This window comes from Alexandromys fortis, unplaced genomic scaffold (genome assembly GCF_014885135.2).
Source record: "Alexandromys fortis isolate MF-2015 unplaced genomic scaffold, M_Fortis_MF-2015_v1.1 scaffold_103, whole genome shotgun sequence".
Classification (NCBI taxonomy): Eukaryota; Metazoa; Chordata; class Mammalia; order Rodentia; family Cricetidae; genus Alexandromys; species Alexandromys fortis.
The window spans coordinates 998,525-1,069,154 of record NW_026067978.1 but is presented as its reverse complement, the minus strand read 5'-3'; the positions used below and the strand labels follow the sequence as shown (position 1 = coordinate 1,069,154).

General features: G+C 47.9%; 2 protein-coding genes and 1 non-coding gene across 4 annotated transcripts; all 3 read right to left on the bottom strand.

Annotated features, from left to right (window-relative positions):
* Positions 1-16,187: 16,187 nt before the first annotated feature.
* CUNH5orf15 (chromosome unknown C5orf15 homolog) lies at positions 16,188-27,546 on the bottom strand. Its single transcript, XM_050157800.1, has 3 exons — positions 27,370-27,546; positions 20,406-20,920; positions 16,188-17,936 (listed from the first exon to the last, which is right to left on the bottom strand). Exons 1-3 carry the CDS (start codon positions 27,503-27,505, stop codon positions 17,805-17,807), a joined length of 783 nt encoding a protein of 260 aa, XP_050013757.1. The 5' UTR covers positions 27,506-27,546; the 3' UTR covers positions 16,188-17,804.
* A 7,081-nt stretch (positions 27,547-34,627) lies between these two features.
* Positions 34,628-63,788, bottom strand: Vdac1 (voltage dependent anion channel 1). 2 transcript variants are annotated; one of them, XM_050157799.1, is made up of 9 exons: positions 63,553-63,788; positions 48,747-48,813; positions 48,095-48,144; positions 45,565-45,717; positions 45,403-45,455; positions 39,752-39,979; positions 38,072-38,222; positions 36,514-36,571; positions 34,628-35,583 (listed from the first exon to the last, which is right to left on the bottom strand). In XM_050157799.1, the coding sequence occupies exons 2-9, from the start codon at positions 48,811-48,813 to the stop codon at positions 35,492-35,494; spliced, it is 852 nt and encodes a 283-aa protein (XP_050013756.1). In that variant the 5' UTR covers positions 63,553-63,788; the 3' UTR covers positions 34,628-35,491. The 2 variants fall into 2 exon arrangements, with proteins under 2 accessions (XP_050013756.1, XP_050013755.1); XM_050157798.1 differs by having other exon boundaries at positions 48,747-48,816; positions 63,553-63,787.
* LOC126510993 (small nucleolar RNA SNORA20) lies at positions 49,847-49,974 on the bottom strand. Its single transcript, XR_007594568.1, has one exon. It is a non-coding gene; the product is annotated as a small nucleolar RNA SNORA20 (small nucleolar RNA).
* Positions 63,789-70,630: the final 6,842 nt, after the last annotated feature.

Below are 70,630 nucleotides of genomic sequence, written 5' to 3'. Positions count from 1 at the left end.
TGAGGGGGGGAGGGGGAGGGAAATGGAAGGCAGTGGCGGGGAGGAGACAGAAATCTTTAATAAATAAATAAAAAAAAAGAAAAACCTATAAAAAATAAAAGAATACAATTTGTCTGTGGTTATCTCGGGGCATAAGCTAGCCAGGCGACCAGGAGCTGGGGTGGCAGGAACACAGCCCGCAGCTCCCACAACACTTCATGATCATAAGAGTCTATTTAAATGTTCATCTCCTCCAAAAATATCCTCACAGAATCATTCCAAACAACATCTCACTAAATACAGGGGCATCCCTGGGGCCTAGTCAGGCTAGCATATAGAACCAACTATCACAGAAACAGGGATATGAAAAGCAGATATGTCGGGAGGCCTGGCCTTCACTGTCTCCAGCCCTCACTATGAGGAGACATCTCTGGGCCTCGGTTTCTCCCTGTCATCAGACGAGATGATGTCTCTGAACCCCTCTGTAAGGAAGGCTGCTACTGCTGCTGCTGTTGCTGCTGCTGCTTTGGTACAGGGTCTCAGTATGTAACCTTGGCTGACCTGGAGCTCACTATGTTGAAGGCTGGCCTCAAACTCACAGAGATTCACCTGCCTCTGCCTCCCTAGTGTTGAGAGTAAAGGTACACTCAATCTGATTATTATTATTACTATTATTTTATTATTATTACCGATCTTAGTAAATACCTAAAGGCCGTGGGGGCAGAATGAGATGCAGATGGGGTGGACTTGGTAGAAGAAGACCAAACATCTTCCTAGGATGTGGATTTCTGAGGGGATTTATGAGCCCTCGCAGTCATTATTTCAGGGTGACTTATTAAGAAAAAAAAACAAAGCACCCACGGCCTGCTCGTGCACACTTCGTTCGCAGGAAAGTGTTTGCAAAACACAACAGACATCAATAACGCTGCCGGTGAAGGGGTAAATCTTCAAAGCCCGCCTTCCCATGCTGGGGAACTAAGACGCTTGATTCGCTTCTCCGGGAGCTCAGAAGTTTCCAAATAGATAACAGAATCCCCAAGTCCATTAAGCAAGGTAATTTACTGCCGTGGCAGGCCAAATGCGGGGAAATACATTAGCGCTTTTCCCCATTTGGCTTGTAGACTAGACATTATTCTGAGCACACTCGCGCGATGAATGCTGTGAGGTGACGAGGAGGAAATCGGTTAGTGGCCCTAAAGAGCTGATGCCCCCCCCCCGCACCCCTGCAGGGCATTAATTCTAAGTGAGAGTTGCATGAGGAGATAAGATTCTCAAGGCCCTGACACAGACACTGGGGACCTCATTGCCAGCCCATTAAACCGGCATCACCGGACACCGCAACAAGAAGGGGGAGAGAAGAGGACTCGCTTTGACTCATTCTTCAAGCTATCCCTGGAGTTGAGAAACAAAGAGGCAATTTCAAATACAAGGTTGCAGAAACAGTCAGAGGCCCTAGGGAGTATTTGGGGAGAAGAATTAAACCATAGCACGATATTAAACACAAAGCAAAAAATGCTAAATGTTTTTTCACTTTTCATGTTTTGAAAGACAGCCTAGAGTTTTGACTCTTTTCTCAGCCTTTCTCTCCATGGTACACCTTCCATTCCCACCCCCTCACACACACACACACACACACACACACACACACACCCCAAGTATTAGAGGCCGTGTCCAGAGGTGGCAGAGAGCCAGGCTGGTGAGTAAGGGACCACAGACAGCACAGATTTCTGGTTCGTTTGTTTTGTTTTCCAAGATATGGTTTCTCTGTGTAGCTGTCCTGGAACTCACTCTGTAGACCAGGCTGACCTCAAACTCAGAGATCCACCTGGCTCTGCCTCCTGGATGCTGGGATTTAAGGTGTGTGTCACATGGATGCTTTTTATATTATATCTTAGTCCAGCTTAGAGCAACCTTAGAGATGAGAGACAGGAGCTGGAGAGATGGCTCTGCAGTTAAGAGCACTGCCTGCTTTTGCAGAGGTCCCGAGTTCAGTCCCCAGCACCCATAACTCCAGCCCCAAGGGATCTAATCCCTCTTCTTGTCTCTGTAGGCACCCACACACAGAGATACACACATACACATAAATTAAAACAATCTTTTTATAAAAGCTGGTATTCTCTGGATTTAACCTTTTTGTGAGCACTTCTGTGACATCCTCAGAGAACCAGCATGGGACGCTGAGTTGCATTTCCCACTGGCTCATTGCCTGGCTTCTTCCTCAGCTTCTGGGACACTGGAGAGCCCATCTGTCTCTGCGGTCACCTTCCCCACTAAGGATGCCTTCTCCTATCCTGCATGGCCCCTGTTCCAAGTGCCCATATCTGTTCTACAAGAACACTTGGGTATCCAGGCCAGGCTCACCACCTCTTGGCCCCTCCCCCTTTTCTGCTCCCCACTTCTCATCCCACCCAGCCCTTCGAGCCTCACTTTTTCAGCCCTCCCCCATCCCCATACACCAAATCAAGAAACCCAAATGTCTTCCTGAGGTCCTTGCTAGCCTAGCAGTTTGGGCATGCTCAGATGAAACAGGTAAAAAAATTTCTTTTTTGGATCATCAAGATGGCTCACTGGATAAACTGTCGTTGAGCCTGGAAACCCAAGTTCGAGCCTTTGGAACTCACATAGTACAGGGAGAAAAACCACCGCCCACAAGTTGTTCTCTGAGCCCCACACACAAGCTGGGAGACGTGTGTGCCCACATCTATACACACATAATAAAAAATGTAGAGGATTTTAATCTGTTTAATATGCATAGTCAGTTACATCCACATGCGTATGTGATGCCGGCATCGGGCAGAGGACCAGGCGAGAGCAGAATGGTAGCGATTGCATTGCCACCGTTTGCTGTTTTTACTGCCTGAGTTCATCTGCTGTGCATATGTTAGCAACACCAAAAGTAAAATGTAGTACACTTGAAATCTGATTATATATTTTTGAGACAGGCTATACACTGTATAGTCCAGGCTGGTCTATAACTTACTGTGTAGCCAAGACTATCTTCAAACTCACAGCAATCCTCCTGCCTCAGGTTCCTGAGAGCCAGGATTGTAGGTGTGTGCCACTACCACGCCTGACTCAAACTGGATTTCTACCCGATCTTGCTGGACTGTTCCAATGGAGTCTTTTCAGAGCCCAAACTCAGGGCTGCATTGTCTTGGAGATAATGGAGCAGAGAAAGGGAGCCAGGAACCCCACTAGTGATGAGTGTTGAGAAGCTGAGCAAATTCCTGCCCTTTCTGCCTCAGTTTCCCCCATCTCACAATTCCAAGGAGTGAATCCTAACAGACCAAAGTCTGCAGAATGACTTTCTTGAATTTAAGGGACGAAGCCACTCCTCCCACTTCCAAACACTAGCTGGAGTTGGGGACAGGACAGTGCAGTGTGGGTGTTGTACTCGATGACAAAGCTCCGTGTCCCTCCAGATCAGGTGGGTGGCAGCAGCTGTCAGGGGAAACTTGTCTTCAGCTTGTCTGCCAGTCTCTTCAGAGCCTGTCCCCTAAAGTGCTAGCTCCAGAACTCAGTCCCTGAGCGATCTCCCATTGAGCCAACCTCTCTATGGCTTCGGGTCACCTTACATAATAGCTACCACAGATAGAAAGATCACTGTACACACTACAGTATCTGACATACGTATTATATCACATGTGGTACCTACATCACAGGATTCTCTTTTTAGCCTTTTTTGCATTTATTTATCTATTTATTTACTCATTTACTTTTTTATAATTTGCTGTGTATACCACAGCATTCTTGCGGGGGTCCGAGAACAACTTGCGGGAATGCGGGAATTGGTTCACTCCTTCCACCATGTAAATCCCAGCGATCAAACTCAAGTTGCCATAGGGTCCTTATGAGAATTAAATTGGTTAATCCATTGAAGAACCCTGTCCATACTGGAGCGTTCAAGAAACACATTGTTGGTATTAATATCCAGAGTAATATTAGTATCAGTATAAGCCAGAGACACAACTGTTCCTATTGATTGTCCTGGTCAGAAATTGTGGGATCCTTTCTCCCATGTCTCAAGCATTGAAAGGCAAATCTCCCCAAGACAGTCAGTGGGGGAGGGTGCACCACCTCCTGTGCAGCTCACAGATAACCCCATGACTGTGTGTGTGTGTGTGTGTGTGTGTGTGAGAGAGAGAGAGAGAGAGAGAGAGAGAGAGAGAGAGAGAGAGAGAGAGAGAAAGAGCAGCTTCCCTGGGCTCTGAACTCAGCACAACGGCAGCTGGACTAGAGGAGAAGCTCAGGTATGAGCAGCCAGAGACCTAAAACATGGGTGTTCCAGTTGCTGTGAAATGGTCCTCACAGGCTCATATGTTTGAACACTTGGTCCCTAGTTGGTGGCATTGTTTTTTGTTTTTTTTGTTTTGTTTTGTTTGGAATGCAGTCAAACCTTTGAGACTGTAGCCTGACTAGATAAGTGGGTTGCTAAGATTGAGCCTTGAAGGCTTTATCTATTTCAGCAGCCAATCTGTGCTGTCTGCTTCCTACTCTACCAAGATATGGGGAGACTTGGCCTCATGCTCCTGGAAACATGCCATGAACTCCGCCATGAACTCCACCATGAACTCCACCACCAACTCCACCATGAACTCCACCACCAACTCCACCATGAACTCCACCATGAACTCTGCCATGAACTCCACCATGAACTCCGTCATGCCCTGCTCACTCCGCCATGAACTCTGCCATGAACTCCGCCATGAACTCCGCCATGAACTCCACCATGAACTCCACCATGAACTCCGCCATGAACTCCACCATGCCCTGCTCACTCCGCCATGAACTCTGCCATGTACTCCACCACGAACTTCGCAATGCCTTCCTCCCCACAGTAAACTGACTTCTCATACTATGAACCAAGATGAGCCCCTCCTCCCTCCAGTTGCTCCTGCCAATATCTTGCCATTGCCAGTTCTCTGCCTGCAGCTTCCAGGAGGTCCACTCTCACTGCCCAGCACTAGACACCCGGTTATCTCGGAGTCACGAGTCCAGGATGGATGAGCATCTGCTTCCAGTAAGTGCCCAGAGGACAGTGGAGGGTTTGGAGAGGCTACAAAGAGGACTCGGGGTAATTTGAGCGTGTGAATTGTTGTGGCCTGAATTATGACATGCACCTCATGGCTGCCCAGCCATGGTGCTGTTGTGGAAGGCTGTGGAACCTTCAGAATTTGTCTTGCTGGAACAACTGGGCCACTGGGGACAGACCTTGAGATTACATAGTCTAGTCCCACTTCCTGTCTGTCCTGACTGCAGAAGCCATGTTACCCCAGCCACCCCACACTCCTCCCCCATGCCTTCCCTGCCACAAAGGACCCAAGTTATCATTCAATGAACTCTTCTTTGCTTGAGCTTTCACTAGTTATCTTGTGAGAGTGACTATAAGAGCGAGCCACATGGCGGCTGGAGAGATGGCTCAGTGGTTAAGGGCTCCATATGATGTTCCAGAGGACCTGGGTTCAATTCCCAGTACCCACATGTGACTCCAGATTCAGGGGATCCCACACCTTCATCACACAGACATACATGCAGGCAAAACACAAATGCACATAAAATAAATAAATTATATTTCAAAAAAAAAAGAATCAGACTTAGCTGATCAACACAAAACGAATTCAATAGTGTGTTTGTTTGTTTGTTTTTTTTAAAAACCCAGATGGTGGTGCACTTGCCTTTAATCTGTAAATTCAAGGCCATTCTGGTCGACATAGTGAGTTCCAGGACAGCCAGGGCTGTTACACAGAAAAACCTTTTCTTGAAAGAAACAAAAGCAACCACAAAAAGGAATGACCCACATCTGTACCGCAGTAGGCACCTCTGAGACTAGGGGCTGCACACCTGCTGGGCTTGAGATCATCAAGTCAGAGCCTCGGAGATGAGCTAGGGAGGCCTGGGTTCCGAACCTCCGAATGCCTCACAGAAGCTGGTCATCAGACATCCAGCCGTGTGTGTGTGTGTGTGTGTGTGTGTGTGAGAGAGAGAGAGAGAGAGAGAGAGAGAGAGAGAGAGAGAGAGAGAGAGAGAGAGCGCAATGATTTAATGAGCTGTTTATAAGAGCATGAGTGAGGGTCATTTCTGCGAGCTTGGACAACCTACGACGGCTACACCACTGAAGAAAACGCCTCACCCTGCTGGTGCAGCCGGTATCTTTGCCCAGACTATCTCTGCTATAACAAAACTTTTTCCTATTAAAAAAAAAAAAAAAAAAAAAAAAAAAAAAAAACAGCCTTTGGAATCCAGAACAGGCACCAACGTTGTCGTACACATGCCACAAACCCGCACCTAGAACCGGGCCAGAGCAGGGCAGTCGACTTGAGTCCTGCCTCTCGCCACAGGTGATGGTGGCCAGAGTCTGGCTCCACCACATTCCACCAAAACTCATTCCCTTCATCTTCAAAATGGGACCTGGGCCCTGAGGGTCCCCAGGCTCCAAGAGAAAAGGACGGGACCATCCCATGGACTTCAGGTCACATCAGCGCTAGCTATCCCGGACTTGCCTGCTGGCCCAGCCACCTCAGATGCCTGTCCCTCAACCACGGTGCCCGTCCCCAAGGTCACACGGGTACCAGTACATCCTCAGTCTCTGATTCCTACCAGCTGGCTCTTTGTACCTCTCTAAAGAAGGAGCTGTCAAGTTCCTTTCATGAAGGGCTGGAGAGATGGCTCAGAGGTTAAGAGCCCTGGCTGCTCATCCAGAGGTCCTGAGTTCAATTCCCAGCAACCACATGGTGGCTCACAGTCATCTATAATGAGATCTGGTGCCCTCTTCTGGTGTGCGGGCCTACATGGAGGCAGAATGTTATATACATAATAAATAAATCATTAAAAAAATGATAAAAACACACCTTCCAGTTGATGATTATGCTTAGGCAACAAGATATCATAGAAAGTTAGCATTTAAAAAAAAAGTTCCTTTCCTGAAATCGCTTAGCACCATCATCTGAGGCCAAGCCACACCTCAGGTCCATGGCTGTCCTTCACCCTTTTTGTTATTGTTGTTTTTATTTTTCGAGACAGGGTTTCCCTGTGTGTAGCCCTGACAGTTCTGGGACTCACTCTGTAGACCAGGCTGGCCTCAAACTCACAGAGATCCACCTGCCTCTGCTTCCCTAATGCTAGGATTAAAGGTATGCGTCATCACCACGATGGACGCCAGTGCCTGAACTCAGTATAATTTCAGGGGGAATGATGGATTGCTGGATCCTGGGCTTCTCCCAGGTTTGGGGACATAAGGGTGGCAGTAGGAGTTTCTTCTGTATACCTGTCTGTTGTAGGTTTGAATTCACCGTCAAAGCCAGCAACATCATTCCAGGATCTGGGGGTGGAAAAAAAAAAAAAAAAAAAAAACGCTAATGCTCCCTTCTTCCTAAAAGTGTAGAGAAATTTCACTCTACGGTGTAGTCACACTGCCCTCTGCTGGACAAATTTAGCATGACAACGAGGGCTTGTATTTGTGGGCCTTAGTCTCTAAGCAAGCTCAGGGTAAGTACTCAGTAAGGGTTTGTTTTGTTTAGTTATTTGCCGTGAGCACCTCCTAGGCATCAGATAAGGGAGAAGGGAGTTTGGTCTGATAAAGACAAGAATACAGAGGTCCTGGGCCAGGCTTAGGAAGTAAATAGAATCAGGCAAGGCTGAAGGAAGAGGAGCCAGAAGGACGTATGACACTTCCTGCTAGAAGCTAATGTCCATGGGCTCTGCTTAGAGGTGGATGGCGAAGCTGCTACGTACACCCTGTGGGCCCTCCCACTGCCACAGCAAGGCTCTGGCCAGCCCTGTCACCTGGAGCGTGCACCTATTTGCTAAGTCCGCTGTCCCCACTCCCAGAACAGACCCTCAGCACCCCGGCGGTCCCCAGAGCTCCCGCACTGTGAGCCCCTCTGACTCAGCTTGACTGAAGCTCTACTGGACAGAATCTCAAATGAGCCAACGTGACCTTGCTGTTTCCAGTTCCATCGAGATAAGAAAACCCCACAAGAAGTCCTTCAGAGAGTTAATAATTTAACAATGCAATAGACCTTGTAATTAAAAATAAGCTGAAGAAGGCCACAGAGTGATTACAGCCATCTTTCAAGGGCCAATTACCTCTGACTCGCTGAGTCAGAAGAGAGAAAGGGAATGGGGCCCACCAGGCCTCGGTGAGGTCACCAAACACGAGTGTCATTTCTAGTCCATGCAAACACCTCGGGTGCACGCGAATACCGGCAGACATCTGTTTTCCCCCAAGAACTTGGACCTGTCCCCTCTCCGCTGTCCTTTCTCCCTTTTCTGGGGCATTTCTGAAAAGTCTCAAGCTTCGCCCCACTCCACCCTTTAGCCTCCCCTCCCTGGTGAGCTCTAGCAAGTATTATCCAATGGCCTCCTTGTTTTCTGCCCCACGCCAATGAATAAAGCAGTGTTCTCTCCCCAAGCCCAGCATCCATGCCTGCCCCCCTGAGAACAGGGGGAGCCTTGTAGCCATGGCCCAGGTCACAGCCACTGGCCCCCCGAGGCTCTATGCAGTTTTCTCTGTCTTCACAGAGTTCAGTGACCCACTCTACCCTCAAATCACAGCATCCCACTAGGTCCAAATATTTGTACTTGAAGGCTTTCGGGAATGTAATTTTCAGACCTAATTGTTCTCTTTAATTTTTAATGCATAAGCATCTGTCGTCTTCATTAATCCTGGTCATTGTATCACAGATACTTCCTCCCTAGAAATAAATATGTCTTCTGATAAGCCTCGGCTTATCCACAGAAGGCACCGTGCGTATAAACATCACCCTGCCAGGAGTGATGGAGGAGAGGGTTACAGCGGGAGGTGCAGAGAGTAAAGGTGGGCGCAGGACAAGGAATGGCCAAGGCACATACCACGCTGAACCCCAACCTGGCGGCTTTATTCACCAATGTGTCCAAAACAACTCCTCAAACGACAGCCCTACCTTCTCTCCTTTTCTATACTGGAGTCAGAGGACCCAAAGACCATGACCAAGGAAGGAAGTCAGGAGTATAACTCCACGATGCAAAGAGGAAGCCAGGCCTGTGCTTCTGCAGCCCTAGCAGCTCCTGAAGCCTGAGGCACAGGGCCTTTCAGACCCTCCTTCATGAAAAACTGAAGTTTCAGAGAAAATTCAGGCACAGGAACCACAAGACCCATGCCAATTCTTGCCCCAGTGTACGGGGGCACAGGAAAGAGAACTACCACTTTCTACTTCTTAGAAACTTACCCACGGGTGGGGGTGGAGGGCTAGGAGGCTACTGCTCCCACAGAAGACTGTTTGGGTCCCAGGGCCCATACCAGGTGGCTAATGTACCACACCAGCTCCAGGGGATCCAATGCACTCTTCTGGGTTCTGTGAGCACCTGCACTCACATGCACGCACACACATATACACACACACATATAAATAAAAATAAATCTTACTGCTGGGCAGTGCTGGCACACTCCTTTAATCCCAGCACTCAGGACGCAGAGGCAGGTGGATCTCTACGAGTTTGAGATCAGCCTGGTCTACAGAGTGAGTTCCAGGACATCCACGGCTGTTACACAGAGAAACCCTACCTCAAAAAAAATCAATAAACTAACAAACCTTACCGAAAGAAACCCAGAGAGAGATTGAGGAGACTGAGGGATTTTGAAGATGCTAAGGTGAGGACCAGCCACCCTTACCTGGTGGAGGTGAAACACCAAGTGGTCCATATACTGTGTTCTTCTAAGAAAGGGAGTTCACTGTAAGACTTTTTCTCAATTGTCTTTGGTGCTAAGACTTGACCAGAGAGCAATTTAAGTGCTGAGGTTTGAAGAATCTTGCCCTTGCCCATGCCTCGTATCTGTAACTCAGCCCAAGGCCTGGCTCGGTATGCGCGATCATTAAATGCCTCTGGCGTGAATGGGCTGCCTATGGGTTCCTGGGGCTGAAGGAGAAGCCAAGCTCTCATTACTCTGTAGGTACAGTATGTCTTGGTGCCAGGCTCTATGCTGGTGTTTGACTTGGCTGAGCCACCTTCCTAATGAACTCAAAGACATCCCTTGTGGGCCCCTTCTTCTGGAACACTGCTTGTTGATATGTGGTTTTCTGCCTGCAGGCCCAAAGCCAAGAGCCTGGCTTATGTGTCAAAGGCATTCAGCAGGAAAGTACCCCAGTACACCTTAGAGAAGACTGTTTCCATCCGCCCCTCCCCGCACCCCTCTCCCCAGCACACGCGCGGAGCACCAGGACAGCCTCAGCCTTGGCCTCCTCGTAAACAGGCAGAATCGGATACTTAATGAGAGACCAACAGACTTTCTTGTTGACAACAACAAGGCCAATGACTCTCAGGATCCCAAATACTCTTACCAGGTCATGTGGGGGAACTGCCTCTGCTTGCAGTATGACTGCAAAAGCTCTCACACACACACACACACATTCTCCAGCCCACCCGAGGGCACCCGACTGAGGCAAGGGACCAGGGAGGGAGGCTGGCTCCTCCTCATGCCAGTCTCAGCGCCTCTACCAACACATGGTTCGCTTCATCAATAACCAGCAGAAGAGGGGGTTAGGGGGAAGTTGGGGATGTAGCTCAGTTGGTAGAGTGCTCACCTTCCATGCACAAAGCTTTGAGTTCGACCCCCAGCACAGCGTGAACCAGGCCAGGTGGCATGTGTCCGGAATGCCAGCACTTGGGAGATAGAGGTAGAAACAGGAGCATCAGAAGCTCAAAGTCATCCTTAACTACATAGAGGTGAGCCTGGGTAGCTGCCTCAACAGAAGGAAGGGAAAGGAGATGAAGGAAAGGGAGGGAGGAAAGAAGGGGAGGAGAAACAGGGGAGGGGAGAAAGAGCTCTCTGATGGAGTATGGCCCTTCTACCACAAACAGCTATAAAACAGGGACCAGGGAAAGAGTTCACAGGCAAAGGTACATTCCATGCAAGCCTGGAGACTTTGATCTCTGAAACACACAGAAATGGAAAAGGAGAGCCGGGCGGTGGTGGCGCACACCTTTAATCCCAGTACTCGGGAGGCAGAGGCAGGAGGATCTCTGCGAGTTTGAGGCCAGCCTGGTCTACAAGAGTTAGTTCCAGGACAGGCTCCAAAGCTACACAGAGAAACCCTGTCTCGAAAAACAAAAAAAAGAAAAAAAAAGTGGAAAAGGAAAGCCAACTTCACAAGTCGCTTCTGACCTCGAACACACAGGTCCACATGCATACCATGTACACACACACAGTAATAAACAAACTAGAAATAAAAATGAACAGAGCCTACAGGACCCATGTGGGACTCCAATATAGGCATTGTGGAAGCCCCAGAAGTAGAGAGGCAAGAAGGAATAAAAGAATATTTGAAGAAATAATGACCAAAGAGCTTCCCACATTGGACTAAGAACTCAGCACTCAGGAGGCAGAGACAGGGAGATCTCTCTGAGTCTGAGTTCAGCCTGTCTACAAGCAAGTTCCAGAGTTGCCAGGGCTGCACAGAAAGATCCTGTTTCAAACTATGAACCACACATCAAAGCAGTAGCTCACCAAACTCCAAGTAGGATGAACTCAGGAGGTCCTCGCCACCATGACACACTAGACCAAGCTGTGAAAAGAAAAAGACGAGGACCTTGAAGAAGCAAGGTGAAGCAACTCACCACAAGCAGGAGACACCAGTGAGACTACAGGCAGGGTCTCATCGGAGACTCAGGAAACTGAAGACAATGCCACAACCAAGGTGCTGAAAGAGCTGCTGGCGGCGACACACACCTATAAATCCCAGCCCTTGGGAGGCTGAGGCGGAAGGATAGCCTGAGGTACACGGTGAGGATGAAGGCAGCCAGGACTGCACGGCAAGACCCTGTGCTCGGCATCTAAGAGCACTTCCTGCTTCTCCAGGGATTCCAAGTTCAGTTCCCAGCGCCAACACCAGGTGGTTCACAAACGCCTATAACTCCTGCCCAAGGAATCCAACTCCCCCTGCTGGCTTCTGTGAGAAACACGCGCACACGTAAAATAAAGCCAATGAGATGGCCCAGCTGGTAAAGGCATCTGCCACACCAAGCCTGATGATCTAAGTTCAGTCCCTGGAACCTGTATGATCAAAGAGAAAAAGTGACTCGTACAATTTGTCTCCTGATGTCCACGTGTGTGCACACATAAATATAAACAAACAGTAGACCTTGCCTCAATAAACTGAGGCCAGAAAGAGAAGCGGGGAGGTAGGGAGGGAGATGGGGAGGCAGGGAGGCAGGGAAGGAGGGAGGTCAATTAAGACTTTCACGAATTAATAAAAGATGACAGATGTTTGTGGACGGGGTAGCAGTGGTGGTGGTGGGATGGTGATGTTGGTGACACCGGAAGTCATGATGGTGGTGGGTGTGATCATGGTGATGGTGTGGTAGCTGTGGTGATGATGGTGCAATGGGAGAATATTTCAGAGGGTTTCTAGTCTAGGGATGGAATCACTGCTCACGGGTATGTCTGCCCCATTGGATGCTGTCCACAAGCTCTCTAGGTGACCTAAGCCATCCTCCCCATGTCTAGCATTATGAGACTTGTTTTGTTATATATGAGACATTTCACTATGTGACTCAGGCTAGCCTTGAGCTCTCAATCCTGCCTCAGTGTCCCACATACTAGGATTACAAGCTTATGTTACAAACCTTGTAAAAATCTTTATAAAGATGGTTTTTAAACTTATGTGTCCAAGTGTTTGCCGGCATATATGACTACTGTACCACATGCATGCTGGTACCCACAAAGGCCAGAAGAGGGTGCTGGATCTCCTGGCACTGTAGTTAGAGAAGTTTGTCTGCTGCCATGTGGGTGCTGAGACTCAAACCTGGTCCTCTGGAAAAGTAGCTCTTAACCACTGAGCATTTCCCCAGGCTCCTTTATTTTAACCATGTTTATTATTTGGCCATTAATCCCAACACTCAGAAGGCAGACCTCTGAGTTCAAGACCAGCCTGGTCTACAGAGAAGGTTCCAGGACAGCCTGAGCAATGTTACAGAGAAACCCTGTCTCAAAAAAAAAAAAAGTATATTTTTTTAACTAAGTGTGTCTGTGTGTGGGCAGACGCCTGCAGCATTCAGATGGGGGCATCAGAGTCCCTGGAGCTGACAGTTGTGAGCAGCCAACCTGGGTGCTGGGAACTGAACTTGGGTCCTCTGCTCTCGACACTGAGCTGTCTCTCCTGCCCCCTGGGAAACATGTTGTGCTCCACTGCAGCTTTACTTTTTTATTTACTGTGTATAAGATGTGTGTGTGTGCAGAATGCATGGGCCATGGCATGTATGTGATGGTCAGAGGTCAGAGGATAACTTTAGGGAGTCAGTTCTTCCACCTCTCACTCAGGGCCCAAACTTCACTTGTCAGACTCAGTAGCACCCACTTTGACCTGCTGAGCCCCTTTCTAGCTCGAATACTCATTTCCCCCACGGCTGGCAGGCTGGCTGTCCGCCGATGTCACCAGCATATCGCATCCTTTCTCCCTTTGCAAAGCTGTCGTTGTTTTGTGCGTGCTGTCTTGCCTGTTCATGTGTGTGTACCATATGTGTGTGCACCATGTGTGTGTGCACCATGTGTGTGTGCGCCAGATGTGTGCAGTGCCGGTGTTTTTCCTGTTCATGTGTGTGCACCATATGTGTGCAATGTTGGTGGAGTCCAGAGGAGGGCATGTGATCCCCTGGATCTGGAGTTCCAGACTCTTGATAGCAGCCACGTGGACATGGGGATTGAACCCGGGGCCTCTGGAAGAACAGTCAGTGCTCTTAACTACTGAGCCGTCCCTCCAGCCTGCCTCGCATCCTTTCTTAAAGCCATTTTCTTCACTTATCTGAAGTTACTCTACCCTAACAAAGTGTTTCAAACATTAAGAATAAAGACATCACAACTATAAACATATGTAAGTTAAACAACAGAGGTCCAGAATGTATGAAGCAACCTGTAGACAGACAGGAACTAGACAGCGCTGTAATAATAACTGGAAACTTCCACAGACCGCTTCATTAGTGGATAGAGGAGCTAATGAAAGAGCAGTCAACAGGGCTGGATGATGGCACAGCAGTTAAGAAAATGTACTTCTTAAACCCGCATAATTCCTAACTACATTCTAAGTATTTCTCCTTATACTTATAGATAAGGCAGGTCTCACCCCTCATTAAGAACATCACGCAACAGATGGAGACCGTTACAGAAAAACCACAACCATCAAAAGGCAGAGAACTCGTGACCCAGTGAGGGCCTCAGATTCCCTGAGCTGAGCACAACTGAGATCTACAACTCCTATCCCTAAGCCCGATGACTGTGGGAAAACAGCTCCCATCGGTCATGGGGGTGGTACTGTTTGAAAGGATCAGGGTGGGTGGTCTGGGAGGAAGTGTTGTCACTGGGCATGGGCTTTGTTTGACTCTCTGCCTGCTGCCTGCAGATCCAGATGTAGAACTTTTGGCTCCTTCTCCAGCACTGTGTCTGCCTGTGTTCTGCCATGATAATAATGGACTAAACCTCTGAACCTGTAAGCCATTCTCAATTCAATGTTTTTCTTTATAAGAGCTGGTGCGGTCACGGTGTCCTAAGACACAGCAGAAAGGTTGTAATGGCCTGAAGACCCTAAGTTTGCTATGTGGTTGTATCTCCTAAAAATGTCAGAGAAGCTCTATCTGTCAGGCCTCATCAACATGGCCTAAACAATACCAGGACAAGGACACACCAGTAGACATGTTAACATGGAATGGGAAAATCTTACGGCCTCGACCCTGAATAAAGAGCTGCAGGTAACTAAAGGGTGCTGAGCTGGAAAAGAAATCTTGCCAAGCAAAGGCATAAAGTGTGCACTTGAGAGCAGCCCTGCGGCCTGCGTCTTGCTCAGTCCTCACTCCCCAAGCAGAGGACCTAAAGTCAGTTTCTCTCTCCTCCCACCTCTCCATCCCTCCTTCTCCCTCCCCCATCCCATTGGCCCATTGTTTCAAGACAAGGAGGGAGAAGAGTGCGACTGGAAAGCTCTCTCTCCATCACCTAGCAGGGTCACACACAGCAACATAGACGGCAGGCCACCACCACGGAAGGCTAGAGACCTGTCAGCACGGCCCCCACTCTGACCCCAATATCTCCCCTCCTAAGAAAGTTAGACCCCAAATGAACAGAGCCCGAGTTAAGGATTGTGACATTGTGAATCTGGCTGGAGTTCTGCCCCATCAGGCTACACAAATCTCAACTGCTTCATGGGGATCCCAGAATGGGTACAAGCTGCTGCAGCATCAAACCAGGCAGAAAAACTTAAGTGCAGCCTCAACACACCTGTCACATCCAAACACCACGGAGGCCTCACCATCAGCGGGCTCTATCTTCCCAGAGGGCTGTGCAGGTGTCACTCCGTAGGCTAGTTCCTACCCACCCTGCAGGCAGGTGTGTCCTCACCGCTAGCAGCTGCGGCAGACCAGGTGTCAACTATACAATCCTGGGAGGAGCCAGGGGCTGCTTTGCTCCTAATTCCTCAGATACTGTAATTTAAATAAGGCTTAAAGGAATGTGGGAACTGCCAGGCTGGGGGTGGGGAAAGCAACAGCCACTTCCTGGTCAAGCACAGTCTGTGAAACAATCCACAGGAGCAGCCCTCACCCCAAAGATACCCTAGCCAAGCCAGGTATGGCGACACATGCAAGATCTTGTCTCAAAAAATGAAAGACAGACAGACAGACATATCAAGACAGGCCTGCCCACAGACAAACACCGTTTCCTCCTGTCTGACAAGTTTTACCACGTGCCTCTTCAGCTAACAAAGAGAGAAGTCATGCAGTGCCAACCCTGGGCAGAGGTTCCAGGTGGCCAGTCTGGATCAACCAGTGCTGAGGTTCAAATGTGGATCATGGGTCCCTCACCCAGTTCAGGTGCCTGTCTGACCCCAGCATGACCTGGTACTCCCAAAGTCAGAAGCTACTGCAGGCAGCACCTTTAGCACCTACCAGCACCAGGAGGTTCCTGGGAAGCCCAGATCTGCCACCAGGGACACAGACAAGGAGCCCACGCCGGGAAACCCTGCACTGACCTGCACCTGCAAGCCTTTTTCGCCATCCCAGTTTGCTGGTGTTAGCAGATGTCAGCACCCAGTGACAACCTGGGCCTAAGGAAGCATTCAGAATGTAAGTGGCATCCTAGAGGCAGAGGCAGAGTTCCTTGGCTGAACAGGGCCTCGCAACAACTGGCTGGGCTCACTTCCTCCCAGCACAGGCCTGCTGTAACCACTGTAATAAACACACTGACAAAAGCACAGATTTATATCTTTGCCATTTATTTCTTAAAATCTTATTCAAAATATTAAATAATACAATTTCAAATATGAAAAAAACTACTGCAATAAAACAGTCCAGGTACATTTCACTACGCTGCCCATCCTTCCGACAGTCACCTGTCCTGAGGGGAGGACAGCGCTGCTGCTTCTGTGCTCACACAGGGGCGTGGCTGCTGGTTCACCTGGGCTCTGCAGAGCATACAGTGAAGGCTATGCTTTCTGGAGAGTTGCAGTGAAGCTCGGTAGTCAACCATGGTTCAAATCACACATTTACATTCCGACCAACTCTAAAAGACAGGCTAACATGAAATACATAAAGAATTCCAGTTTGGGGGGGGCAACATAATAAAACACGGCAGGGAGTCTGAATGTCACTACTATATTCAGATTATCACATTAACTGCAGGATCGAGACACGGCATCATTTAAGTGATAAGGGTCTCTAAAGTCTCTTCAAATTTACTGTGCAGCAAGAAATAAACTGAAAAAAAAAACTCTGACTGGAGTTTTAAACTCTGCTCATCGCCTGAACCCTTGGAACCTGGGCTGAAACCAAATGCTCACTGACGTAACTGCTGTTCAACAGCGTCCACCGAAGCGCCACCCAGCAGCCCTAGCCAATGGCTGATATCACCTATCATCTGGCTGCCTTCACTGGGAACTGCAGGCCATTTTGCAGGAATTCCTAACCAGCTTAACGTGTGGTGAGTGAATCAGCGGCCATGTCATCTTACACTGTCTCAAGTGCCAAAAAACATCCAAAGCGGGTTTCTTCTTAATAATTACATTTATTTACTATGTGTGTAGAAGCATGTGTGTAGGTGCACGAATGCCATGCACACATGTGGAGGTCAGAGAACAACCTGCAAGAATTCACTCTGTCCTTCTACCATGCAGGTCCTGAGACTGAACCCGGGCTGTCAGGCTTGGCGGCAGGCGCCCTCACTGACTGAGCCCGCCTTGCCATCCATCTTTCAAAGCAGTTTGGAAAGAGTGGCAAACATGTTGCTGTAAAACAAAGCAATATATCATGATATCCTTGTATAATAAAGTTTGTACCACACACAAACAAAAATATGTTTGAAAATAGGCTATTTGGAAGTGGGTGGGGCAGCCACACCTGCAGTACCAGCATCTGAGAATCCAACGACCAACTGTTCGAGGCCAGCCTAGGCTGTTCAGTAAGACCCCATCTCAAAATTAGAAACAGAATAGAAAGAGGAAAACCAGCATTTGGACAGCAGCAAGTGATGAGAAACAGCAGTGCTCGGCCCCATGAGACTTTAGTTCTGGTTTGGGGTCTTTCAAAGGGAACAGTGCTGCCAGAGGCACAATAAATGGAAAATAATAACTACTACAAAAAATATACAATAAGGTTTAACTCACACTTCAGAAACCTGATTGAATCTAGCTCTAAAGAACAGATTAAAAAAATTATATATTCCTTGTTTGTGACATTTAGTTCCCAAAGCACCAAGGCAAAAGAGAGGGCCCCCTCTTGGTTAAGCGCCACTTGCCTGTGGCAGAATTTGCACGACATCATATAAAAGTCAAGCAAATAAAATGACAGAAGAAGCAGACTCCAATCACAGTGCTTTAGAAAATATAATCATTGGTGATCTTCAGAGAAGGCATGGCCTCATTCACATTCTGGTCTAAACGACGGTACTCCACCGTTTTAGAACACAAGCCATCACGCCACTTCCTGCTTTGAACCAGAAGGAAGATCTGAAATAAAACAAAGCAATTAGACATGCCAAAGAGAAAGCTTATCTGGTAGTGGTTTTGTAACAAGAGCAGGATCTTGCTTAGGCTTTGGGACACAAAACTAATTATCACATAAAATGACACCCGTTTCCAGCCTCTGATCAAGGCTGCATGATGCGGAGACCAGGAGACTACCTGCCCCCCAAGTGTCAGCACACAGCTCAGGTCAGTTAAGAAGGGACTCCAGGGGTTTGTCTGCTGCTTTCTGTCACTGGGTCACCAACACTCAGAGCTGAAAGACATCCTGAAATTAACTGGTCCATGTTGTAATTTTTCAGGCAAGAAAATTAATGCCTCAACGAGGAAGACAGACAGCTTGAGTCACAAGAACCACGCTCTCAAGAGGATCATATATTGAGAAAGCTGTGCCTGAACTCCTCTAGCATTCCGAAAGGCACATAGCCCCCATTAGCTTATGCCTAGGTTATTAGGTTACTCCTTAACCCAGGAAAGCAATTCCAGCACAGACATGGTCTTCATGAACCAAAACTTGGAATCATCTAACTGTCCAATAGGATCAGAGCACAATCAATTATGCAAATATAAAACACTATTTTTAAATAGTATGTTATGGTGCCTAAGTGGGCAGGGAAACCTAATGATACCTCAACCCTACACAAAGAAATACAGGCAACTGAGAAATGTTGAGGACTGGAAAGAGCACACCACTCGCTTATTCAATACTAAACAGTCAGCTCTGAAAACATATACAAGTCAGGCAGTGGCACCTCTTTAATCCCAGCACTCAGGAGGCCGAGGCAGGCAGATCTCTCTGAGTTTGAGGCCAGTCAGGTCTACAGAGCTAATTCTAGGACGGTTAGGGCTGCACAAAGAAACCCTATCTCGAAAAACAAAACAAACAAACAACAAAAAAAAATTACAGCATAGGCTGGAGAGAAAGCTCAGAGGTTAAGAGCATTGCCTTCTCTTCCAGAGGTCCTTAGTTCAATTCCCAGCAACCACATGGTGGCTCACAACCATCTGTAATGAGATCTGGTGCCCTCTTCTGGCCTGCAGACATACATCCAGACAGAAAACTGAGAATACATAATAATAAATCAAAAAAAAAAATTACAGCATGCAGCCAAGTGGTGGTGACACACGCCTTCAATCCCAGCACTTGGGAGGCAGAGGCAGGTGGATCTCAGTGAGTTCAAGGCCAGTCTGCTCTACACAGAGAAACCCTGTCTTAAGAGAGAAAAAAAAAAAATTACAGCATGCATGTATATTTGTGGACCAGAAATACACTAAAATATATTTTAATGCTCTGAGTAGCAGCTTAATTTTTTTTTCCCCTAAAGTCTTCAGATTTCTGAATTTTCTACATTAAACTTATTGTTCTGGGCATCTGGGTTTTGTTTTTTTTTTTTTATGGCCAGATCCATTTATTTATTTATCTTACCTAATTACTTATTGCCAGAACCTCTGGAACTGGAGTTACAGAGAGTAGTGGGTAGTGGGAATAGAAACCTAGTCCTCTGCAAAACCAACCAATGCTCTTAATCACTGAGCCATCTCGCCATCCCTGGTTGTGTGTTTAGTTTGGAGACACACAGTTTTGCATACTCTAGTTTGGCCTTGAACAACAGTGGTCCACCTGCCTCTACCTCCCAAGTGTCAAGTATGTAAGTCCCAAAATTACAAGTATGTACCTACCACTACACCTGGCTATACATAAAGACCTTTATTTCCTCCTTTTTTGGTGGAGGGGGGAGCATGAGGGACATGGTCTTAAATATATATCCCAAGCTGGCCTGACCCTCAATGTGCAGTCAGAGATGACAATAGATAGCCTTGAATCCCTGATCCTCCTGATTCTCCTGTTACTACAGAAGTGTGCTGACATCACAGGTTTATGTAGTGCTAGGAAGTGAGCCCAGGGCTTCATGGACGCTAAGAAAGTACTTCTATCAATGGAGCCACATCCTCAGCCCAATCCTCGTACAACCAGAAAATAACATTACTGTCAAATCATTGTCAATACATAATAAATTAAAAGGAGTATTCAATTAGTATTCTTACCCCACAAGTATTCCCACCAAACTATCATTACTAAATTAAGAAATGCAAGACAGATGAGGAGTGCATGCCTTTGACCCCAGGACTTGGAAGGGAGACAGAGACAGGTGGATCTTTGAGCTCAAAGGTCAGCTTGATCTACACAGTGAATACCATATAGCCAGGGCTATATAGTAAGACCCTGTCTGAAAAATAAGTAACTCGCTAGACTTTGGCTTCATTCATTATGGGGGAAAAACAAGTAATTTCCTAGAAGCACATGGAGCATTATCCCCATTGTCTAATGTACAAGAGCCGCAGCTTCAATAGAAACGCTACCGTTTTATCACCACAGTCAACCTGACTGAAAGGATTTACACAGTATGGCTGAGACAATGGAGCACTACAGAAGGGGCTAAAATCCCAACTTACCTTCCTTTTGTTGTGGTACGTTACATAAACAACAGCTGCACAGAAAGCAAAAATAAGGAGATGGAAAAAGAAATGGCTATCTTCTCTGTTTGGGGGCGGGAGCTTCACCACCTTCACTGAGTCCTCAAAGCCCCTGAAGTGCCTGTCCTCTCTGCCTATCTCTATGTTTATATTATCTTCAGGCTCCTCGTCCTTGGGGTTGGTGGTCCAGTCGTAGTCTGGCTCTCCGTAGTCCCCATTGTCCAGAGAGTCTTTGGCTGTGGACGGGGAACTGTTGAGTGCCAGAAGATCCTCCTCCTCCATGCTGGGATCTTCATTGCTATCAGCCTCGTCCTGGGACACAGAAGGAGCAGTGGAGAGGGTGGGTGCCACAGAGGTGCCTCCATTTTTCTGTGTACTGGCTGGCGGAGGAGAAGTGGTGCTGATCTGGGAAACAGAAGGTTGGGTGCTGTTTCCAGCTGTCCGTGCAGCTGGAGGAGAAGTAGTGGGGTTTGGTGGCATGTTCTCTGCAGGATCTGAAAAACAAAAGCACCCCAACATTGCCAACTTTTTCTCTCTAGTAAGAGAAAACAGCATTTACAATTTTTTTACTAAGCATTTCTCTTCAGTATAATAAATTCCTGCAGCTTTCTCTTAAGATCCAGTGAAGTCTCAGTGACCAGCATTCAATTACATTTCTTCTTGGTCAATTAATCTCAGGTAATAATTGTTTTGCTCAGTAACAAATTGAACAAAGCAAAAAACTCACTGAGGCACAGTCTGCTACTCAAAGAGCAAGCAAACATTTGATTTCAAGTCGGGCAAAGTCAGCACAAACAACCTACTGTTTGTTTCCCTTTACTGAAGAATGGATTTCAGCCAGTCTTGTCCAGGCTCCACTTTACCCCCACAGCAGAAAGAGAGGAGGCTAATCCTAGGTCAAGTGAGTCACGGAAATCACCTACTACACACACGTACACACATGCGCACACACATGCTAGAACTAAGCACACTATGAGACAGGTACTTAGAAACTGCTTTTGCTAAAAACTGGCCCCTCAACTGGAGCTCAGAAAGTGACCACGCTTAAAAGCCGTCATTTCTCTGTGTCCTGCAGTAAGAAAAGCACTCAGGACACATCATCCCCTTTCAAGGCTGCAAGCAGAGAAATAAGTTGCTGCCCTAACCCTGCAGGCACTCAAGTCTGCTGAGCAGACCCTCCAAGGACAGAGCAGTGGCCCACTGGGGAGACGGTGCACCCCAAAACAGAAGTGCATCCCCCAAACCACCATGTCTCCTCAAGCAATAGAATCTTCTGATCACCTTGCAGAACCAAACTAGACAAGAATCCCAGACCACACCCTGAACAGGATGCTCAGTTATGCGCAATCTGCCCCCTCCCATGCATAAACTTAAAAGGTTTTAGGATCCCAAAAAGAGGACTTTGGGGTCACTGTGCCCCTTTCTTGGTTTCTACCTCTTCCCAGTATGGCCACATTAATTCTCTGCTTTTCACTAGTCCTTGATCTAACTTGCATATTGGGGATAGGTGGCAGAGCCTAGTTTGCCAGGGCAGCCAGAGTCCAGGCTATTACTCTAAAAATTCCTGTTTCAAGCATATAACCAGCACACAAGGCTACAGACTCGTTGTTGACAGCATTTCTAAGTCATACTTGAAGGTTCTTCAAAATAAATAAATAAATAAAATTTAAAGAATTTACAAAACACCAAAATTCTAAGGGATGGGAACCTGAAACTAGAACTTGCAAGCTAAGTTACAGCCTATTTTAAAAATAAAGGCAGCCTCTGGGTGGAAAATGAAAACAAATGCTTGCACCATCTTCCAGCCTGTGCTAAGACTTCCAGAAGGAACTCCACACAGTAGAAAGAACCAATGCAGTCTAGTCCAGAGGACAGCTGCTGAAGCTGAACAGGCCAGTCTCTAGCTGAATGTCGCCTCTGCTGAAGAACTTTGGGGCCACCTTTAATTACTCTTCAAACAAACAAACATACCTTGTTATGTGTGCTCTAAACCTTCAGCCTAGAAAGACAAGTCCCAGGCCTTCACAAATATGCACGCACACAGAAAACAACTGTTCATATGAACACTGTCTCTTTTAAGTAACACAGTTGACATCTACTTTGTACACAGAAAAGGGGACAAGGTCTTAATAGGACAGAAGTCTCCCAGAAAAATACTTTCTAACAACAAAAATCCTTTCAAAAGACAGTAGGATTAGGGATGTAGTCTAGTATATGTGGGGCACTAGGTTTGATTCCTAGCACCAGAAAAATAAACATTAAGATAGTAAATTAGAGCCAGGCATAGCAACACACACGAGCGATGCCAGCATGGAGCAGAGGAGGCAGGAGGCTCTAGAGTTAAAAGTCACCCTTAGTCTACACAGTTACACTGAAGGTACCCTGGGCTATATGAGACCCTGTCTCCAAAACAAACAAACAAGTCAGTCTTCTTGTCTAACTCTTTGGAGTGTCTCTAAAGGACCTGAGCTGGGACGGGCAGGGGTGACCACACAGAAACCCTCCCTGGGCCCTGGGGCATCGCCTCAGGCACCCCTGTTGGTCTAACAGAAACCTGATTCCTTCTAAACACACTGGTCCTGCAGCCCTTCTACTCCACAGCTGGCTTCTCTCCCGCAGCCTTGCAGTTTGGAGGAGGGGTGCAGCCCTCTACGCACACCATTTTCCCATTCTTCTACAGAAAATAGGGCACACATCTCCCTATCACCAACTCCTAGAAGGCCCCTCATTCTAAGACGTTAGCTGCTAATTACAGGGTCCTCACTCAGCCAAAGAGCTCCTATCTGGATTTCAAAATCCACCACCTCTCTTCTGCTGAGTCAGCCCAACCTACCCCACGGCCTCTGGGCCCACCAGGACCTGCTCTCCCCCACACCCTCTGCAGCAGGCTGCTTCGGGGAATGCTGGTGGCTTTCTGATTCATTCGCTGGTCTTCTTAATCCATTAAGGCTTAAACTCACACCCTCCCTTTTTCAGCACCTGGTGGCCACCACCAAATCTTACTGAAAAAATCTCTCCTCCTAACGGTTCAGTGCTGTGGCCAATGCCCAGCTGCCTTCGCGCTCACACACTGCCTCACTCATCTGGCAAGGGCATCTGTCCCCAAGTGCACCACGTAGCTGCCCACAGCTTTCATTTCATCTGAAATTCAATGTGGAAGCTTCTACACTGTACTTAACACTAAGCGCTTATTCTGTAATTTCCTAGTTCATTTCCTTCCTGCTCCCTGAAGCGTCCTCACACTTCCAACACCTTCTCTGGTACTCCCCACCCCACCCACCCCTTCACCCGGTGACAACCACTGTCTAAACTTCTCTCAAAAAAATGATCATCTGAAGAGAACTTCCACAAACCAGCAGAACGCTGCTCATTCAGGCACTACAGGTGAGCTGCCTCCTCTGCCACACGTTCCTCCACGCTCCAGCTCACTGCAGGGCAGCAGCGATGCACCAGGCAGCCACAGACGGAACCCTCTGGAATAACAGGCACTAACCCTGCCTCCTGTCAAGTCTCCTCAGGTTCTCTACCCCAGCAACAGTAAGGAATGATGGACCCAGCTGTGTGAGACAAGGTCCTGGGTTCAACCCCCAACACTCACAGAAGTTAGGAAGAGCATGGGGGGAGCTGCTGCTGTTTACACTGCAAGACCAACAAGATGTGTAAAGTCCACCAGTGTAAGCCACACACTATCGAGCCAGAGAAACCCACAGGGAACTTTTACACCTTAAACAAAAATTAATTAAGCATAAGTCATGCAAAATATAAAAAAATTAAAGGATAAAACTAGAAAAAGACAAAGGAGAGAAGTCTTTGATATGTGGAGCTGGGAAAGGAGTTCTTAAATTTCACCCAAAAAGTGAAAGCACAGGGGCTGGAGAGATGGCTCAGTGGTTAAGAGCATTGCCTGCTCTTCCAAAGGTCCTGAGTTCAATTCCCAGCAACCACATGGTGGCTCACAACCATCTGTAAAGAGGTCTGGCGCCCTCTTCTGGCCTTCAGGCATACAGACAGAATATTNCTGGGCTTGATCATTAGCTTTGCAAATAAAAGCTGAGTCCATTGACAAGAGGTGGAAATGAGTTCCAATCTTTTTACTACCCAGAGGCAGTTTTATTTTCGTGTCAATGAGTTGCACGAGCATGCGCAAACAAACAGCAAGGTTCATCCCTGAAAATGCCCCATGAGTCCTGGAGCCTGCACTGAAGATAACAATCTCAGTTCTCTCCTGCGTTAAACAGAAGGATCAGTAAGAGCTGCCTATCATGGGATACTTTCAGAGAGACCCGGAATACTTTCCCCCTTGAAGAATTACACATTTTAGAATGTAAATAAAACATATCTGCAATTCTAATACTTTAATCATACCAGTCTGATTTCTTGAGTTTAATTTCCTCCTTGCTTACATCCCCCCCCATGGGAGATAACAATACCAAGCTTTATGCACGATCCTTGCAGGTCAATACATCCTAGAAAGTTATTTATTCTGCTCTGAGTTAATGCTCAGAACTGAATACTAAATCCTCTAATGTATATCTTATTGACTTCTCCAATAAACAGAGTGGGTAATATGTGTCCATCATAAACAGTCTACTTTCACATAAATAAATGTATGAAGTAACATGGTTTTAAGATAAGTCCTGAAATTACTGAGTTGTGTAACTCTTGTGGCTACATGATACCAAATAGGATGTAACAAAATTGAGAATGTTTCAATTTATCTCTTTTATTCTTTCACATTTGAGAGAAATATTAGTATGCCTTTAAAATGTAGCACCAAACAATTACGGAAAGGCGCACTTTATAACATGATGGTGGATTTCAGTTGTCACACGGCTTCATCTGTGGGTTCAGTTTAACTAAGTCTGTACGGTTGTAAAATAGTAGAATCTGATCAACCGAGCCAAAATGGTTCAACTCGGTCTGAATATGTATTTAGAAAACGCACTTATTCAGCTGCCATTGAGCATTATACAGTTAGAGAGAGACAGAGAGAGAGACAGAGAGAGAGACAGAGAGAGAGACAGAGAGAGAGACAGAGAGAGAGACAGAGAGAGAGACAGAGAGAGACAGAGAGAGACAGAGAGAGACAGAGAGAGAGAGAGAACCAACAACCTGATCTTCCCTTTGGCCACTTCCTAATCTCCCTAACTGCTCCCCATACCATCTTCTGAAAAGGTCACACAACTCAGAGAACAAACACTAACCGCACTCACATCCGACCTGATCTCCTCACAATGCACACTACACCCTAAAGAGCATCTCTAAACCACTGTGCCTCCTCAAAGGCCCTTCCCTCAATCCATCAGGCGGGCTCCCTCCTCATTGGTGAATGCCTACACCTACGCACCCAGGAAGCCAGGACATAAAATGTGGAAGAAACACACCAGTAGAGCGCAGGAAAACAAACCAAGGTTTTACCTGGACCACGTGATGCAAAGATGAGTCGATCTAGTCAGATAAAGAGAACTCAGGACCAGGGAAGTCAGACAGCTCCGACTTCACGGACTTCATGTCTGAGCTTCACAAACACAGGTATCACTGAGAGTCGGCTAAATGTCCCTTCTGGACCCCATCCAAATTGGTACTGCCCCTCGTTTAAAGGCAACAGGTGTAGGTGTAGGCGTGTGCGAGAGAGACATACACACACAAACTTAGGAGTGGGGGGTGGTTATGTTTGACACACACCTAGGTGCAGTACCCACAGAGGCCAGGGGTGTCAGATCCCTCCTAGAGCTGCCGTTAGATGATTAAATAATCAAAACAATTACGTCTGCATCCACCGGGATATCCTCATTATATTCTACAACGATAGAAGAGCCCTGGAAAGGCCAGTCCTTCCCCACAAACTCCAAAATCCTCCTGGTAGGATAGTCGGTTACCTGTCTTCGGTGTTGCTGAGGAAACTGTGTACACAACCTAGCACTGAAATAAAGGAATCAGTGATTGGCTGGACCGTTCCCTTTGGCAAAGAAAACTATCCCTGATCATGCTATTTTTCATCTGAAGAAAAAAACAGAAAACTCAACAAGGATTTGGGGAGAGAAGGATGGCAGCTTGGACGGAATGAAAAACATAACTAGTCAAATGTTGCTTAACTATTAAGTTCTCAACAGTAGGGTTTCCCCACTAAATCTCTGCCAGAGTTTACAGATTTCCTTTTCAATAAAGGCTTTAATATCCTGATTTATGGTGTAACATCTGCAAAAACGTCTGTCTCTAATACTACAGATCCATTAGAATGAGGCAAAGGTGTTCTAGTTAAATCTCAAGGCCAGGAGGGGTATCACTACTGACAAAGACTGTCCTTTGTTTCTAAACTCCGCTCCTCCACCCAAGACCCTCGCAGTCCAGAGCCCCTGGACTCCGCCTCTGTCAACAGCCCCAGAACCACCCGGACCTCAGAGATGGAACCCACAAATAGTTGCTCCCTCTTCCACTCTGAAATAATCAGTTCAGTCCGGGCACTGGGTCTCTGACGCTATCTTTATCTCTGACCTCACCTTTTCCAAGAGAAAACAAAACAAAAACTTGCCTAGCCTTGTTTGCCCCCCAACCTCAATTCTCTCTCTAGACGACATAGCTCTCCCCAACCCCGGCCATCACTTCAGGCTGTCTCCCAACCAATCCGCAAGACCTCCGAACGCCCCATTTTCAAGCACTGTGGGGATCTCCCGCCCCCACCCCGTACGCTCTTCCTCCAAGGAGCGTACTCTTCGCGACTCTGTCCACGCCACAGCCACCTCCCGTCCCCGCCCACCCACTCGGGTCCCGGAATCTCACGACCCCACTTATCGGGCCTGGGGAGACCGCACTGGGAGCGCTCCAGACGCCCGGGCCCAGCTCCGGCCGCGGGAACTCGGTGGGTGAGAAGCGCCGTGAGTCGGCGGCGCTCGGTCCCCACTGAGCCCGGCCCGCACCCTTGCCGCCACCCCGCGTCCATTACCAGAGCACAGGACGGGCGCGAGCAGCAACGCCAGCACCAGCGACTGCGCCAGCGCTCCGAGGCCCCGGGTGCCCAGCCAGGGAAGCATCTTCTCTCGCGCAGCCCGGCTCATCCTGCCCAGGGCGGCGGCAGCCATAACGGACTCGTCCCCGAGCCTGCGCTGTTGCTAGGTTCTGCGTGGTGACGTCATGTACACGTCTGAAGGCGCGCGCGCCCGAAGCAGCTACGTCCCTACGTGATGACGCCGCATCCCTGAAGCTGGAGAAGGACAAGAAGGTTAACCCAGGAGGATTGCAGAGGGGAGCTGAGAAAGATGATTTATTTTCAACTGCTTCTTGTTGTTGCCATCATCGTCTTTGAGATTTATTTTAGGCGCTGGAGAGGTGGCTCATCTGTTAAGAGAGCTAACTGATCCTCCAGAGGACCTGGGTTCTATTCCCAGCACCCATGCAACTGGTGCAGAGACACACAGGCAAAACACCCAGACATAGTTAAATAGGTTTTTTTAAGATTGTATGTATGGGCCTGAGAGATGGTTCAGCTGTTGAGAGCACTTGCTACTCTTGAAGAGTACTGGGTTCCCAGCACCCAGGTTAGGCAGTTCACAACTGCCCCCAATGCCAAGGGATCTGACCCCCTCTTCTGGCCTCCACAGCGCAGTCTCCTACGCACTTCACGCCTAAACTAAAAATAAATCTTACTTTGCTTTTTCAAAACAGGGTTTCTCTGTATTAGGACCGCTAACGAGCTTCCTCGTTTTTTCACGCTCCATCTGTTATGAATGTTAGATGTCAATACACGGTCTTGTCCATATCGAATGAAGCACGATCTCACTGGTGGAAACCATGCAGGCTAATCTTAAATAATAATAATAAAAAAAAACTGTATAATTGCACAAACCCATTACAGTTACATTGTGTTTTGGTCATTCAAATAGTCTTCATCTTCAAGTTCCTGACGCTTTTAGAAATGCCCTTTCTCGGCTGGCGGTGGTGGCACACGCCTTTAATCCCTGCACTCAGGAGGCAGAGGCAGGTGGATCTCCGTGAGTTCCAGGCCAACCAACAAGAGCTAGTTCCAGGACAGGCTCCAAAGCTACAGAGAGACCCTGTCTCGAAAAATCAAAAAAAAAAAAAAAAGAAACGCCCTTTCTCAGAAAAAAAAAAACAACTGACATACTTCCAGAAGTATCTAACAATAATTTATCAGATATTCCCAGTGATATCGAAGATGTGAACATCTGGTTTGGCGATTCTACTGACAGTGAAATTATCAGACCTGTAAGGAAGGGCAAGGTGGCAGTGCTTCCAAAAGAGCCCTACACAGATGAAGCCACTGATAATTGTTGGTCAGGAATTGACACACCGCCACACTCACAGATGTGTGAAGGTCATGCTGGGGTCACTACATTTCTGTCTCAGCGTTACTCTGTACTCTCTGTGGCCAGTTTCTTTTTTGGTGGTGAATTGCTTGAGATGCTGTACAAAGAGCCGTTCAACTATCAGGTTCAAAACTGCAATGAACACAAAACACCATCTAAAACGCTCAAGTGGTTTCCAGTTACACAGAAGAACGTCAGGAAATTCCTTGGCCTAATCTGATGGATCAAACAAGAAAAGATAGTTTGAAAGACTAGGTTAATAGAGAGTCATCTTTAATAGTCAAGCTTGTAGTCATGTTAGTTAGATTTTCTAGACTTATAGAGATATATTTCAGTTAGATAGGTATTCTTCAAGTCTTTCAAAATATGGCATTTAAATGTTTTAATAACTTAGGACAATGAGACACATCTGCTCCTGGCAGCACCAGCTACTTTAAGAGAAAGATTGGCATCGAAGAGACTCCTCATGGAGTTTGCTAGCCATTTGGGCAAGAAACTGCTTTTGCCTGGACTGCTTCACTGGACAAGCAGGACCTGTAGAGAAATGACTACTGAACTTGCCTAAAGGTGAGATGGTCTTTTGGGGTTCCTACTTCATAAGAGTCTGCGAGACATTCTGCAGGATACAGAAGAAAGTGACTGAACTGTCTTTGAATTTTCCTACTTCATGGAAAAGTCTGCTGGATACTATGGGCCTGTAGACTGAAGATGGATGTCCCAATGGTATAGAAGAACTTCAGGTAACTGTTCAGGCAGCGAGATGTCTCTGTCATTTCTAGAGTTTTGGAAGTTGCTTACAATGCACTTTCTGTTTACTTAGGTAATATTATATCCTTCTGGAGTCTTTGATGGAGTTAAAGAATTTATGGTTATAGTTTTCCTTAGTTATGATAAAAGATAAAGTAGATATAAATATTATAACTGTAATTCTTGCTTGATACCTGTTTTGTTATATGTAATTTTACTATGTTAAAGTTAAAGCCTTCCTTTTTGTTTAAACAGAAAGGGGGAAATGGTGTAGGAGTTCTTCTGTTTGTGTGTTGCTTTCATTGGTTAATAAAGAAACTGCCTTGGCCTAGTTGATAGGGTGGAACTTATGTAGGCAGAGAAGACAGAACTGAATGCTGGGAAGAAGGGCAGAGTGAGAGAAGCTATGGATCTTCTGCCTGAGACAGACACTGGTTAGGATCTTGCTAGTAAGCCACAGTCACGTGGCTATACACAGATTAATTAGAAATGGGTTAAATTAAGATGTAAGAATTAGCCAATAAGAAACTAGAGCTAATGGGCCAAGCAGTGTTTTAATGAATACAGTTTCTGTGTGGTTATTTCAGGTGTAAGCTCATGGGAGGGGGGGGGCAAAATAAACAAGCTGCCCTGTTGAAATAGGAGCGGCGGCGGGGCTGCGTCCCCAACACCCCAGCCGCTTGGCTAGCTCACGCCCGAAATAACAACACACAAACTGTATTCATTTAAAGAACTGCTTGGCCCATGAACTCTAGCCCTTACAGGCTAATTCTCGCACCTGGTCTAGCCCATTTCTAATGATGTGTGTAAGCACCCCAAGGTGCGCTTACCGGGAAGATTCTAGCCTTCGTCCATCCTGGGAGAGTGTAGCATGGCAAGCATGGCGTCTCTGCTCCAGAGCAGAGCTGTCGAGTCTCTCCGGGAGCAGAGCAGAGTCTGACCTCACTTCCTCTTCCGCCCAGAATTCTATTCTGTTTCCTCCTCCCATCTATGCTCTAAGCTAAGCCAAGCAGTTTCTTTATTGCTCAGCCAATGAAATCAACAGATTGATATATGACACTCCCACATCACTGCCCCTCCTTACAACACACTGCCCAGGGAAAAAGAAGTGAATCTAGATATTTACGTAAACTTTGTTAAGATGGGTGTGGTGGTGCACATCTCTTAATCCCAGCACTAGGGAGGGGGGGTAGGTGAATCTCTGTAAGTCCGAGACCAACCTGATCTACGAAGTTAGTTCCAGGACAGTCAAATATAGAGTAACCCTGTCTCAAACAAAATTTTTGTTTGGTCCCTCTTCATAGAGAAAAATGTTTTACACAGTACCATACATTAAAAATAAAAAACACTAGGAACTTCAAATGTTTAGTTGTTTGATTGTTTTTGTAAGTAAAAATATTATAATTGTTGAAAAACAACACCTAAAGTGCACTATAATCTGTAATTATGATTATTTAAGTCATGTGCAGTTTGTCCAAAAATGTACCATCCCTGGTGTATTTCTTAGCTGTTTCTATGTGGCACTCAATGTGTCAAAGGCATGCCTCACCACGCCCAGCAAAAACTGAATGTTAAAATTGTGTGTAAGAGGCCGGAGACATGGCTCAGAGGTTAGGAGCACTGGCCACTCTTCCAGAGGTCCTGAGTTCAAGTCCCAGCAACCACATCGTGGCTCACAACCATTTATAAGATCTGGTGCCTTCTTTTGGCCTGCAGGAATACATGCAGGCAGAACATTGTATGCATAATTAATTAATACAATCTAAAAGTAATTGTATGTAAGTACAGATGCCTTCAGATGCCAGAAGAGGGCGTGAGACCCCCTGAAGGGGGAGTTAGATGAGCCGTGAGTGTGAGCCACCCCGTGTGGATGTTGAAAACCACTGCTGTATTCTTAACTGCTGAATAATTTCTCCAGTACCCTTTTGTACTGGGTACAAAAAAACAAGATCTCGTGTAGCCCAGGCTGGCCTCCAAATCCCTTTGTACCCAAGGAAGACTTTGAACTCCTGTACCTCCACCTCCCAGGTGCTGGAATTACAGGCATGAACCACTACCCTAGCTTGTCCTTTAGTGTTTCCTCAAATATTTAACATTTCTCCGTACTTAAGGGTGCACCTATAACCAAAGCAAACTCAAGCCAGCCTTTGCAGGCCTTGCTTCCCCGTGAGGCACACTGTAGAATGGATAGTGCATAACAGCACGATAGTGTTACGAAAGAAAAGAACATTGGCCAGAAGTCAGAATGAAGGACTGCCATTGAGAACAGCCTCAAATTTTCCAAAAAATATTACTATCCCTTTTTTTACATTTTGTAAAACAAAGCCCTCAGTATATGAAAATGTAAATTTGAAACGTTTGCCTAGGGCCTTGGTACAGAGTGTGTCTGTAGGTACATTGTGTGACTGTCTCCTAAACAAACAGCTATAGGTTTCAATTCCTCTGCTCCACTTTATTAATTTTCAGGAGAATCGGTGTAGCATAAAGCTGTCATTTACGGTGCCCAGTTTCACTGCCATTAATTCGCTTTCCAAAGAGAGTGGAGCTGCCTCTGCAGGATAGAGAAGGGCTTGTGTTCTCCCAAATCTGATATATTTGGCCCCAGGACAGCTCAAAAACAGACTCAGTGTTAGAACTAAGCAGTCAGTCATCCCAACTCAGTCTACCCAAGTCCGTGCGCATGGAATGGTGCCCAAACCTTCCAGGTCAGCACGCAAAGGTCTTGTCCCTCCAAATGCCCCAAGTTTTGCTTTCTGCTGGTCCAGAAAACACCAGTGGTCAGAGAATAATCTCAGTCCTACATTCTGCCTGTTCAGAGATAGTTTTCAAGTGAGTGACTTCTGTGACACCCTCCATTCTCCTCCCTGATCTACCGTGTTCTTTTCTCCTCAGTGACAGATTAAATTCATTTTTTGTTATCTTAGTTTGGTTTGGTTTTCTTCATGACAGAGTTTCTCTGTGTAGCCCTGGCTGTCCTGGAACCTGCTCTGTAGCCCAAGCTGGCACTGAACTCAGAGATCCACCTTCCTCTGCCTCCCAAGCGCTAGGACTAAAGGCGTGTGCCACCACCACCCAGCTTCAGATTTATTTTTAAGTACGAGTATGTGTCCTATGGGATTGCTACATGTGAGGAGAGGATCATCAGAGACTGAATGAAAAAGGAAAGGACCCGACTGCTTCTGGGTACAGTGGAGGAGAACGTTTAGATAAAAGGAAGAAAGAAAAGCATAGCCAGAGGCAGAGACATCTGGGACAGTCCAGAGTGCAGGTGACCAGACTGAGCTGGGCCGCATGGGGAGAGGGGAAGGGGAGAGGAGAAAGGAGAGAGGGAGACCAGGTGCAGCAGGTAAGAGGGCAAAGGTACAAAATGAGCAGATAATCACAATGTCTAGATTATACAGGGAAGAGCCTCTGGGGAAAAAGCAGTCCAACCCTGCACTGGAGTGGGGGTAGGGGGCTGTACCAGCCATACCCTGTAACAGGTAAGGACTGAGGGATGTTGGGAGAACCTGGCCAGGTCCACTTGATTTGTTAAATATGTACCACAGCCATTTGTCCCATGGTGGCATCAGATCCCCTGGAACTGGAATTACAGTTGTGAGCCACCGTGCGGGTGCTGGGAACCAATCCCGGGTTCTCTGCAAGAACAGTCAGTGTTCTAACTGCTGAGCCACCCAGCTCATCTAAATTCTTTTAATTAATGAGTTATTATGAACTGAATGCATTTTACAGTGATATTTCATCCAACACACTGCAGGTAGACATTCAATAAGTAAGTAGTGAATTAAATCCCCCTCTACTCGGGGACTTTAGTACACTGCACAGCATTTAATACTATGCCTGGCCCTTGACTACATGGACCTGGTCTACAGAATGAGTTCCAGGACAGCCAGGGCTGTCTCGAAAAACCAAAAATAAAAATAAGTTTCTTAGATCTGATGTAAGCTGCAAAACTTGAAAATGTTTTTCAACCTACACTAAACTTTCACCCTCATTCACACAACAGCTGTCCTTAGACTTTCTAGCAATGTACAACAGCCGACTCTCATCCCTGGGAACATCTGTTTTGTTTTGTTTTGTTCAAGACAGGCTTTCTCTGTAGCTTTAGAGCCTGTCCTGGAACTAGCTCTTGTAGACCAGGCTGGTCTCGAACTCACAGAGATCCGCCTTCCTCTGCCTCCCGAGTGCTGGGATTAAAGGCGTGCGCCACCATGGCCAGGCTCCTGGGAACATCTTACCTCTATATAAAAAGGACCTCAAGAGGTCAGCATGGGCTGCTCTCTCTCAAGTCCCGACTTAGGGTGAGACAGCCATCTGGCCAGTCCTGGGTGCCCCCCAAAATATAACTTGCTTTAATTGGACAATTATGAATTTTGTCTTTTCTCCTCGTGATCCTCAGGTCTAAAAGTCTCACTATATATCTTTTTGTCTCAGTCTCGAAGGCGCTGGGATGTATCATCCACCACACCCAACCATAAGTAAAAAGATTTACTTTTATTTATGTGTGTGTCACGTGTGTGGTACCTAGGGACAGCAGAAGAGGGGGCCAGATACCCCAAATCCAGAGCTACAGGTAGTTGTGAGCAGCCTCAGATCCACCACAGGAACAGGAAGCGCCCTGAGCCACCTCTCCAGCCTCCGGAGTGCTCTATATGTGATCAGGTCAGTGATGATTTGTGAGACACCAAGAGCAAAACATATCAATGCACAGAATGCAAAGGAGCAAAGTACAAATCTAAACCAGTGCCCTGGCCAGACAGGGTTTCTCTGTAGCCCTGGCTGTCCTGGAACTCGCTCTGTAGACCAGGCTGACCACAGACTCACAGAGATCCGTCTGCCTCCTGAGTGCTGGGATTAAAGGCGTGCACCACCACCGACTGGCCATATTTTTCTTTTTTTTTTTTTAAATATTTATTTATTATGTATACAATAGTCTGTTTGTGTGTATGCCTGCAGGCCAGAAGAGGGCACCAGACCTCATTACAGATGGTTGTGAGCCACCATGTGGTTGCCGGGAATTGAACTCAGGACCTTTGGAAGAGCAGGCAATGCTCTTAACTGCTGAGCCATCTCTCCAGCCCCCTGGCCATATTTTTCTTAACAAAAGCAACAAGAGGATGAGGTTTCAATATTTTATTCAAGTTTTATTTTAAGTGATGTTAATTACAGCATTTGAAGGGGAGGAGCTAATTCCACACAAAATGGAAGACTCTCTAATGTACCCATTAAACTGCTAAAAAAAAGAGTGGCGTGGCTTTAACAGGTCACTTTAGATCCCTAGTGTTGTCATGGTGACCACAATCACCTGCCCAGCTTAAAGCTGTCTCATACTCTAGTGCAATGGTGTGTGTGTGTGTGTGTGTGTGAGAGAGAGAGAGAGAGAGAGAGAGAGAGAGAGAGAGAGAGAGAGAAGAAAAAAGGAGAAAAGAAAAAAAACATGCCACAACACAAGGAAGAATGAAGTACTAAATGACGGCTCCATTGGCGCACTCTCTCCACCCTAAAATGGCACAAAGGAATAGCTAACCAGAAGAGTGCTTTTGGTGTAAAACAGGTAACTGGGCAAGGACGGGAAGAGGCCACGGAGATCTGTCTGGGAAAGGCCCTCTCACACAGGTGCACACAGGTGCACATGCTTCTCAGCAGTTAGATCAAGACACCAAGGTTGCTCAGGAAGTCACAATTTCACCTGTGGACTCGATACAGATTTACAAAGGGCCCGTATATCCCGAGCTTCCACTTGTGGCCTGGCATCTCTAGAGGGTCTCCTCCCCAGCCCACGTCTACAGCTAAAAGGACCCTTTCAGGAATGGGGTGTCTGCTGTACCTCTGAAATGGTAAACACCGGAAAGCCGAGTCATCCTTAACCTGGAGATCTAACGTGGTATTTATCGATTCTCGCATCCCCCAATGTACAACATTAAAAGGTTCACTAAATTCTGAAGGTAGCTATACTGCAAAATAGTTTAAAATTAACGATTGTACAATATTCATTTATGCTTGAAATTCTAGTCCTAGACCAAGCTTGTGGCCACCTGCGTTGATGTTCTTGCCATCCAGCAGAGCTGACAGCGTCAGCTTGATACCTGCAGGGGGATGAGAAAGACGTGGGTGTGGGGAGGGAGGGTGACAGTTGGAGGAAGGAGGAGGAGGAAGAAGGGGGAAGAGACAAAGGAAAGAAAAAAAAGGTTAACACCAAAGTCCAAATTTGTTCCAGCTACAACCAGCAGTGGCCAAACAGCCAAACAAAGTAACCCTTCAGAGCAGAAACCCTGCTGAAACACCCACTTTCCTGTCCCCCTCGCGTTCCCCCATTACAATGAGCATTTGACCTCTGGTACCACACAGTAAGTAGCTTGAGCAATACTGCCTTGGAGGGAAACCCTATCCTGTATCAGCCTTACGTTCATCTTGGTAACATGTACGCACCCACACTCGCGCACACACACAATAAACTCCTTTTCCTGGGACTTACTTGTAATTTTAGATGGAACGGGCTGATGTTCCCAGGAGGAACTTGATTCTCATGTCACATAATCAGCTTTGAGGGCTCAAAAGTGGGATTAGCCCCTGGAGCCCTCACACACCAGTGAGCGGCTGGGACAGCTACGCAGAGTAGAGACGCTAACCACCATTTCCACACCCGTGTCTTTCTATAGTGAGGATGACTGACAGGCTAAACCTGCCAGCAGCCTGGAGACAACAAGTATCAGACCCCAGGAAAAGGATGGGAGGAAACGACCAGGACCTAACATCACATACATGGTATTTGCCAGAAATAACCAGGATGTAACGTCTTATACATGGTATTTACTGGTGTTTCCCTTCTGGCTTGCTATGTCTCATCCACCTTTTTTCTTTTGACAATGATCCAACTCCTTTATAAACATTCACCTACAAACGCTTATATACATTCATTTACAACGCCCCACAGTAATAGCAAAAACCTGCAAAATGTAACCATTACTTTTTTCGTAAGACAGAGAAGTAACTAGCTTCACACCGGCGATACATACCTGGCTTGAGGGTCTGAGTGTACCCTAAGCCGATCAGGCTAGAGTTGTTCACTTTGGCCTGAAAGGAAAAAGAGAGGCCCAAATGAAAAGAGTGTCCCACAACCGTGAAAAACAGCGCCCCACGTGTCTGCCTCCAAATGGGTGAGGGCTTCTTCTCAGGTCCCAGCCGTCAGACGCAAACTGTGTGCTCACGGCCATCTCCTAAGACTCAAATGCTGGTGCCTTCCTGCCCGTCGGACCTCCCAAGCATAGACAGAATGAGGAGAGTAAGGGCTCTTGGCAGGCCAGGCCCCTCGAACCATTTCTTTAGGCTCCCAACAAGGAGGCCCCTGTCCTTTGGTTTTACATGCATGGCTGATGTTGAGGGAGCCAAATCCTGTTCCCAGGTCAGGATAATTAAAACAGACTGTGAGTTCCACCAACCAGCAGGAAATTTCTACATGATACTTCCTCATTCCACCCCAAAAGGGTGGCTTCCTATAGGGTAACAACACAAGCCAGTTCAACAGGGTTCACCACAAAACCTGTGCAGTTTGGGGCTCTGACCAGTGCCACAGGGTAGGCAAGACAAGATGCCCACTGACCAACTCACTGGCTTTGTCTTTTTAGAGATGCGCTCTCACGATGTAGTTCAGGGTTATATTTGAACTCTTGCTACATCACGGCCAAGAAAGGCCTTGAACTTCTGATTCTTCTGCCTGCTGTTTCTGCTGTGCTGGGGATCAAGCACCAGGCTTCCTGCATCCTAAGCAAGCAAGCAAGCACTCTCCCAACTGAGCTACAGCCCTGGCCTTGTTTTGGTTTGCTTTTCCCCCCAGTAATATGGCTTAAGCCCAGGCTAGGCAAAGGCTCTACCATTAGAATACATCATCCTGACCACTGAGACTTTAATGTGGAGCATAGGGACTGAGAACAAAATGACAACAAGGGCAAAAATAAAACATTTAAGGGATCCCTCCTTACAGTTTGCATGATGGGACAGGACGGATGAGAGAAAGAGGCTCAATAGCACAGCAGTCTACTCAAAACCAGGTCTGGGAACATACTTTCTCTGCGCTGGGTGCCTTCCTTAAAGGAACCCGATCAACCTCCACAAGCGTTCCGCTCCTCCAAAATAAAAACCATGCAGGTGCCAGGCATGGTGGCCTACACCTTTAATCCCAGCACTCAGGGGGCAGAGGCAGGTGGATCTCTGAGTTCAAGGCCAGCCTGGTCTACAGAGACAGCCAGGGCTACACAGAAAAACCCTGTCTCCAAAAAATAAAAAAGCCACCAGTTGTGATGGCACATGACTTTAACCCCAGCACCGGTGAGGCAGAGGTGCAGGGATCTTTGTGAAGTCTATATAGTGAGTTCCTGACCAGACAAGACCACACAGTGAAACTGTGCTCCCCTTCTGTGCCCCCCCCCCAAAAAAAAGAAAGAAAAAAAGATTTTTTTTTTGAGGTATCTGTTTCAAGTGGGATTAAGCACAAGAATGGTCTTTGTCCAATGAGAACCTTTAAGCTGAAGCACAGAATTTTCTCAATCATGAGCCGTGTGATTCATGAGTACCTACCGAAAAACAGGCGTCAGGGTCGACCTGGTACTTGGCTGCTATCCCAAAGCGAGTGTTACTATTCCCCGCTGTCCAGGCGAGATTGACAGCAGTCTCCAACTTCTTGTTCACCTTTTGGTAGATGGAGCCACCAAACTCCGTCCCATCATTCCTGCAAGGAAGCACAGCAATAGATGTCCAGCTGCCCGGGGACACAGGCTGAAATGTCACCAGCACCAACAGGAGAACAGGGATGTCACAAACAGACTGAACCGACTGGGAACTCTTAAAGGCAGCCCACACAACCACCAGACCAACACAAAACCTCAAGTTGCTTTCCAAATGCTCTTTTAAAAATGGGGCTGAAGTGGTTAAGTGTACTTGCTGCTTTTCCAAAGAACCTAAATCTATCAACCTATAACAACTGCCCTTAACTCCAGTTCCAGAGGCTCCAACGCCCTCTTGTGGCCTCCATGGGCACCTGCACACATGTGACACATACACATATACACATGCACACACATGAATAAAAACAAACTGGCTTTTAAAAAATGGAAGCAGAAACTAGAAAATTGGGATTCTGTAGAACTTTCTATTTTCTACAGTTTGTGTCTTTGTCTTTACTTTTATAAATGATTCCATGAAGACGGTGGGAGGGAAGCAAAGGCCAAGAGACATGGCCAGCAAGAAGGCCCAGCCCCCGCATTCCTGGAAGGCAAGTGCTGTGGTTTGGATACAAATGAAGAGAACAGGCTCCCTGCGAGTTATACTCTAACCTCCACATATACACTGAGACAGAGGTGTTCACACAAATAAATGCTTTCATTGTTAGCAGTGGAAACAGTATGTTAAGACGTTACCTCTTTAGCACCCTCTAGTGGAAAGAACAAGTTAGTGCTTCATGGAACTAACCCAAAATTAACTGCCCCTCTTTTTTTCTTTTTTATGTATGGGGGCTAGGGTATACCCTTTAGGGGCCAAAAGAAAGTGTTGGAGCCCCTAAAGTGGTTGTAAGCCAGGCAAAACAAGAGTACTGGGAACCAAACTTGCATCCTCTCCAAGAGCAGTAAGTGTTCTTATCTGATGAGGCGTCCCGCCAGCCTCAAATAAGATTATTTTTATGGTTGAAAATTTTGATTCCCTCAAATCATCAACGTCCTTCAGCCTCCCAGTCCAGTGACAGACTCTCTCCAACCTAACATGCAACCTCTCTGCCCATCATCCCACCATCCAGTCAGTACACTGCTAAGCACATTAACAGAGAGAACATCGTATGCATTGCCAGTTATCCACCATAGGATGGGATCTGACCCAAATGACTGAAAAGTGATCTTGGGAAAAAATAAAAAGCAATCACCCTAGCCAATACATGACACCCTGCAGCATTCTGAATGAGCCTGGCCCCTATTTGAATATTTGGTCCTCAGTTAGTGGAACTGTTTGAGAAGGATTGGGAGGTGTGGCCTTGTTGGAGGAGGTGTGTCACTGGGGGGGCAGGCTTTGAGGTTTTGACTCCCACCATTCCCAGGGCACTGTGTTTCTCTCTGCGTCTTGGTTGTGGATCAAGATGTGAGCTCTCAGCTGTTGTGCCGCTGTGCCTTTGCTACGCCACCGTGGACTCTCAACACCTTCTTTTATAAGCTGCTTTGGCCACGGCATTTTGTCAGTGACTGAGACACCCCCCCACACACACACACTTACACATTAGTATGAAGCTGGAATTCATCCGTCTTGTAGCCAACTGCAAAGTTGCTCTGGGTCACTCGGGACTTGGAAGTCTCAAAATTCATTTGGTAGCCTGCTAGCCAGCCCTCATAGCCAAGTACCAGGGCACCCCGGATCGAGGGCCCAGCGATGTCAAAGTCCACATCACAGCCCAGGTTGATATGCTCCCTCTTGTACCCTGTCTTGATTTTAGCATTTTTTTTCCTAAAAGAAAAAGAAAAAGAAATGTATTAAAAAAGCCAAGCTAACTTACATCGACACAATCATGGCGAGGACTATGCAAACACATTGTCTGGTCCCAGGAGGTGGCAGGGAATAGAAGCAAGGCCGATGGCCAGTTAGCCCTAAACAGCTGTGGAGCCACAAGCAAGATGCAGCTTCTCCTGAGCTCAAATCTTGTCTGCAAAAAGACTCCATCCGCACTGTGCTGTGCACACCATGGGAAGTGAGCGCCAACCACGCTCCTCTTCCAGCCTCTCCCTACGCTCAACACAACACCCTACACTGGCATCTACTAGGCATGTTTGTTGTCTGCCAGACCCACAGAAGAGCCACATGTCACAAAGCTACCCGAGCAGCAATTTAAGGGAGATGGTCACCTTTGCGGCTCACCCAGTGGGCAACAAAAAAAGAAATAGCAGATCCCTGGGGCTGGAGAAGAGGCTCGGAAGCTAAAAAGTGCTTGTGCAGAAGATTGGGATTCGGCATCTAACACCCACACTGGTAGCTCACAGCTGTCTGCAACTCTAGTTCCTGGGAATCTAACATGTTTTCTAGCCTCTGCAGGTACCTGCCTCTATATGGTGAGCACATGCACATACACACACACACACACACACACACACACACACACACGGATCTAACACCTTTTCTTCCCTCTACAGGTACCTGCCTCTATGTGGTGAGCGTGCACACACACACACACACAAATAATAAATCTTTCCCCTGCTTACTGAGTGCAGTAGGAAAACTTTCACTGCCATGGTTGTGAGACCCCACTTGAGTTCACAGCAGAGAGTTCTGGATACTGATGAGGAACCTGAGTCCCTCAGTGATGGGGGCTGAAAGTCCTGATCTCAGGCCCAGTGATGCCAGATTTCTCAAGACCCAGTGTCCCTCAGCAAGGGTAGGTGAGTCATAATTTTTATCCAACCAAAGTCCAGAGAATAAGAGAGTATCTACTGGCCTGAGTATATGGCTCAGTGGATAAAGTGCTTACCAGACAAGCCAAAAGACCCAAGTTCAAATCCCCAGAGCCCAGCAAATGCTGTATGCATAGCAAAAGTATCTGCAATCCCAATAAATCTCTCTAGGGAGATGGGATGGAGAGGCAGGAGGCTCGCTGAAGCTCAAGAACCAGCTAACCTGGCTATACAGCAATGAACAAAAGAAATTCTGGAGAGATGGCTCAGTGGTTAAGAGCACTGACTGCTCTTCCAGAGAACCTGGGTTCAATTCCTAGCACCCACATGGTAACCCATATCTGCCTATAACTGCGGTTCCAGGGGATACAACACCCTCACAGAGACACACATGCAGGCAACACACCAATGCACATAATAAATAAATAAATAGGGCTGGAGAGATGGCTCAGTGGTTAAGAGCACTGACTGCTCTTCCAGAGAACCTGGGTTCAATTCCTAGCACCCACATGGTAACCCATATCTGCCTATAACTGCGGTTCCAGGGGATACAACACCCTCACAGAGACACACATGCAGGCAACACACCAATGCACATAATAAATAAATAAATAGGGCTGGAGAGATGGCTCAGTGGTTAAGAGCACTGACTGCTCTTCCAAAGGTTCTGAGTTCAATTCCCAGCAACCACATGATGGCTCACAACCATCTGTAATGAGATCTGGCGCCCTCTTCTGGCCTTCAGGCATACATGCAGACAGAATATTGTATACATAATAAATATTTAAAAATAAATAAATAAATCATTAAAAAAAGGAAAGAAATCCTGCCCCAAGAAGGTGAAAGAAAAGAGCAAACCTGAAGCCACCCTCTACCCCCACAAGTGCACTGTGGGGGGTGCACACATGCCATGCACACACAAAGACATTAAAATGATTTTATTCTGGAGATCAAACCCATCAAATAAAATTGAAACTATATCACATGATTGCAAAAAAAGATGATTCCCTGGCCAATGGCTTTCTCAGCCTAGCCCACAGAAACCAGGTCTGGACAGAGTGGCGAGGACCACACAGACTTGCCTGCTCCTGGCCCTATTCACAGCGAGATTAAAGCATGCAGACCATAGGCTCTAAAAGCATTCCCTCCCCAGAGGCCCTGCTGTTTGTGGAAAGTGGCCAGTTACAGATTCAGGGCAGGAAACATACAAAGGAAGACTGAAGCCGCTCTCCAAGCTACCAGAGATTACCAGAAACTGGGCAAATGGATCCAATTGGTTTTTTTTGGTTTTTTAAAATATTTATTTATTTATTATGTATACAATATTCTGTCTGTGTGTATGTCTACAGGCCAGAAGAGGGCGCCAGATCTCATTACAGATGGTTGTGAGCCACCATGTGTTTGCTGGGAATTGAACTCAGAACCCTTGGAAGAGGAGGCAATGCTCTTAACCAGTGAGCCATCACTCCAGCCCCCTGGATCCAATTGTTAAAATAAGAAGGGTCCCACCCAGGAGCTTCAAAGACAGGAAAATGTGAGCACTGGTAAGAACAGCATTGCCAATAGACCAAAATATAGCAGAAGATGTTTAGTTTAGTGCCAGTAATGTGGCTTAGGGTAGTGGTGCTTGCTGCCAAGGCGAACGACCTCAGTTGGGTCCCCAGAACCCACAAGACAGAAGAAGAGAACTCCCAAGGCTGAGGCAAGACGATCATAGCTTGGAGGCCAGCCTGAGCTACGTAGTCAGATCCTCTCTCAACAAAACGTGAGGGGCACACGCCTGGACACAGAGGCAGAAGGATGGGAGTTCAAGGCCAGCCTCAGTCGCAACTCAAGTCCAGCCGGTGGCACAGGCCTTTAATCCCAGCACTAGGGAGGCAGAGGCAGGCAGATCTCTGTGAGTTCAAGGCCAGTCTGATCTACAAGAGCTAGCTCCAGGACAGGCTCCAAAGTTACAGAGAAACCCTATCTCGAAAAACCAAAAAAAAAAAAAAAAAAAAAAAAAAAAAAAAAGAAAGAAAGAAAGAAAGAAAGAAAGAAAGAAACTCAAGTCCAGACTGGGCTACTTGAGACCTTCTCTCAAAAGACAAAACCAGTGAAAAGCAGTATTAACCAAAGCGTAGTGCCTGTAGCAGAATCTCTGACCAGCCACAGGCACCACCCACACCGATTCGTACAATGCCTCCACTCACTGTCTCATGGGATTCTAGCCAGGAGTCCATGCATCCAAAGAAAAAGGACAGAGACAGAGCTAGGGTGACTCAGCCATCCCCAGGTCTCTGCTCCTCGTGAAGCTAGGGAAGCTCTCCTTTCTCAAATTTCACTGGGATTTTTTTTTAAGCTACTTAAGCAGGGGTGCTAATTTGACAAGCACTCAAAAGAGACACGACACACAGTGATGGTTAGCAACAGGCTTTATCTGTGGAAGGCAACACTTGTGGGGGTGCTAATCCCTCAGTGGGGTCTGAAGTCCCGCCTAGCTGTGGCCCACATTTGGCTAAGGGTGGCCAGTGTTTTCCAGGCATCACCAGAGCTTCAGGAAGCCAGTGTTCATTTCCACTCTGTCGAGAGCCATCAAAGCTCCACTACCCAGCACACCTCGTGCCTACAGCCCTACCCTATAAACAGCCTACCCAAGGCTCCTAGGAGGAATGGCCGGCAGTAGGACTAGGGAACAAAGCCTTGAGACGAAGCTCTTCTAAAACAAGAAATACAGATGAGCTCAAAGGGAGATGAGCTCCCCAGAAGCCCAGACATATCAACCTGACAGAGCCTCCAAACTGTCACAACTGAGACGCGAGCCACAGCATGCATGATGTAATGGAACATAACTCACAGAATAAACGTCCATGAATCTATCCTAACGTAAAAACTGATCAAGGACTGGCAAGGTGGCTCAGCAGGTGGAGGTGGTTGCAGCCAAACCTGAGCCGAATCCCTGGGATTAGCATGGAGAAAAACAAACCCAGCAAGTTGTTCCAGTCCCAGGGCATCCGATGCTCTCTCCTAATCTCAACAGGCACCAGGCACACACACGATGCACACACATACATGTAGACAAAACACTCACACACATGAAAATAAATACATCAGCCATTCTTCAAAAATGTCCAGGTCTGCTGGGCGGTGGTGGTGCACGCCTTTAATCCCAGCACTAGGGAGGCATAGACAGGCAATCAAAAAAGGAAGAAAAAAACAGCCCAGAATCACAAAAAATAAAAACACATGCCATGAACTGTGAATATTAAAGATGATGCAGATGGTAAATTTTGTTTTTCATTTATTAGATTTATTTTAATGGAAACTTTTTTCATACAGATGGTAAATTTTATACATGTTTTGCCAAACCAAAAGCCTAAAGCCTGCCAAACAAAAAACCTGCTAAACCAAAAAACAAAGACATGAGATTTAGTAAAAGCCTAGACTCGATCATCAGTGGACAAAACAAGATTCCCCTGATTTAGGAGATTCATCACTCTGAGGAGTGTTGACTATTCTAGAAGGGAAACGTTCTGTCTGGTCCTGTACAGCCTCAGGAGCTAAGGAAGGCCAGCTTGCTCTCTTTGCCCTCTGCCGTGTCAACAACCAACAGGCCTAATCTGTTTCTGGCAGAGATCTTAGTGTCTCAGAAAGCTGGGAGGAGGGCCCTCCACACCTACAAAACAGGCAGCAGTGACCGGAAGCCCCTGCTTCCAAATGCCACTTCTGCCCTTCAGCCTTGGCCACTTTTGTTACTGGCAGCTTTCAATAAAACACATCGACAGGACAGGACGGAAAGCTGCTGCCTGCAGCCAGACATACAATGGGCATCGCGGGATCCAAACGCTGGTCTGAGCCCTCCGCTACCAAGGACAATCCTCAGCCCTGGGGACACAGCTCAGTGGGTGGGGTGCTTACCTGGGAGCACGAACCCGGGCTTTGACCCTTATACCCCCAGAAACTGGATCACACACCCGTGATCCCAGTACTTGGGAGGTGGAAGCAGGAGGATCAGAAGTTCAAGGTTGTCCCTACTTACTTAATAAGTTCAAGGCCAGCTTGGGCTACAGAAGACCCAGTGTCAAAAGGAAAAGGGAAGCTCCTTGGGGCAAACAGCACCCTGACCCAGGCAACCTCGGTCCCCAAATATGCAGAGGAACACACAAAACCATGTGTTAGATAAATGTATTTTCTAATGCTTGCTATAGCAGAGCCCATTAACAGATGGGTATCTGTGTCCTGGCCAAAACACCACCACAGAACTCACAGAATATACAGAGCTCAGACCACAGCAGCCTTACTGTTGTCTCATTAGTTTCTGTTCTTTGATATGGAATCTCACTATAGCCCTGGCTGGCCCTGACCCCTCCCCACCCCCCAGTCTCCTAGTTTAGAGGCTACCTTTAACGTGATGTCACCCTTAACACCAAAATCCTTTGTCATGAAGGACTTCCAAGGCCCACAACATCCTAAAATGTCCTTGTAGGACAAAGGCCAGACCCTTACCCAGTATTAGGTGAGAAGGATGAGTCGAAGGTCAGCTTCAGCCCACGCGCGAGCTGCACGGAAGAGAGAGGTGGTACAGGTTAGCTGAGGGCGCTGTGATGAGAATGGGTGGAGCAAGGATGGGAATGGATGGAGCCAGCACTTCTGGCGGGGAGGCCTTACCTGGTCTTCCACGGTGATCTCGGTACCCAGGGTGTTGTCTGTGTTCCACTTTTCTGTAAACGTCAGGCCATACTCAGTCCATCGATACTTGGTTTCCAGACTGCCGTTCACTTTGGTGGTCTCTGTGTTGGCGGAGCCTGAGCTGGTAAATTCCTTAAAGGAAAGAGAGTCTCAGCCCACAGTCCAGCCTGCCCTCAGTGCCTCCCAGGACCTTATGCAATAGAGAGTCCCCAGCATATCCAACTAGAGCTATTTCTACAGTTCAGTTAGATACTGAAAATACAAAGGACTGGAAGATCCTGCTACCAAAAGGAAGCTTCTGGGGAGTTCTTTGGAAGACAGCTTCCTTCTTCCTCTACGGCCCTTAAAGTCTGCATAAGAAGCCATCCAGCCTCCAGCTGCCTCCAGCCTCAGACAGATAGAGTCACTGAGCGAAAGCTGACACAGCAGAATTCTAAACCCACACTCTTCCTTCCAACAGTCTAAAAACAAGAATGTTCTCTAAATAATAATGAAACATTAAAACCATAGGTGGCACACATCTTTAATCCCAGCACTTGGGAGGCAGAGGCAGGCGGATCTCGGTGAGTTCAAGGCCAGCCTGGTCTACAAATCGAGTTTCAGAACAGCCAGGACCGTTACACAAAGAAACCCTGTCTCAAACGCCCCACACACACAGACAAAAATATAGGTAGAACATGCCTTTAATCAGGTCTACACAATGAGTTCTAGGTCATCCAAGGTCATGTCTCAAAAAACAAAACTAGCTATGTTAAGTTAAAGCCTTCCTTTTTTTTTTTTGTTTAAACAGAAAAAGGGGAAATGATGGAGGAAGGTCATTGGCTAATAAAGAAACTGGCTTGGCACATTTTATTGGTTAGAACATAGGTGGGAGGAGTAAACAAAATAGAATTCTGGGAGGAAGAGGAAGTGAGGTCAGACCCAACAGCTCTGCTCTCTGGAGCAGAGACGCCAGGCTCCGCTCTCCCAGGCAGCTCCGACCCAGGATGGACGTAGGCTAGAATCTTCCCGGTAAGCGCACCTTGGGGTGCTTACATTATTAGAAATGGGCTAGTCCAGGTGCGAGAATTAGCCTAGAAGAGGCTAGATAGAAATGGGCCAAGCAGTCTTTAAATGAATACAATTTGTGTGTTGTTATTTCGGGCATGAGCTAGCAGGCGGCTGGGGTGCTGGGGACGCAGCCCCGCCGCTCCTATTTCAACAGCTGGCGCGCCTTTAATCCCAGTACTCGGGAGGCAGAGGCAGGCAGATCTCTGTGAGTTCGAGGCCAGCCTGGTCTACAAAAGCTAGTTCCAGGACAGGAACCAAAAAGCTATGGAGAAACCCTGTCTCGAAAATAAAAAAAAATAAATAAATAAAAATAAAAACAAAACTAAACCAAAATGAAATAAATAAATAAAAACACACATCAACAGAACTGAAGACAGCTCAGCAGTAAAGAGCACTTACTGCTCTTGTAGAAGATGTGGGTTTTAATCCCAGCACCCACAATGCAGTTGACAGTGACCTATAAAAGTAACCCCAGTTCCAGGGGATGCAATACCCTCTTTTGGCCTCCCCAGGTTCCTTCATACATATGGTACATACAAACTCATGCAGGCACAAACACACGCACACATATGCACACACACACACACACAAATAACTCTTTAAAAAGAAAAAAGCAGCTGAGCAGTGGTGGCACACGCCTTTAGTCCCAGGACAGCCTGGTCCATGGTCCACAGAATGAGTTCCAGGACATCCAGAACTACAGAGAAACTCTGTCTCAAAAAACTTAAAAAAAAAAAAAAAAAAAGAAGAAGAAGAAGGAGAAGAGAAGAAGAAGAAGAAGAAGAAGAAGAAGAAGAAGAAGAAGAAGAAGAAGAAGAAGAAGAAGAAGAAGAAAGGAAGGAGGGGAGGGAGAAAGAGCCAGAAAAAAGAGAGAGGAAGGAAGGAAGGAAGGAAGGAAGGAAGGAAGGAAGGAAGGAAGGAGAGATGGCTCAGTGGTTAAGACACTGGCTGCTCTTCCAGAGGACCCAGCTTCAGTTCCCAGCACCCACATGGCAACTCACAACTGTAACTCCAGTTCTAGGGGATCTAACACCTTCATACCAATGCACATAAAATAAAGTTAAATAAATTATTTTAAAAAAAGAGAGAGAGAAGAGAAAAAGAAAGGCCAATTTTAAAGTAAGAAACATCAAGGAGTAATCAGACTAGAGGTTTAGGTCAATGGTAGAGCATATACGTACAGTGTGTTAGGGCCAGAGTTTGATTTCCTTCCAACACCACAAAATAACTTATAAAAGGGCAACAAACATAAGGGCACTTTACCAGAGGCCACTCTCATTTTCCTATGAATATCAGCAGCTACTACAGTCCCAGACCACCTATCACACAGATAAGATGCCGCACATGCACAAAGGGCGCAATCCAAATAGGCAACTGCTTCCGGCTCAGCCAGTCTGGACACAGCACCCCCTACTGGCCAGAAACAAATATACTGTCCCGTGCAAGCGGAACAACTTACCAATCCATTCTCCGACTTCGTTTTCAAATCAAGTTTTATTAAGCCAAAGCCTAAAAAAGAAAAAAGAAAAAACAACCATAAACAGGTTAACTAACCAAGCCAGAGGGGTTGGAGCTGCAGCTCAGTGGTAGAATGATTGCTAGCAAGCTCAAGGCCCTAGGTTGAATCCCCAGCACTAGAAAAATAAAAACTTGAAGCTAGGACACCTCTGCCTTCCTCCTGGCCAACTGGAGATGCTTACAGAAACTCACTACAGCCCTAAGCGCTGGGGGCACCTGACGCCTGCTGCTGCTTATGGGAAGCCCATGCAACAGGGGCACACTGAGAACGCAGGCCCCACCTGTGCCCATGAAGGGCCGGGGAGAAGGGAGTGGGGGAGATTCCCAGCAGCTGGCAGAGACACAGTCATCAGGGCTGGTAGGCCCGGCAGGCTAAATTTAGAATGTCATTCTTCTACTGGGGCAGACGCAGCGTCAGCTACTTGTCCTGCAATGCCTGAGCCTCGCCACTGGGTGGCGCACAGCCGCAGGAAGCTCATCCTTTTGACTGCACAGCTGGGAACTGACCACCAAGTGTCTCAAACACAGTTTGTAGGTAAAAGGCCCTCCATTACTTCATCCCTCCCGACTCCCTCCCTCCAACCAACACTCACCATAGCCCTTGGTGAAGACATCCCTGGCAGACTTGCCAAGATCAGCATATGTGGGAGGCACAGCCATCTTCTGCCACAATAAAAGAAGCACCAATATGAATGAATGCATTGGTAATTATGGAAATTAGTTTACCACCAGTAAAAGTTATTTGATATAATTAAACAACCAATAAAAACCACCCAGCTCTAAAAGTCCCGGGCATCTTTCCCTGCCGGGTGTGGGTGTGACGTGAGCCGTCTCACCTTTCCTCCGAGGCCAGAACTGCAGGAACTTAGTGATCGACCTGACTTTAGCAGCCCCAGGCCTAAGCACAGACCAGAGCACAGGGAGCGTCAGTCAATATTTGACGATGAATGAACTTTGAAAGACACGTTCCCAGGAGCCAGCAACATTGCTGAACCGCTGAACTCTCGCCAATACGGCATATCTTCTTACAAACACCGGCTGTTTCGGCCGGTGACTGCGCAGAGGGGAACCAGGGTTCCCCACAGCGATCAATGTATTCCACACACAGGGCTCTGATTTCATTCTCTCGACTAGTATCAATGACGTTCACGTGCCTCCTCCAGGCCAGCTTTTCACATCATCTTCACATTCGGGGACCACTTTTACAGTATGACAAGCTAGGTAACTCCTCACATGAAAAGAAACCCAATCACATGCTACAAAAGGGAATCCAGGGCCCCCGGGATGGCTCGGTGGCTCTTTAGCCTTTCCCTACCAAGCCTGGCTACCTGAGTTCAGTCCTTGGGATCCACAGGGCTGAGTTCCCCCAGGAAATTGTTCTTTGACCTCTGCACCCACTACACACCCACACACACATACATGAAACAACTAAATATAATTTTTTTAAACTGTTAAAAAAAAGATTTTTTTTGTTTGTTTTTTGAGGTCCTATCTTTCTTGGAACTCACTCTGTAGACCAGGCTGGCCTCAAACCCAGAGATCCGCCTGTCTCCTGGAGTACTGGGATTGAAGATGGGCACCAGCAACATCCGGCAATTATTTTCATTAGTATTGTTTTAATTAATGAAAACAGTATTAACTGCAAACACCCTTGACTAGATCCTGCTCACATTTAAATATAAGGCACCAAGAACAATGTCTAGACCATGCAGAAGAGAGAAAATACACCTCATCGCAATTTACAATTGCCCGATATTATTTCATCCCATGCGTATAACTGCTCCTGCCACTGAGAGACTAGAGCAGCAAGTAAATGGGAAGAATTTTTTTTTTTTTGGCAAAAATCTCATATAGCATAGGTTACCCCGGAACTCACTATCTCACTATGATCCTTGATATTGTCAGGCTTTCCAGAATCTAGCATCACCTAGGAAACCGACCTCACTGCACCATTCCCAAGACTGAGCTCCCGAGCTGTCTAAACCGAGGAATGGAGCAGAGAACAGCACTCAGCAGCTCCCTGCTTGCTTCCTGGCTGTGACCTGTTGCCAAGACCCTGCTGCCTTGGCCTCCAGCCCCGCACATGGCACGCACACACACGCACACACACACACACACCCCTGCATATGGCATCTCCTGCCCCGTGTACAGCACCCTTGAACACTGAGCCAGGACAAACTGCCACAAGTAGCTTTGGTCAGAGTATTTTTCTCACGGCCTCAGGAAACTAAGTAGCCCTGGATGACCTTGAACTCCCAAACCCCCAGCCTCTGGGATTACAGGAATGTGCTGTCACACCAAGCAAGGCTTTAAACATTTATTGCCCTCCAGTGTGACTTTGGCTTTTAAAAGTTTATTCATTTTTATTTTATGCATTTACCTGCATGTATGTAAATGCACAACACTCATGCCTGGTGCCTGAGGAGGCCAAAAGGGGGAAAGTCAGTAACTATCTGGAACTCCTTAGAAGTGGAGCTACCAATAGTTGCGTCTCCGTGGAAGATGGAACTTCTGTAAGAGCAGCAATATTTGCTGAGCCACTTCTAGCCCCACTGGGCCTTTATTTTTAAAAGCAACTATCAGCCAGGCAGTGGTACTGCACACTTTTAATCCAGCATTTGGAAGGCAGAGGCAGGAGGGTCTCTGAGTTTGAGGCCAGCCTGGCTTACAGAGGGAGTTCTAGAACAGCCAGGGCTACACACTGAGAAACCCTGTCTTGAAAACAAAAACAAAAAACAAAACAAAACAAAAGCCACTATCAAAGTACTATCTGGGGAGCTGAGCCTAGAGCCCAGGGGTAGCATACCCACTAAGCATACATGAGGCCCTAGGTTCCATCAATAGTATCATCAAATTAAAAAACTCTTCTTTTTAGCTTTTCTTTTTTTTAAATGTGTCTGTGGGTGAGTACGCACACATGGGTGCAGGTACCTTAGGAGGCCAGAAGAGGGCGCTGGTTGTTATACATGACTGACTCAAATATTTATTCAGCATCTCAGTGGTCAGGGAAAGAGAGTAACTGTGATGGTCTCTGCTGTAAGGATGACATTATATTCCTGGAAGGTTTTATATCGACAAGCTGTATAGAAAAAATTAAAGTCCTACTCTGGGACAGCGCACACTGTGACTTCTGTCCTAGAAGAGAAGGCACCATGAATGAAAGTCCCATCTCAGCATCATCATCTTCAGTAACCTAAAGAGTGGTTCCACTTTTTTCCCTCTTCCTGAGGCAGGGTCTCATGTAGTTCAGGGTGGCTGGAACTTTCTATTGTAGCAAAGGATAACCTTGAATTTCTAATCCTCTACCCCTGAACTGCTGAGATTACAGGCACACATTACCACACCTCCTTTGTACTTTGCTGGGGTTAAACTTAAGAGTTTTGTGTACACTGGCAGGCACTTTGCCGACTGAGCTAAATTCCCAGGCTGGCTCCTTTCATTTTTAAAATATCGTACACCTAAATTATCAAACTGAATCTGCATATATGCCGCGACACACGTACACCTGGTGTGACACATGGACACACTCACAAACAGGAATATTCTTGTATGTTCCCGGCAAGTGGGAACCCCCTGGGAAAGACTTCAGGTGATCCCAGGAAACAATCGGTCAACTGACCAAAGTCTTCCCTTCAAAGACTACAGAGAGCCCAGAGCAGGGCCAGCAGGAAAAGGCACCTGCCGCCACACCCGACAATCTCAGTGGGGTCCTTGAAACAAGCAGGGTGGAAGGTAGAACCAACTCCCAAAAGTTACCTTGTGACCTCCACATAATAAATCAACCTACCAATAAATAAATAATTACCACTAAAAAAAATTAAAAGACAGCCCACAACCAAACTCAGTGCATACTATAGTAGACCCAACCATGGGCTCCAATGCTGTCTGCAGTCCAGGCTGGACTTCACATGTTCAGAGGCTCTGCTCATCCTGCCCTACTTTCAGCTCTTCTAGAACTGGGGACTCTCCTCTTCCCACCAGCCCCTTCCAGCAGGCACACGTACCCCAGTGGCAGGCAGCAGACTTCACACCCAGGCCTGGAAAAATGGCACACACACCTCAGGCCAGATGGGCCTGACCCTTCCTAAGAAAAGTCAGCAGCATTCAGCCCTGAGCTGGAAGGTAACGCAGCCCAGCAGACTTGCAGAGCATCTCAGCGGAGAGCCCAGAACATTCCCCATCTCTGCCTGGGCTAAGAGCTATCTGTGAAAACACAAACACAGGGATATGGAGAGATGGCTCTTTGTTTAAGAGCACTTTGCTGCTCTTGCAGGGGACCTAGGTTCAATTTCCAGCACCCACATGCTGGCTCACAACTGTCCATAACTCCAGTTCTGGGGGAATCTAACTCACATAGTGCACACACACATGCAGACAAAACATTTATACATATAAAATAAAACAGATTTAAGAAATGAACAAAATAAAGCAAACAAAAAGAGCCATCTGTAGACAGAGCTGTCTCTCCCAACAGAGAGACCAGGCCCGTCTGCAGGATCCAAGGTCTCTAAAATCCACACTCTGACCAGTTTTTAGGATTTCATTTTATATTTGTGTATACACCTGTGTGTGTGTGTGTGTGAATGCGTGTGTGATGTATGCGCCACATGTGCAGAGGTGCCTGCAGAGACCAGAAGACACCCGATCTCTTGGAGCTAGACTTACAGGTGGTTGTGAACTACCCAAAGTGGGAGGTGAGAACCAAACTCAGGTCCAGTGTTAAAACACACCCTTATTCCCAGCACTCAGGAGGCCAACGTGGACTGCAAGTGAGTTCTAGGACAACCAGGGTCACAGAGAAACCGTATTTAAGAAAGAAAGAAAGAAAGAAAGAAAGAAAGAAAGAAAGAAAGAAAGAAAGGAAGGAAGGAAGGAAGGAAGGAAGGAAGGAAGGAAGGAAGGAAGGAAGGAAGGAAGGAAGGAAGGCAAAACATCAGAGCTCTTAACCCTTGAGCCATCTTGATAGTGTGCACACATCTGTGCCTGATTTTTAGTTTTTAATTTTTTGTTTTTTGTTCTTTTGAGTCAGGATCTTATACAGCCCAGGCTAGCCTCAAACTCACTATGTGGACAATGATGTCCTTGAACTTCTCATCTTCCTGTCTCCATCTGAGAGCGCTAGGAGACCAAGCATTTGGGATGTGTGCAGTGTTGGGGCTCTGCATTCTAGGCAAAGCCTCCGCCAATGGGGCTGTGTCTCCAGTCTGTCAGAGGCCAGGTCCTTCCCGCTACTCTTCCCTGACCTCCAGAAAAGTCTGCCCCCAGGGCCACCCTGCAGACAGGCACCTCTGCATCTAGACCAGATCCCACCTTGAGTAAACGGCAGAGCGCAGAGCGTGCTCACTATTTAGTGTTCCCCAAATGCGTCTTTTGACACGAATCCCAAGCCCAGCATGGAAAGCCACCTGCTAAGAAAGAAAAAAAAAAAAAAAAAAAAAAAAAACCACAGCGGGGCCAGGGGGGGGGGTGGGGGGGGGGGGGGGGGGGGGGGGGGGGGGGGGGGGGGGGGGGGGGGGGGGGGGGGGGGGGGGGGGGGGGCAAGCTCTACGGGGTCCCCTCTGACTATTCTACCATGCTGCCTTTATTTGGCACCTGCTGCATGTAAGTGAACTTGCAGCACACAAAAACAGTCCTAGCTGCCAAGCTTTACGTCAGCCACTGAGGATACCAGCTTCCCCACTTGCAAGTCAACACCCTTTCCTAAGTCCCTTGAACAGAGAGGGGAACATAATGTCCCCAAGTCTAGGCCTTTAAGACAAGGTGACAGGCTTGTCCACATCCAGCCTGGAAGGTGTGCCTTCCACCTTTTGGGGAAAGGGGAATATATACAGGAGAGTCAAATTTTCTCTTGGGCCAGAGGCAACACCCCTCTGAGCATCATCAAATGCCCCCTGCTGCTAGGTTTTAGTGGCTTCCCCTTCTGCCCCCCCCCCCCAGGCACCCATGCCCCATCCTGTGATGCATTTATCCAGCAGGATTAAGGGCAGCCTGAGACAAGAGGAGGGTTCTGCCTCTCCAGAGCAGCGCAATCTCCCGACAAAAATAAACAACACCCATAAGACACCCATTTGTCTCAGAACTCACTCAGAAATGCCTCCCTGGTGGGAACAAAGTGCAGGCTCCTCAGGCCGAGAGCGAGGGCTAGAAAGGGCTGCAGCCTCTCACTCTCTTAACCCTGCCTGGAGGTAGAAGCCAGCCCAGGCCCCTCCGAGGCCTTCCTCCCACCGGAAGGTCAGTCATCAGGCACTGTGGGTACACAGCTGTCTCCACAGAACAGCCCCTCTGCAGCATCACCCACACCCCTTCTGAAGCCAGCCCTGAGCATGAAGCAGAGCAGCCCAACACAGGCCAGGCAGCCAGCCCCGCAAACAGTCAGACAGTCAGCCCCACACAGTCAGTCAGCCCTGCACACAGTCAGTCAGTCAATCCCACACAGTCAGTCAGTCAACCCTGCACACAGTCAGACAGTCAATCCCACACAGGCAGTCAATCCCACACAGTCAGTCAGCCAGCCCCACAGTCAGTCAGCCCCGCACACAGTCAGTCAACCCCGCACACAGTCAGACAGTCAATCCCACACAGTCAGTCAGTCAACACTGCACACAGTCAGACAGTCAATCCCACACAGGCAGTCAACCCCGCACACAGTCAGAAGGCATCCTGAAAAGACTACAGCTCTGCCTGGGTGTTGGAACCTAGGAACAGCCTGGGGGCTTCATGCCAGTAAGAGGTAAGAACACAGCAGGTTGGGTAGGGCCTGTCAAAGCAGACCAGCAAATGACAAGCGGCAGAGCTCCCTGCCTCCCCTCCAGTCTGCCAGCCTACCAACCCAAGTCTTCCCTGGCCGACCTTGAACAAATGAAGCCAACCCCTCCAGCCTAAGGAATGGATACCCAGCCATACTGGAAGCTCTGAGGGAAAGGATTGTATATCACCTAGCAGTCTACACAACACACTTACATAACCCCCATCGTTGGGGCCTGGGGGGGGTGGGGTGGGGGGAACCGGCAACATCTTCCTGACTCATCAACTACACGCGAGTGACAGCTGCTCAGCCACCACGCTCTCACCCTCCCCTCCTCCTCCCACACCCTGAACTCAAGGCTCCTCAGAGCCTCAAGCATCTGTTTGTCCGAATGTGTCTACAGATGTCAAGGCCTGGCATATAATGGGCATTAGTGAGCAAACACGCAATGGGTGGTGCATGTGATATTTTTAATTACATGTACTTAGTGAGCCTGTGTGGGCCATGGTGCACCTGTGGTGGTCAGAGGGCAACCTGCAGTTCTAAGTTCTCGTCTTCCACCACGTAAATTCTGGGGCCCGAACTCGGGTCTTCAGCCCTGGCAGCAAGAGCCTTTACCTTTAGTGAGCCATCTCATCAGCCCTACCAAAGTGGTATTGCAGGTTGCGTTTTCTGAGTGCTTTTTGCCGCAGCAGCCTCAGAGAGCTTCAGAGGGGTGGGATGAGACTCAGCTGGGAGAGTGTTGGCCTAGTATTAGCACAAGGCCCGGAGCACTATCCCCAGCAGTGCAGAAACCAGGCTTGGTAGCACAGGACTAAAATCCCAGCCCTGGGGAGGTAGAGGCAGAAGGAACAGAAGAGATTCAAGGTCAGCGTTGGCTACAGAGTGAGTTCAAAACCAGCCTAAACCACATAAGACCCTGTTTCAAAAATGGAGGGGAGGAGAGGCTGGAGAGATGGTTCAGAGGTTAAAAGTACTGAGGGGAGGAGAGGCTGGAGAGATGGTTCAGAGGTTAAAAGTACTCGCTGGGTCTTTCAGAGGACCTGGTTTTGAGCCCCAACTCCCACACGGGGCTCACAGCTATCTACAATACTAGACTTCTGTGGACACATGATACACACACACGCCCAAAAGCAAAGCGCTCGCACACAGAAAATTTAAGGAAGAAGGGCAGAGAATAAAAGGGGCGGGGAGGGAGCGGGTGGGGAGCTCGGGATGAACCAGGGCTATTAGGCCCACTGCGCTTAGTAAAGAGTATCATTGTAACAAAAGGAGGAAAGTAGAAACTCTGTCTGACAATAGGAACAAGAAAATTACAATGTAACCAGGAAGTAGGCACTTCCCACGCAAGGCAGCTGCGGAGCCAGAGTAGACTAGACCGGGAGACCCCCAGAGCAGGAACCTCTCTAGGGAAGAGGGGAGCCCAGGCTGAGGGACCCAGTACCCTCAGAGTTTACTGCTTCAGGTCTCAACACTAGGCACGGGTTTCATTCCAGGAGCCACTGCAGAGTGACAACCCCAAGACTGGCAAAATGCCAATGCTGAGATCCAGGAAACAGGGTGTGGATACAGTCCCTTCGAGGGCAATAAAGGGACAATGAACTCAGCCTTAATCTTACTCCTAGGAACACACCCCACTGTAGTGTTCTGGGCACCCAAAAACTATGTGCACTGCCTAACCACACCAAACCTAGAGGTGAAGTTACCAACATGCTCGTCATTAGGAAAATGAACCAAGAGCAGGGTACTAACAGAAGACTAAGGACTACCAAATAGTCATTGTAACAATGAGGTGGGGTGGATGTGGAGGCAGAAGCCCAAAATTCCAGCGCTGGACAGGAAGCAGAGGGATCAAAAGTTCAAGGTCATCTGACTGTGTAAGGAATTTGAGAAACCTGAGTTAGGAGACTGTCTGGAAACAATAGAAATAGTGGTAGATTTGTATGTGAGAACAGAGAACACAGCTGAATGAAGAGAAATCCAAGCTGGGTGTGGTTTAAAGCTGGGTGCAGGCAGATCTCTGTGTTCAAGGACAGCCTCTGGTCGGCATAGTGAGTTCAGGATAGTCAGAGCTGCATAGTGAAACATTATCTCAAAAAAGAAAACGGTGCACCGCAGGAAATTTCTAACTCCTCGTCATTAATGTAAGGTCCTTTTACATGCGCCTCTTTACACATTTGCCAACTTGTGAGCGAGCGGAAGGGAACAGGAAAGATGGGTCCCATGAACAGGATGGCTGCCTCGGGGAGGAACAGGGAGTCAGGAAGGTAGATATGAGGGTCAGATGTGGTTTACATTTTTCATTCAACCTCATTATTTACATATCGTGAAGAGCGGAAGATACCGGAAGTCAGCAATGTTCCAACATGTCACGACAGTCAAGATGCCAGAGGGCTAGAGGAAAGGCAAAGAGGCCAAGAGCACTGTCTGTTCTTCACAGGACCTGGGCTGGGTTTCCAGCACCCACATGGTGGCTTACAACCATCAATAAAACCAGCTCCAGGGCTCCTGGGCCCTCTTCTGGCTTCTTGGGAACTGCACACACATAGCGCACATATAGAATATAAAATAAAAAAATAAATCTTTGTGTGTGTATTGAGACAGGGTTTGTCTGTAGCTTTGGAGCCCGTCCTGGAACTTGCTCTGCAGACCAGGCTGGCCTTGAACTTACAGAGATCTGCTTGTCTCTGTTTCTGTCTAAGTGCTGGGATTAAAAGCATGAACCACCACCACTTGGCTTAGAGAAGAGACTGGAGAGATGGCTGGTTGGTTAAAAGCAATGGCCACTTTTCCAGAGGACCTGGGTTCAATTCCCAGCACCCACATGGTAGCTTAAAACTGTCTGTAACTCCAATTCCAGGAGATCCAATGCCCTTTGGGGACACCAGGTATACAAATGGTGCACATACATACATACATACATACAGTCAAAACACCCATTGATATAAAATAAAGTTTTAAGATGCTGGAAGGAAAAGAGCTATATAGATAGTGTCCATATCGGTTCTAAGAACCAACTAAAACTCGAGACAGTAGCCCTATCACTGGGCAAGGCCTATAGGGGCACATTCCATTCCCAAGGGACCACCAAAATCTGAGCCACTCTGTCCAGGAGGCAAGAGCAGGGCAGAACTCCTTAACTCCAGTGTATGTGAGAATTGCCAGGGCAAACTGCCTGGGAGCAGGCAGCAATGCTCTACAAAAAAGACAAGACTCATTCTTCACTATGTACCCACCAGAACCCCAAAACTGACATAGGCTCTGCCTGTGGGTGTCACAGGCATCGGGGTGACTGTGGATATCACACCCAGTCAGGAAATAAAGTCTTCTGAATGCTGATAACACCCGTAGAGAGCTCAGACCTCCATGTCTAAAAGCCAGGGGGAAACAGGACAACTTCCCAAAGAACAGGAGCCACCCTGCTACAGCATCTCCCAGACCATCCAGGTAGCTATAGGTGATTGTGGAAGGACATCAGGAAGGCAGAGGAGCCCCCAGGTATGAAAAGACCCACAGCCACACCCTTTCTCGGGTACCCTAAATCCCAGTCCCATTTTTGCAAATGACTTCCCCACTATACGCAGGGATAACCAACAATAGTGTGCTAGATACTGTCAGGAGCCAAACCAACACAGAGACCAAACTCCCCCATCACCATCCAGGAGTCCCCTCTGAAGGAGAGAATCATGGGACAACTTTTGGCTCTGCTGTTTCTCCAACAGTTTTAGGTGATATGCCAGAGCAGAAATGGACCCAAGCGGTATCAGGGGATGGAGAGATGGCTCGGCAGTTAAGTGCACTGGCTGCTTTTGCAGAGGGCCACAGTTTGGTTCTCACCACCCACGTAGGGGCTCACAACCACCTGTAACTCCAGTTTAAGGGGATCGGATGCTCTCTTCTGGACGCAGATGAATGTGGTGTGCTAACATATGATCAGGGAGAACACTCACACACACAAAGTGAAAAATAAAAGAGGCCAGGTTCAATTACAGCAAAACCAGCTACCTATCCCCAGCCATTGGGACCGAGGTGGGGTATGGGGAAGGCAGTGGAAGGCAGGCTCAGCTCGGGAGTCCCCACACATACAACAGACAGACATAAACATAAACACACACACACCAGCACAGCACTGTCTTTGCAAGCAAAGGCAGTCCAGGGAACAGTCACTGGTCACTGGATCCAGAGCTGGCAAGGCACTGGCCCTTGCTCTGGAAGCAAGCTATGTTCCCAAAGCAGCTGCCCTCCCTCCCCCCTCCACAGAGTCTCACAGGGGGCAGCCTGGCTTTCCAGGCGTTGCTTCTATTTTAAAACACTCTGGAAGCTGGGACACCACAGCAGCACAGTCTTCCAAAAGGCTTGGGAGAATACAGCTGACTCAGGGCAGCCTGCCTACCCACTCAGCCACCCGTGAAGAGGGGAAGGCTAATGCAGGCAGCCCCCACTTTAGGGTCGAAGGTCTAGCCACAGGCACCTCAAGAGCCCTGACAGGCCCATGGGGGTTGACACAGACAGTTCTTTAAGCACTCAGCCTTGGGAATCAATAGCATCTGGACCCACATCCTACTCCCCTTTCTAGGTAAAAGACCCCAGGTTAGTCAGTCTCTTTGACCCCATTTTTCATCAATATAAAGCACTTAATACTGTGGCTAGTACACACAGCAGGCATGAAACAAACACAGCTAGAATTCTATCAAGATGATAGATGATAAGTCAAATTATTGGTTAATGAGCAGATGGATAGTGTTTTTGTTTGTTTGGTTGGTTGGTTGGTTGGTTTTGGTTTTGGTTTTTCTGTGTAGCCCTGGCAGTCCTGGAACTCACTCTGTAGATCAGGCTAGCCTCGAATTCACAGAGACCTGCCTGCCTCTGCCTCCCAATCTGCCTCTGTCTCTGCCTTTAATCCCAAGTGATGGGATTAAAGTTGTAAACCATCACTGCCCAGTTTATTTTTGTTGGAGACAAGGTATAAAGTAGCCCATCAGTGAGTCTCAAACTCATTAGGTCACCATGAATAACCTTGAACTTGATCCTTGTGCCTCTACCTCTACCAGAGTGTACACCCCATCAGACTGACTTTCTACAGTGCTGGAGATGGGACCCAAGGCTTCCTGCATGCCGGACAAGCATTCTACTGCGCTCCATGCCCACCCAATAGCTTCTGTTGCTGTATCTGTGGCCAGGGATCTCACCAAGCCCTTGTTTTGCACATTCACTATTATAATAATGGTTTCTGAGCATCTTGTCAAAGACTCACCCTGACCCACAGGGTCTAGAGTCCACCTTGTCCATAAAGAGGACTTGTTCGGCTGGATGCTGTCTGGCCAGGCCCTGGAAGAACACCTCCCATGTCATCCCAGGGAAAACCAGCCCTTCTAAGACTCAGCTCTAAGGTCCTTGCTGGAAACAGGCCTGATTCATCTGGGCACTGTCCACTGCAGATGGCCAACACCAGCTACATATCTCTCCCCCTGTTCCCGACCAGACGGTGATTTCTACTGTACAAACTCACACCTACGAGCTCCTCACAGCACAGCAGCAGTGCAGCGTGGGGGTAAGAGCAGAGAACTACCCTGTGCCAGCCGCCAAGGATACACAGTGGGGTCACAGAATGGTCAACAGCGACAATCACACTTCTACAGCTGGCCCCGGTGTGATGGAACACGGCTACAATCCCAAAACTCAGGCGGAGACAGGAAGATGGGAAAGCTGTCCTCCGGCCTCCACACGGGCTGCCACCTCCAAACAAATAACTTTTTTAAAAACAAAAGCAGAAAAAAGAAAAAAAAAAAAAAAACACAACGAAACAACTAAACAAAAAAAAAAAAAAAAAAAAAACCTCTATAACAGAAAAAACTAAGACATAGGAAAGTTACTTAACCTGAGCTAGACCCTGTGCCTCTTGTCAGTCCAGTCAGTGTTGAGAGCCCAGGCTGCCCTCTGGAGTTTTTTTCTTTCTCAGCTCTAGGTAAAGTGCTTAGATCCCGTGACTAACAGTGAAATGGAGGTCCGTGCCCAGGCACAGCTGAGCATGTTCCCAACCTCCTTTCTTGATGACTACCACGGGAACCTGGGGAAAGCACAAAGCTACAGACCACAACCTTTCTGGAATCCTGTGGGGGGTTGACCTCCTGGCTTTGGCAGTTCTCGGCCAGTGTCCCTAGGTCACTACCACCGGAGGTGTCCCTCATACCGTGGGAAATTTCTTTAAGAGTAAAGGGCCTCCGATCACCTTGACGATGGGGAGTGGGGAGGGGGTGGGGTTACCACCATCTCAAGAGTCCAGAGTCTACACCTGCCTCTGGTCCAGCATGAGTACTCTGTGGTCCCAAACAGCCCATCTAAAGCCTTATTCTAGAGATTAGAAAAAAAGCAATCACCTGGCAGTACCCACTGCTACAGCGGGGGGGAAGGGGTGGGCACCTTACTCGAAGCCACAGGATAGTGGGCACCACCCCACACAGACACACCTGTCAGAAAGGGAAAGTGCATCAGGCCTAAGACCTTGGCCAGAATCCCATTCACCCGCGTCACTCTAGCTCCAAGCCTAGAAACACCCGTCTGACAAGTCCCCACAAGAGCTGGGAAGTTGTGGAACGTTAGAGGAGTTGGTTCTCATCTCTCATGGCTACCGCTGTAGGTGAATATGTGCCCTATAGCTCTTTAAACGTTGGTGACTCTGCAGAGGCCAGGATAGCTTCCGGAAGTGAGTGAGATGCCCCTGTCTCCTAATGGGTGTTCAAGAGTCCACAGTTGAATGTGGGCCTACCATGTGCCACTTGCTGGGGTAGTGAAGGGTGGCACATGGTAGGTCCACATTCTTTTTTTTTTTTAGTGAAAAAAAAAATGGAGAGATGGCTGGGGGGTTAAGAGTGCATACTGCTCTCTTGCCGAGGTCCCAGGTTTGATTCCCAGACCCACATAGGGCGGTTCACAACTGCCTATAACTCCGATTCAGGAGATCCATTACCCTCTTCCTGAACTCTGAGGGCCCCTGCATGCATACACACAAATTCACATAGGCACAGACACGTACATTTAAATAGACACTTTTAAAAATGAAATTTAGTCCCACAGACCTTTCTTACCCACCTACTGTGGGCCAAGTGGTTCCACCCAAGATCTTGAAGACAAAGCTGCCTGGGTAAAGAAGCCCTTCACCCATCTCTCTGGTCAAGGGGAGGGGGCTTTAGGCGGCACAGGACTGGGCTAAGCCCAGATCCTTCCTGCAAGCCAGCTGGGTCTGCAGTCTGACCTGATGCTCTCTACCTGACAGCTGACAGTGTTTCATAAATTATCCTCCAGTTACTCAATACCTGGCGGTGCACAAATGCTTGTTACTAACATCGTATCAATGGCATTAAAATAACAGAACTAGACTTGAGTTCCTTCCAGGACACAAGTGAAACAAATGGTCTGGTGGGCAGGGTGCCGGGGTGAATTCAGTCCTCCTCAAAAAGCTCCTAAGAGGGGGCTGGAGAAATGGCTCAGAGGTTAAGAGCATTGCCTGCTCTACCAAAGGTCCTGAGTTCAATTCCCAGCAACCACATGGTGGCTCACAACCATCTGTAATGGGGTCTGGTGCTCTCTTCTGGCCAGCAGGCATACACACAGACAGAACATTGTAGACATAATAAATAAACAAATAAATAAATAAATAAATAAATATTTAAAAAAAAAAAACTCCTAAGATAAGTGTCAAAGTTTCTAAGGTGTCCTTCTGCATGCCTAAAGGCTTCTTGTTAATCGGATCATTTTATTCTTTCCCCCAAACTCAATGAAGTATATATAATTGTTCCTAATTCGCAGATGAAAAAAAAAACTGAAGTTTGAAATCTTCCTACCAGTGTGACCTTGGACAAACCACGCAGAGTTGTGGGCCTCCAATCAGATGTCAGGCCCTGAAAACAGTTTCCCGAATGCACAGTCGCATTTGACGACCCAGAACAAGGAATCCATCCCTAAGGCCAAGAAGGCCAAGGCATACGGCTCCCCTTGGGGTCTTGCCTCCAGTCTAGGCCCAGGTTCTAGTCCCTGATGCCTAAGTCCACCCAGAACAGCCTGTTCCGTCCGGAAGGCAGTGGCGTGCGCGGGAGGGACCCAGCGCCACCTACACCGGGTGTGGGCCGACCAGGGCGTGTAGGGGCCAGGGGCACCAGGGTATGGCCATGCCTGGAGTTCGTCCTCTCGGCGGAGGAAGCTGGGTCTGCACAGACTCTCGGGGATGGCGGGGAAGAGCTTGGGCTGAGGAAGGGTCTCTCTTCCAGATCCACGCCGAAAGATCTAGAGCCAGAGGGCGCAGCCGGGGAAGGTCACCTACACCGAGGCCCGCCGGGCCTGCACGCGGCTGCCCTTGCCCTTCCGCCCGTCTGTCCAGATCGCCCCTCTCTCCCAACTGCAGATGTTTTGCATGCTCTGACTCGGATCTCTCCCTCCGGAGATCCGCTCGGCGCCCGCCCTCCAGGCCTCCTCTACCCGCCCGCTGACCCTCCAGGCCCGCGATGATCCTCCCTGGTTCACCCTTCCCTGGGCCCTTCCCCTAGGCCCTGCGCCCTCGCCCGATCGTCCCTCGATCGCCTCCCTCGAGATTCCCCAGGAGCGCTGCCCGAGGCCCCCAGGGACTCAGGCATTGCCCGGGCCCTCTCTGCTGCGCCTACCTCGGAGGTGGTGACGGCGGGAGCAGCGACAGCTACGGCGGGGGCTGCGGCGAGGAGGCAGCGAGCGCAGGGAGCGGGCCGAGGGAGGAGCGGCGCGGATCACGGCGGCGCAGACACGCCCCAGCTCTGCGCGCCCGGCCCCGAAGCTCCACCCCCGGATCCACCTCGGACAGCGCCCAGATCTGTCCCGGGGTCTTTCTCCCACCCCTCGCGCAATGCTCTGACCCTCAGTGGCTCTGTGACCGTGTGCGACAGCGCGTAAAAGCCTGCGTGCACCCGGGCACGGAGCGATAGGGAAGCGTGGGGCTGACGTGCGTGAGGTGTGTGCGTGCGCGGGGACACGCGGGTCACTGCTAGAGCCTCCAGGCTGCTGGAGGCATTTGGGAAGACGGGGGAGGGGAGCTTCCGGTACACTGAGCGGTGGCCTGGGGACCTCAGCGGATAGGGGCGCCGGAGTCTTGTGGCTCCTTGCGCAGCCTCGAGACTGCGAGTCATCCCGAGGCCCAGTGGGGACACTGGGGCTCCGGAGGTGGCACTGCATAGGGCAGAGCGGCTACTGTCTTGCGTTCCGACCTCGCTACACCAGGTTTCCGGAGCCTGCGACACGCCCGCGTGCGTCAACGAGTGATTTGCGAATTAAACTCCCCTGACAGCCGGCTCTGCCCTGCAAATTTGAGTGCTATTTTCCCTCGTGGCGAAGCCGCTAGCCGCCATTTCCCAAGCAATTGAGAAACTAGAAAAGGCAAAGTGAGTTTGGGGGGACTCCTTGCCGAATCTCACTGCGTGGAGAGGTCACGCGGGTTCTGGATGTCTGCCCTCCTGCAGTGTGGCGCGGATCGTCACTTTCTCCCAGCCTGGTATCAGCACATGGTCTCCTTCCCTAGAGTGGCTCTCAGCGTTCCGTGCCAAACCAAATCAAAACAAGCTTGGAGAATCTGTGTAATCTCGGGTGAATGAGGATCTCACACCCTTTTCCTGCAACTAGCAGACGTCCTAGGAGAATCCAGGCATTTGGGGTCCAGCGAAGAAAGCGCCAGTTGGTTGGTTGCTCACAGCCAGTGGTGGCTGAATAAGGCAGCTGGGACACTGGCGGCCGCTCTGGGTTTAAAATGCTGTTCCAGTGGGCTGAAAGAAGGGAACTGATGTGTGTGTGTGTGTGTGTGTGTGTGTGTGTGTGTGTGTGTGTGCGCGCGTGCGCGCGCCTGGGGACAGACAGACATAGAGTTCAGTGGTACAGAGCTTGGAAGAACCCGAGTTCAAGCCACAGTTTTTCTATAACTTCCCAAGTCTGCAGGTCTACCTGAGAACAAAGACCAACCCACTCCCAGAGTAAGGCAAGCCTAGGTAAGCTGCTGAGTCACCGGGGAGCAAGCAAGGTGAGACAGAGTCCGAAGAACAAGACCGAGAGTCAGGGAAGACTTGTCTCCAAGAGTCTTACATTTGGCCCTGGGCTCTGATGCCCAGTTGTGGGGCAAAAAGCCAATGCTCAAGGTCCTCCTCGCCCTCCAAGTACCAGCCCAGCATCCCTTTCAGGTCCCCCAGCCTGGAGAGCTCTAGTGGCCTCCCCTGTCCTCCCCAGCTGCCCCAGGTAGAATTTGAAATCACCAAGACAGCTTCCAGGCAGCTTTTGGCTGTGTGGCCATGGGCACAAAGTCTGGCTGCTCAGAGCCTCAATTTGGGAATGTTGGTGTTAGCTTAAAATGAAGTGCATGGGGCAGGGGATGAGGCAGACTAAGACTCAGTGAATGGTTTGTGTCGCTTTTCCTGGAGAGGATAAACAGCTACTTACTGCTGGCCAACTAAAGCGTTCCACCCAGAGTCTCCCTTGGCAAACCAAGGAAGGTGTGAAGGCATTTACAAGGTGACTCAAGGTAGCTGAGAAACCCAGCCCAGCATAGCTCCCAGCCCCCAAAGCCGCATGTGTCCCTGGAACAGTGCACAGCTAGCAGGCTGTTCAACCCGAGTCTCCAGCGACTGTTGGCTATCTAGATAGGGATCCCACGAGTCTGATAACTGAACTTCCCACGCCTCGGATCTTTCAACAGTTTCCTGGTTTTTTATTTTACTTTCTGGTGCTGGGAAGGGAACCTAGGACCTGGAGCTTGCTAGGCTGCATCCTGCCCCTTATGTATCTCTTTCCTTCCAGAAGGGAATGTTTCTATCCCAAGGAATTAGCTGCACACGAAAGGTAAAGAAAATCAGCTGGGATAGGGAGTAAGCCCTTGGGGTTGGGTTCTAACCGCACTGGAAGGGTGACTCATTGATCCTTCCCAGTCACAGCTTTTAGGGGGAGGTAGCAGCAGGTCCCCTCCTCTCCCAGCCTGCCTAAGCTGATTGGGCAGGGACAGAAAACCTGACCAAACCCCGACCAATAGGGTTCTTCTTTGCAAATTTGAACTAAGAAAAATCAGCGTTAGAGAGAACCGAGGGGGATGGTCCTGGAGTCGGCAAACTCCTCCGCAAGCTTTGCCTCTCTGTCCGCCCTGAAAAGCAAGCAAAGCACTGTGGGATTGCAAGAAGCTTCGGACCCATTTCCTCATGTACCCACCCCCAAAGCTAGTCAATTCCGTGTGAATCCAGAGAGGTCTTGCTGACTTGTGGGGACATGCCAGTCCTACCATAGTTTCTCTGGGGATAAACGACCCAGTATCACTTCCAGAGTGTGTGCTTCTTTGGAGGAGGCAGTGTCACGTGACAGAGCCCTGCTCTCCCCTGGCTCCGAGGAGGAACCAGTGAGACCCTGGAGGAGATCTCTAGCTGTGGAAACTGACGTTCCCTAAAATCCAAGCTGGGGCGGAGGTCAGCTGTGGCTACAGTATGCTGTCACTGGCCTCCCCTGCCGCTTCCCAGCTGAGACAGTAGGTTCCCAGCTGTGTGTGTTTGTGTGTGCCGTTTGTTTACATTGGGTTTTTTTTTTTGTTTTTTTTTTTTTTTTTTTGGTACTAAACCTGGTTGATGCCTTCCTTCACACAGAACAAAGTAAACCATCTAGGGAGGGATTTAGGGAGTTAAGAGTGTAAGACTATTTTACTCTATAACTTTAGAGGCTAGATCAGTTCAGTGTATCCTTGGCCACATAGGGAGCTCAAAGTCAGCCTAGGTTACATGAAACCCTGTCTCAAAAATATATATATTCACCTTAGGGAAATTCTTTCTTATACTAGATATTTATTTGTAATTATATTTTCAATTTTTATTTTTGTATGCACAGGTTAAGGACAGCTCGCAAGGGTCCCCATTCTTTGATTTGTCCATCTGAGTCCTGGGGATTGATGAGCCCTCAGTCCTGTCCCACCCCCATCATCTGCAGTCTGCTAAAGTGTTCCAGAGATTTCTGTGGGGAAATCCTCATTCATAATTGTTAATGGGAACAATCATAATGCTGTCCGCATTATTGTGACCACATCACACACTACAGGCAGGTTATGGCAAGCCAGACAATGGCAAGAGATTCCCATCCTAGTTATGGGGCCCTGTGAGTATATTTCATAAGGCAGGGTCTTTCTATATCTGAAGCTGACCTTTAACTCATGGTGATCCTCTTTTTGCTCAGCCTCTTAACTGTTGGGATCACGGGTATGTACCACCATATCCAGCAATGATGCTTTTTTTAAATTTATTTATTTATTATGTATACAATATTCTGTCTACATGTATACCTGCAGGCCAGAAGAGGGCACCAGCTCTCATTACAGATGGTTGTGAGCCACCATGTGGTAGCTGGGAATTGAACTCAGGACCTTTGGAAGAGCAGACAATGCTCTTAACCACTGAGCCATCTCTCCAGCCCCAATGATGCTTTTTTTTAAAGATCCATTTATTTTACTTTTTGTATGTTGCCTGTCTATATGTCTACATGCCACATGCGTGCCTGGTGCCCCTGGAGGTTAGAAGGTAGTGTCAGATCCTCTGGTGTTCTGGATGGTTGTAAACCATAATGTGGATACTAAGAATTACAAACCACCAAGTTCGTGCTAAGGATTGAACCCAGGTCCTTTACAAGAGCAATCAGTGCCCTTAACTACTAAGGCTTATCTCTACCCACCAGCAAGGATGTTTTTGTTTTGTTTGGTTGGTTGGTTTTGTTTTTTTGTTTTTTTTTTTGTTTTTGTTTTTTGTTTTGTTTTGTTTTTTTGAGACAGGGACTCTCTATATATTCCTGGCTACCTGGAGTTCACTTATGTAAACCAAGCTGGTCTCAACTCACAGAAATCCTCCTGTGTCTGCCCCCTGAGTCCTGAGATTTAAGGCATACACTACCATGCCTGGCTAAGGATCTTTTTTAAAACCTATTTTCCTGGGACTGGAGATGTCTCAGGGGTTAAGAGCACTTCCTGCTCCTTCAGAAGACTTGAGTTCAGTTCCCAGCACCCACATCAGGAAGTTCATAATCACTTGTAACTCCAGCTACAGAGGTTCTGATGCCCTCTTCTGGCCTCTGCAGGTATCTGCACTCATGTGACACATTCACAAACGCGCACATTTACGTATATAAATGAAACCAAAAAAACTGAAAAGAAATTTCCTGAAGTGTGGCTGGCATATATAAAATATAGAATTCCCACCTTTCAGCTATGTTTGGTGGTGCATACCTTTAATTCCAGCATTCAGGAGGCAGAGGCAGGTGAATCTCTGTGAGTTCAAGGCCAGCCTGGTCTAAAGAGTGAATCCCAGGACAGCCAGAGCTACTCAGAGAAACCCTGTCTTGGAAATAAAAAGAAGAGAAAAGAAAAGAAAAAACAAAAACAACAACATAAAATGTTCCCATAACTTTAGATACAAACATCCAGGAAACCATCACTATCAACAACCTGTACAGATGTCGAGCACATCCCTACGTTTTCTTGTGATCACTTTTCTAGAGACATGAGAGATGGCTCAGCCATTAAGAACACTGGTTGTCCTTACAGAGGGCCCAGGTCCCATTCCCAGCTTTATTTATGGTGGCTCATAAACGTCTGTGATTTCAGTTCCATGCAATCTGGCCTCCGTGGACGCCAAGCAATTGTGTGGTGGTGCATCAACATACATGTAGGCAAGCGCTCACACACATAACATTAAACTAAAGAAATCTGGGGCTGGAGAGAGGGTTCAAGGTTTAAGAGCACTGACCGCTCTCCCAAAGGACCTGGGTTCACTTCCCAGCACCCACGTGGTGACTCAGTCACCTGTACCTCCAGTCAGTCCTAGAGGACCCAACACCCTCCTCTGTGAGCTCTGCACAAACATGATGCAGTCATACAGGCAGGCAAAAAATCCATACATATGAAAATATAATTATAATTTATTAATTAGTAATTGTTAATAATTATATTTATTTTTGTAATAAATATAAAAACTAAAGAAATCTTTTGGAAAAGAACTATTTGCTATTTATTATTAGGAGGTGTGGGGCGCATGAAGAATGTGTGTGAGCGTGAGAAGGCGATGCGTAATCAGCTCTCTTCTGCACACAGATTAAATACAGGTAGGCCGGCTTGCACACCAGACATCTCTACCCGCTCACCCATCTCACCTGCCGTTTGTTTTGCTGCCTCTGCTGCATCAAAATGATTCTGAGTTGGAGTGAGTGAGGCCACTCACTATTTCTGCTATTGGGTAGCAAACCCAGGCCTCCATCTGCCCGCCCTGGTAGCCGTGAGGTTCTTGGATTGGGGTTTGAATCAGTTGATGGAGGCTGCATTCCTACCAGAGACCTTTGGACTAAGGACACCACTGAGCCGAGAAAAAGGCCAGCGTTTCTCCTTTCCTCAGCACATTCTGGCCAGAGTGTGTGTGTGTGTGTGTGTGTGTGTGTGTGTGTGTGTGTGTGTGTCTAAGATTCCCTAGTACAGCAAGGACAGCATTGTCTTCTCAGGCTACACAATGACTAGAAAGATGGGGTCTGCCCCTGAGACGAAGCTGCACCTGCCTCTGTCACTTGACTTAGTGACACAAGTCTTTGAAGAACCTGACCAAGTCACCTGTTACCGTGGCCTCTGCTAACAGGCGCAACTACATGTTTGTGTTGTTGTTGTTTTGCTGTTTGTTGTCCTTGTGGTTATTGTTATTAGGCAGAGTCTCACTATGTAGTGCTGGCTGTCCTGAAACTCACTAAGTAGACCAGCCTGGCCTTGAACTCAAAGAAATCCATCTGCCTCTGCTTTCCAAACGCTGGAAACAAAAGTGTGTGCCACTTCACGGCTGTTTGTTTTGTTTTTCTTGAGACATGGTCTCTTGTAGCCCAGGCTGGTCTCAAATTCACTATTAAGTAGTCAAGGATGACCTGAACTCCTGATCCTCTTGCCTGCACTCTTAATGCTGGGATTATAGGCATGAGCTACCACACACGGTTTGTGCAGTGGTGTGGCCTGACCCTTGCATGCTAGATGCTGAGCTCGACCCCCTCCCTGAGCTACGTCCTCTGCCCAGTGGTCACTTCCTCTGCTCCTAGCCAAAGGCAGGTTCTTTCTTCTGTGTTTTTCTTCTTCATTCAGCTCTTTGCTTCCTTCACGGAACTACAGACTAATCACAGTTTTGCTAACTTCCTTATTGGGATGAATGCTGTCCAGGGGTCAGGGATGGCTTTGACTTGTCTGCCTTTTTTTTTCAGAACACTGTCACGTGACTGGTGTCCGACACACCACCAGTGGAGGATGGGTGACCCTCAGCATGAAAGCAGGTGACCAGCCCACTGGGCTCCTGTGTCCTGCACTCTACTGTAGATGTGGACAGCTGAAGACCGTGCCCTGGGGGGTTCAGTCTTCCCATAAGAATCGACTCTGCAGGGCTGGAGAGATGGCTCTTCCTTGCCTGCTCTTCCAAAGGTCCTGAGTTCAATTCCCAGCAACCATATGGTGGCTCACAATCATCTGTAATGAGGTCTGGTGCCTTCTTCTGGCCTACAGGCAATACACACAGAATATTGTGTACATAATAAATAAACAAACAAATAAATAAATATTTTTTTAAAAAAACGTTTAAAAAAAATGGACTCTGCAGCCTGATGCAGGCTGGGGGTTGAACTTATCCACATACGAGTGAAGAATTCAACCCTGTCCAGAGGGAGGTCTGGACTTTGCCCCAGCTCCAGAAAGCA

Coding starts and splice junctions, on each gene's coding strand:
- CUNH5orf15 (XM_050157800.1), bottom strand. CDS start 27,505: ATGGCTGCCGCCGCCCTGGGCAGGATGAGCCGGGCTGCGCGAGAGAAG. Junction 20,921..27,369: donor CGCGCCCGTCCTGTGCTCTG/GTAATGGACGCG, acceptor TTTGTTTTTCAG/ATCCTGCAGAGAACATGCCA. Junction 17,937..20,405: donor CGTACCACAACAAAAGGAAG/GTAAGTTGGGAT, acceptor GTTTTATTTCAG/ATCTTCCTTCTGGTTCAAAG.
- Vdac1 (XM_050157799.1), bottom strand. CDS start 48,813: ATGGCTGTGCCTCCCACATATGCTGATCTTGGCAAGTCTGCCAGGGAT. Junction 48,145..48,746: donor TGTCTTCACCAAGGGCTATG/GTGAGTGTTGGT, acceptor TTTCTTTTTTAG/GCTTTGGCTTAATAAAACTT. Junction 45,456..45,564: donor AGATCACCGTGGAAGACCAG/GTAAGGCCTCCC, acceptor TCTTCCGTGCAG/CTCGCGCGTGGGCTGAAGCT.